Source organism: Monodelphis domestica, chromosome 5 (assembly GCF_027887165.1).
Source record: "Monodelphis domestica isolate mMonDom1 chromosome 5, mMonDom1.pri, whole genome shotgun sequence".
NCBI classification, from domain to species: domain Eukaryota; kingdom Metazoa; phylum Chordata; class Mammalia; order Didelphimorphia; family Didelphidae; genus Monodelphis; species Monodelphis domestica.
The window spans coordinates 256491065-256563153 of NC_077231.1; the positions used below are offsets into that span (position 1 = coordinate 256491065).

A 72089-nucleotide genomic window follows, 5' to 3' on the forward strand; every position below is an offset into this window, starting at 1 on the left:
CTGAATTTTTCTCCTGGTGTCAAATGAGGAGTCCTCCAGATGATTCTCCAGGTCAGTAGTAGGATTCTAACATATTCTCTGTCTCTTCTATTAAGGTAAGAGCTGTAAAGTAAAATGAGTCTTCTATCAGGAACCTTAATGCCTAAGGTACATTAGATATTCCTGAAATACGTTCATAATAAGGTAGCCAACATGAGCCGAAAGGGAACTCATGGACCTGACCAGAAGTTTCAGAGTTAGGGAATAACACGAAAAGATCAATGGTAGGAAGTTTGAAGGGGCAAAGGGAAACTGAATGTGAGTGAGAATGCTCAGAGAAAATGGTATCTATTTAAGGGAAGCTTGTGAACAGGACCGAGAGATGCAAACTATCTATTCCTTGTAAAGAAAAGATATGTCCAGTAGGCAATGAAGAGCTGCTGATGGTTTTTGATGAGAAAAGCAACATGATCAGAGCAACGCATTCGAGATTGCCAGGGCAACCATGTGAATTATGGATAGGAGAAGAGGAAGAATGTTTAAAGGCAGAATTGAGCCCCTAGGTTCAGGTTTGCTTGCCATAATGGAACTGGCCTTGGTGCTAAAGAGGCTAAGATAGGATGAAGGAGAATGTCCAACCTACGTGTATTGTTTTTAGTCACTTCTAATATGATTGTGGAAGTACTGTATACAGTTATGCTATATGCTAAAGTAATTAACTTCACTGAAACAGAGCAAAAACGGAACAAGGTGAGGAATCGCTTAGAAGAGGATGGAGGCTGAGCCATGATTAGATGATTCTGTGCTGAACCCTTAATCAAACAAGACCATTGCCAACAATGAAAGGAGTAGAGGTAAAGAGGGAGAGGGTGTGGGGAGAAACAGCCAGCTCTCTGAAAGTTAGAGGGAACTTAGTACTTTCCATAGAATATCATAGTTTATGATATTGATATTCTATTATATGCACATATCCACTAGAAATGAACATTGAGTTGATGGCACTTGGTCCCTACGATTGTATGAAGTCTTACATATATATATCACTCTACAGGTTACAAAGCATTTTCCCCAGAACCTTGGCCACTTTGCAGAGTTCTTAAATATCAAGGAATGGATTATACCCAATTCTCTCCTGACTCCAGGTCCTCTGCTCTTCCCACTAGAATATACTGCTTTGAGACAATCTGTACAAGACCTGGGATTGATTACTTCCTAGCTACAAGACCCAGGGCAAGTCATTTTAGCTCTCTAGCTTTAATTTTCTCACCTATAAAATAAGTGACTTGGACTAAAATCTAATCAATAGACCATCTTTATGATTCTCTCTTATTGTTCAGTCATTTCAGTTGTGTCCAACTCTTCATTTGGACATTTGGAGATTTCCTTGGCAGAGATACTGGGGCTGTTTGCTATATCTTTCTCCTATATCTAATATTATTATTTATTATTATATATAATATATATTATATAAGGAGATATATAGATATCTCCTATATCTGCTATATCTTATAGATGAGGAAGCTAAGGTAAACAGAGTTAAGTGACTTGCCCAGGGTCAAACAGTTGCTAATTGTCTGAGGCTAGAATTGAACTCAAGTCTTCCTGCCTCCAGCATGGCACTATCTAGATGCTCCCTCTGACTCTCTAGGTATGGAAAATTTTTAAAATTCATTTCCAGCAAAGCATTGGAACCGCTCTTCAGAAAGGGAGTAGGAAACTTTCAGAATTCAGGGAGAATACAGGCTCCAGAACTTAATGAAGGTTTTGCAATCCAGAGAGGTATTAACAGGAAGGGTATCTAAACCCATCTGTTTGCCTTGAGGGACTAGTTAGGGCAAAGGAAAAGTTTCCAACTGATAGGCAAATGATAATATGGCAAATTCATTAGGCAATAAAGGCTAGACTAGATGAGTATATGCTTGGGAGTTACTCCAGTCTCCTACTTATACAGCTTTTAGAAAGCTTATTTTATATACCACCAGCAGGAATGGTCCTTCAAAGCCATTCTCTAGATTGAATAATTATGTAGCATGTCTTCAGGGAGGGTTCCATCTGTAGTCAAAAATCCTCATTAAAATTTGTGGGAAAATGCCCCTGCTCTTTCATTATAGCCAAAATGTGATCACTGGAGATTAAAACCCAAGGAGTGCTTAAGTTGTTTTAAAGGTGAACTGCAAAGCTAAATGGAGAGTTGACTTAATCTCGTTTTTATGGGCTGATTAATGCCTCCAGTAACCAGGCTGTGGAAGGAGTTTAGGGTCTAGTCTCCCTTAATGGAATGCACCATGCTTCTTAGAATTGTCATGAAGCCCTATCGCCCAGAGCAGACCGTCTGAGAAGTTTGCAAACAATATTCAGCCGATAATGTGAATATTTTCCAGGGGTCCAGTGGGCCCCCGAAGAGTCACTCACCAAAAATCCTTGCTGGTTGCATTTCAGTCCTGCACAGGAAAACAAAGCAGTCTAAAGCATGGGATATTTTTATAACAGGCGTTTAAAATGTCCACTCTTTATGTGTGAATGCTACTTAAGTGTGTAGTAGGATTAAATCTGAATTTATAGTATTGAAAAAAGTTGTCTTGCTAGACGAATATACTCCTTTACTTAACAGAACTACACTGTTTCCCTAGCTTCAGGACCAAAGTTTATTTACAAATTCATGACAGTTTAAAAATACATTCAAAAAAGTTTTTTTCCCAAATACCAATCCCATGAAATTCATTCTCTAATTCAAGGCTATCTCACCACTGCATTCTGTCACCAGAAAAGATACCCTTGGCACATCCTTTCATTCTGGATTTCCTGAATTCCTGTAAGTAATGTTGTATAAGGCACTGTGGTATAGTGGACTGAGAAACAGGTCAAGGAGCCAAAGAGCTGGGTTCAAATCCTGATTCTAACACATACTAGCTCTATAATCCTAGGCAAGCCACTTAGTCTCATGGTACTCTAGGCAAATCTAAATTAATCATCTGCAGAGAATGTACCAACCTGCTTTTAGAGAGGGAATTCATTCATCTGAGACTTCTTTATATCAATGGCATCACAGATCCAATTATTATCTCTATCCTAACTTTAGACCAAATGGTATGGAGAATAGAGAGTCAAGGTATTCACAATCATGGCAGAGTAGTTATAAATTATACAAATAGAGAGAGAGAATGTGTCTAGAAGTTTCTAAGTTTGATTCAAGAAGCCATAGATTAAAAACATTCTTATGGATAGATACATACACATATGTATGTGCATATATGTATGTATGTATGTATGTATGTAATGTAGATCTATCCTGGATTTCTTTAATTTCTATAACTTTCTATGATGAATCATGATGGATATATGTGTGTGTACCAATGTATGGATCCATACACACATATATGTGTATATATATATATATGTATGTATCCATGAGAGAGTTTTTCATCTGTGGCTTACGAAATCAGATGGCATACAACACATGCATCTCACTATATAACAAAAAGCTCTGTGTCACATGTTAAGGATGCTGGGAAAGGATCATCTATGGTCTACCCAAAGCTAGGAAAATTTGCAATTGCCTGTGATTCCCCAGATCCATTTAAGGGAATGTGAAAGATTGGCAGTAGTTAGAATATGATCTGACTGTGATGATAAAAGGAGTGAAGACACAGAGATTTGATTTGATGCTCTCAGTGTCTAGGTTGGGTCTAGTAGTGTAAAAGAGAGTCAGTTCGATAGAAGAGAAAACCAGGACATATTCGGTGCCTAATTACAGAGCAGTGATCCAGTGAGCTCAGAAAGGGTAAAAGTAGTAGATTCAAGAGTTTTAAGGGCGAGTGAGGAAGTGAATGGGTCACAGGCCAGTTGTTCTCCAGCTATGCACTGACCCAATCCAAGAAAAACTATGTGGAGACACATAAAGTCTAGATCCTAGAGATCACCAGCAGCAGCAACAGCAGCGTTCAATTATATACACCAACAAAAAAGCAAGCATTAAAGACTAGTAACCAATGCCTGTGATGTCACTCTACCATTAGGCATCACTATCTATAATTCTTTGGATATATTGATTAAAGACTGGTCAGTGAACAGACACTGGTTGATTTCTTTTAAAGAAAATTCACTTCAGGGATCCTAAAAATGATCATTCTAATAGACTAGAATGGGAATGGAATTGAATCTAAATGTTTCCCTGAACATGACCTTTTTGCTTTTGATTGATTGTGGGAAATGACCATAAAGATAAAGGGGGGGGGGGGAGTGATATATCAATAAGCCACATCTTTTAAGAAGAACAAACAATACACTACCCCAGAGGAGACTGTAGATCTATAACCTCATCTCATTGGATATTTTTTGCAACCATGAAGAATGCAACACTTCTCACCCTATGTGACTCTTCTACATATTCTCTCATAAAATTTTCCATGAGGAGTTCATTTGACCTTCAAGAGACCATTCTCTAGATCTTCCAAAATTGTACAAATACCAATAGATCAAATAAGATATCTGTTGGTTCTTCTTCATTCTCAACACTGGTTAATTTTCTGGATATATGTGTGTGTGTAATCTAATAATATATGTTCCTTCTTCATAAATCCTTATCAATAATATCTTATAACCCACTTATGTCCACCATGAACCTCTCCATTGTACTTTAGGTGAGCTATAACCTTAATCCATTATTAAATCTTTATATTATTTTATTGAATCTTTGGTTTTTGTATCATATTCATTTTCAAATACGTACTTCTCTCCTTCTCTACCCAATAAGCAATCCCTGAAAATGAAGACTTTAAAATAAAGAGGGAGGGGGAAATCAATTCATCATAATCAACCAAAGGATCAATGCTCCATGGTTTTTCTTATTTTCATTGTTTTTGGGGAAGATATGAAAGTTGCATTTATTTATCTATTTTTAACTTACATTTGTTATCAGTCCCTCCAATTTTCCTTTCCTCTCAATTAAATAATAATAAATAAACTATTAAAGAGGCTAGAGGGGCAGCTAGGAAGTTCAGTGGTTTGAGAACCAGGTCTAGAGATGGGAGGTTCTGGGTTCAAATTTGACCTCAAACACTTCCTAACTATGTGACCCCTAGACAAGTTACAACCTCCCATTGCCTAGCCCTTACTACTGTGCTACCTTAGTACCAATACACAGTATTGATTCTAAGACAGAAGTTGAGTTTTTTTAAAAGTCTACCTGATCCTTTCTGAAATTTCAAAGATATCTTTGATAAGTATATAAACTATTTTTAAAGATTTTGTAAAGATAGAAAAGTAGCTATGTGGATTGGTATCTATTGATATTCTCTCAGTCACTTTGGCAGGGTTGTTGATGAGAAAAGAAGTCCAAGACACTTTTCAAGCCTTTTGGTGTTCCCTTCTTGGCCTCCTCTCCTATACTTCTACTACAATCATTATATTTGGGGGTGGGAAGAGGCTGTGCCACTTCTAATTGCCCATACAGGTTATTGAGAACTATGATGTTAAAGTACAAATACAATGGTTCCACTGTTATTAATGAAGAAAAAGATGCTGTTCTAAAAATCTTTCCAGATCTTTTCCATCCTTTGCCTGTTTGTTGTCCTACTTTTAGTTTTAGTCTGTAATACATTTGGATGATTTGGCTTAGTTAAATCACCAAACTTTTTAAGAAGTTGGTTTTTTTTCTTTCAGTGCTCTTTATTTTAAGAATATGTAAGAATTTAGGAGAAGGCTGTATTTTTCAGAAATTCTTGCCAGCCTCCTCCATAAGTTATTCCAAATGATCTCAATTTAAACTGGCATTTCCTTTGATTTCCATAGTTTTCGCATAGTAAGGAGATCAGAGGCAGTTTCTGAGCTCTTTATGGCACTTGATTTACATACTCCCAACTAACCTGTTTAAACAAAATGACACATAAAAAATGAAATGGTTAAGAAAAACTGATGTTATAACAGACTATTACAATTTCCTAAAGAAGTTTAACTGATGTAAATCAAGTGCCATAAAGAAGAGCTCAGAAACTGCCTCTGATCTCCTTACTATAGCTCAAACCACCTCCCCAAAGCTGATTCTTTCATGTTCAGCATGAGTGTCTCACCTCAAAAATTTCCAATTGCTACACATCAGGGCTTAATTCGTTGTTTTACTGATTATCTGCACTTAAAAAAGAAATGAAGACAATCTTTATAATGCAAAATAAAAGTAAATGTATATCAGGTCTACTCCCCCCCCCACCCACTTGTTAAATATTTAGCAGAACCCTGTTATCCTTTCACCTCCCCACCACCCCCACCTCCCCACTTCCACCCTCCACCAACCTCATAGTCAGGAAAAATTTTCACAATAGGTGTGAATCCAATCCACCTGCACAATGAGCACTGGGGAATCCTGGGGATAAAAGTCCTATAAATGTCCAATTGTTATCATTATTCCTACTTTCCTTAATAGGGAACAGCAGTGCTAATTCATACAACCCTTCGGGGAGATTTTGTGTCCCTAGATTCTTTTTCATTCACCACTTCAATGATAGCCAGAGAAAACATTTTCATGATTAACACTGAGTCACATGACTCTCTCTCTCTCCCTCTCCTTCTCTCCCTCTCCCTCTTTGTCTCTCTGTCTCTCTCTGTCTCTGTCTCTGTCTTTCTCTCTCTCTGTCTCTCTCTGTCTCTCTCTGTCTCTCTGTCTCTCTGTCTCTCTCTCTCTCTCTCTCTCTCTCTCTCTCTCTCTCTCTCTCTCTCTCTCTCTCTCTGTCTCTCTCTCTCTCTCTGTCTCTCCCTCCCTCCTTCCCTCCCACAACTCCTCCAAATTAGCTTGCCAGTAAGAGATGACTAATTATATTTATTCCCAGGGTGTTGGGTTTTTTTTTCCAATTTTGTGTTTGAGAGGGAGGGAAAGAGATAATAGTTGGTATTAGTGGTTGGTGTGTCTGCCTTATTTCCTCTTCTACAAGTTGCTTCCTCTTTTCTTTTCATACTTTGGATAAACATTACATTTTAACTTTTGAGCCCTTAAAATTTTCATGTGTCTTCTAGCCATTTGCATGTATTGTCTGTCTACCTTTCTTTTTGGAAAAGGTGTGCTTAGAAACCCAAGCAAATATCACTTTGGTGAAAAAACTAGACAGTGTATTAGACCTTATTTACCTTCTTTTCTTCTTTCCTTTCTCTCCTCTTTCTGTCTTTAATTTCTTTTTTCCCTTTATTTTCTTTCAATGTTTCTTCAAATAGAAAAATTCAGGCTTATATCTTCCTTCCAATATTTCATTTATTTTGCATAAGATATAAGCCTGGATTTTTCTATTTCCTTCAAGTACATCCTTAAAGGAAGGTGAAAGAGTCTAATCAGATATTTACCTTCCCCTGCACATGAAATACAGGCTCATCATCAGATCACCTATGTGATGCCGCTGAGTCAAGGCTTTGTGAAAAGATACTGTGACAAACATAATTACCACTTGTTCTCTGGACCAACAGTAAAAAATCAGAGAGCATAGACAGAAACAAAAAAGAAATACCCTAAAGCCTCAGACTATAGCAAGTGCAAACAAGTACCCTTCATGGCTTCTTCTCTTTCTCTTTTTATGAAATTGCTCTAGCAAAAATGATTTTATTTCCTGTCTGTGGTTTGATTTCTTCTTCATTTTTTTGGTTGTTTGTTATAAACTTAATTACAATGTCCACAAATACAATAACAAAAAAGGAGAAATCCAAATATCACATACTTTGATAAAAGGGGGAAAAAAGAATACATGAAAACTAACAAAATTATCCTAACAATTTATTTGCTCTGGGTCTCCCTTCCGTTCTTTTTTGGGTCTGTGTGTTTACTAAGATTTCTTGCTTTTGTATTTATACAGTCAGTGTTCAAGTTCTAATTCTTCTGTCACTTTGTGTCAGTTTTCATTTTTCCATGTTTCTTTTTTGTTGTTATTTATTTATTTTTTTGTTTCGGAAATTTTTATTTAATTAGTCAATTTAGAATATTATTCCCTGGTTGCAAGAATCATGTTCTTTCCCTCCCTATCCCCCATCCCTTCCCATAGCCAACATGCAATTCCTCTGGGTATTACATGTGTCCTTGATCAGAACCTATTTCCATGTTGTTGATGTTTGCACTAGGATGTTCATTTAGGTTCTATCTCCCCAATCATATCCCCCTTGACCCATGTAGTCAAGCAGTTGTTTTTCTTCGGTGTTTTTACTCCCACAGTTTTCCTCTGCATATGGATAGTGTTCTTTTTCATAGATCCCTCCAGGTTGTTCAGGATCACTACATTGCCACTAATGGAGAAGTCCATTACATTCGATTCTACCACAGTGAATCAGTCTCTGTGTATGATGTTCTCCTGGTTCTGCTCCTTTCCCTCTGCATCAGTTCCTGGAGGCTGTTCTAGTTCCCATGGAATTCCTCCACTTTATTATTCCTTTGAGCACAATAGTATTCCATCACCAACAGATACCACAATTTGTTCAGCCATTCCCCAATTGATGGGCATCCCCTCGTTTTCCAGTTTTTGGCCACCACAAAGAGCGCAGCTATGAATATTCTTGTACATGTCTTTTTCTCCATTATCTCTGAGGTACAGACCCAGCAGTGCTATGGCTGGATCAAAGGGCAGACAGTCTTTTAGTGCCCTTTGGGCATAGTTCAAAACTGCCCTCCAGAATGGTTGGATCAATTCACAACTCCACCAGCAATGCATTAATGTCCCTACTTTGCCACATCCCCTCCAGCATTCATTATTTTCCTTTGCTGTCATGTTAGCCAATCTGCTAGGTGTGAGGTGATACCTCAGAGTTGTTTTTATTCACATCTCTCTGATTATAAGAGATTTAGAACACTTTTTCATGTGCTTATTAATAGTTTTGATTTCTTTATCTGAAAATTGCCTATTTATGTCCCTTGCCCAATTATCAGTTGGAGAATGGCTTGATTTTTTTGTACAATTGATTTAGCTCTTTATAAATTTGAGTAATTAGACCTTTGTCAGAGGTTTTTGTTATGAAGATTTTTTCCCTAATTTGTTGCTTCCCTTCTAATTTTGGTTGCATTGGTTTTGTTTGTACAAAAAAAAAAAAAACTTTTTAATTTAATGTAATCCATTTCCATGTTTCTTACATTTCAAGTTTTACCTTACTTCATGGGTAAATGGACCAGAATTTATTAAACAATTCTCCAATTATCGAATTGATATGGTTATGTTGTTTATATTATTTTTCTTATTAAAGATAAGTTTACTTGGAATATTTTTGTATAGTTATATCTTTTCCCCCATGAATGACATCCTTAGGAGGCAATCTTGGTAATGGAAATCATTAGGTTAAATATAATGATTACTTTTACTTTTTTATTATCTATTCCCATGTTTCTCTTCAAAAGGATAACATCAAGCTTGCAGTTCCAATATAACCTCAAAATGCCCAGTTTGCCAAAGCCCCACTACCAGTGAACTTTATTTTTAAACTGTTTTTGTTGGGTTTTTATGGGTATGAGTTAGTACTTCAGTCATATTTATTTACATTTTTCTAATTGTTAGGGCCTGAACAATTTCAAGATAAAATTAACAATTTCATTGCTTCTTTTGAAAATTATCTGTTCGGCCAGCCATAGTGGCACACTCCTTACTAGCAGGGATACTGAAGCTAGTTTATTGCTTAAGCTTGGGAGTTAGTTCTGAGCTGCCATGGGCTAAGCCAATCAAATGTTTTCACTGCCTGCATGATGTCCCCTGGAGTCAAAACTAAGCAGAGCTGCTGATAGGAAATGGAACTAACTATATCAGGTTACTAGAGCATGATAAAGTTTATCTGAACTTTTTTAAATTGAATTTTTCACAGATCATAAGGCTTGAGCTGAAAAGAACCTTAGAATCCAACCCCCTCCTTTTACAGATTTACAATTGTAGCTTCAAGCAAAATGACTTCAGGAAAGCTCCCACTTACCACATCAAAGAAGAAGGGGAAAATGGACCACATAAAGTTAAAAACCAGGAACAACTAAAGAAATGCAAGGAAAGATATATTCACAAAGTAATCCGAATAGACTGGGGGGAGGGGGAGAGAATGAGAGGACTGAATTAACTGATCCTTCTACTTTCCTAACTTCTCCTCTCTTTGCTATAGGAATAGCACTTTTTTTTAAAATTTACTCTGGATAGTGGACAGGATATGGCTCTAGGGGAGGGAGGTGTGGTTCTACAAGCCAGGAGGTTATAGTGTCAATCAACAGATTTAATATAGGACCCCTAACAGCTTTCATTGGCTATCCTAGCATCTGATATTGTTTCTCCTAGCCTTCCTTCAACAATATTCCATCTAAACTCTTCTACCTTTCCTCAATGGATTGCCCAGCCTCAATGACCTGGCCATGAAAAAGCAAGCAATCTGATGAGACAATGCCCAGCATTTTTCTGACATATTCCAACAGTATCTAGAACTGAAAGATGGGGACATTAAATAATAAGGATGAGCAAGAGCTTCTACATAAGGCCAACTCTTCCTCATGGTCTTAAAAAAGCTAAAAGTGCACTGAATTAATTAACCAAAAAAAGGGGGGGGAGGGGGAAGGAAGCACCTACAGGAATAAACAAGAAAAAACTGCAAAAATGAACGAGCAAAGTAATGGAAGTTTAGTGCATTTTTAGACCATGGGAAAAGTACTACAGGACCTGATTCTGGGAGCCTGGAGTACAAGATAACCTATAGACATTCTGTGTTGCCCTCCTGCGTGGTTGGGGGCAGCCTTTGTCCAATGGCTATAGAAGGACAAGAGCATGTATGGACAGAATATCAAAGCTAACAAGAACTGAGATGGCAAGCAAATTTTGCCACTGTTTTGCTGGGAGCTCTGTTGATTGGAAGAAAGGCACTGCTTTGCTGAGGACTGATTGGTTGGAGAAAATGAACATTATTTTTTACCACCAATAGCCTGAAAGAAGGTAAACTTCTGAAAGATTTGCCTGTATTGCTTTTGCTTCTCACTGTGGTTTGAGGGAAAAAGAGAGGACAAAAGTTAGTCTTCATATGAGCTTTGCTATGAATTATATGAACTAGGAAAATGGTATGACTTTGCTAAGAGCTTGACTCTTTTTCTAGTTATAAAAGTTGATGATCTTGTGCCAGAATGAGGAGAATTTCAAGTTTCTTTTTGCTGAAGTTCTATGGATTCTATTTGTTACAGTGTTAATTTTTTATAATCTTGGAGCATTTTCGTGGACAATTTCTTGAAGTACAAGTGCTCGGATTATTTCCTTCTGAGAATTCCTTTCTTTCATTTATCCTAAAAATCTATCAATTCCATCTATGTTGCTTCCAAATCTTTTTTCTATTCATGTTACTTTTTCTACTTTTCTAAGACACGTACATGCTTCTCTTTACCCCAAAATCTTCTAAATAAATAACATGGTCATGCTTCATTGCCTATAGTTAAAATACAGACTCCTTAGCTTACCATTTAGGGCTCTCCACAACCTGATATCCAATTATATTTGAAGTTTTATTTCCATGCATTTGCCTAAACAATGGATTTCCTAAAATGTCTCATTCCTAGAATATACTCCCTCTTCATCTACAACTTTCCAAATACTTCTCTTCCTTTGAGATTCAATTCAAAGGTCAACTCTTCTCTGAAGCTCCCCAGATCCCTCTATTTGTCAATGTTCTCTCTCTTCAATTTTCTTTTTTTTTTTTGACATATTTACCTTTGCATGTATTCTACCTCTGAGCAGAATATAAACCCTTTAGTACTAGTAACTACTTAATTTGTGTTTTTACATACCCTTGAATAAAGTAGACAATAAATGACTAAATACTACATTCCTTTTCATGGTAGTATATCTCTTCCTGTTTAATTTTTCTGGAGTTCCTGGATAATCATTCCCTACTCTAACTACTGCCCACTGCTGGCCCTTTCTACTTCTTTTCTCAGTGGTATATGTATATATATATATATATATATATATATATATATATATATATATATATTTAATATTCTTCTGTTCTGTTCAACTGTATCCTTTCAAAAGTTATATTCTGATATAGATGAGATTTGTAAGCCACATCAAAAGGAAGCTTGTATCTAATACTTTCTGGGTGATGTTTTCTATGGAACTACTTTATGTAAATTAGGACTCAAGCAAACTCTACCTTCAAAGGACAAAGAGAACTTCTATTGAGAGGGAAAATTACTCCCTTGAAAAAAGACAATCACAGGGCTTCACATGGGCAAATGTAGAAACAAAATAGGTGGCTTTTTTCTTGCCTCACTCCATCTGTGGATGGAGTGTTTGCTCAGTGTCTTACACATGGTAAACACTCTATAAATATTTGTTGATGGATGGAATGACAGAAAAGGCTAACAGAGCAGAGGAGACATTCAGAAAGCCAAATGAACTGTTGGCAGAGACTATTAAATGAGAAAGAACATTAACAGAGGCAAACTAATGCCTATCCTTTGAATAACTGTAAACATGTATTATAGACATACGGGATCACAGAGTTGGAGGAGACTACACCTCCCCCAATGATTCTAGTCACCCTCTACCATGTCAAAGTCGACTTTAAAATTAGAGAACCTATGATAACCGTCTTCAAGTATTGAAAGGGTTGCATCATGAAAGGACTGCCATTTTGCTGCTTGTCCCCAAAGGGCAGAACTTATAACAACAGGTAGAAGGTGCAATAAAAGAGAATCAGACACTCCATTAAAAAAACGATTTTCTAAAAATTAGAACTATCTACAAATGAAATGCACTGCCACAGGAATTTATGAGGAGTAAGTTCTAGAATGCTTCATTCAAAGGCTTGTCAGTCCAGTGTGTAGAGCAGACTTTTTCTCTTATGAATTGGATGAGACAACCTCTGAAGTCCCTTCCAGATCTGGTCTTATGCAGTCCTATGAAATGTAGCTAGAACACCTGATGCTGAAAACAATACTCCAGATGGGATTCGATGAAGTCTAACTGTGGTATAGTGGGACTATTACTTTCCTATAAATTACATTCCTTTTAATGTAGTTTAAGATCACATTAAAATGTACGTGCACTCTGTTGGATCAAATCGAATGCTCCTTTGATGTCAAGTGCCACAATATCACTCTGATTTTTTATTCACTATGAAGAACAGAAAGGACAAAATGCAGAAAGGACTGCAAAGAACACATCAGTGCTATCTTCTGTGTGCAAATAAAAAGTGATATTAGCAGGCTGCTGGCTTGTTCACTCTCTTAGAATGTACTTGGTATGCTTCTGAAGGATCAGGCTGTAGCTTAAAACTAACCTGGGGAGAGAAGAAATAAAGCATATGCTGGATTCAAAATAACTGGAAGGTTTGAGAAGAAAACTGTGTTCCAAGAAAAGATTCCGAATTGAGAAACACAGAGAAGTAAATAAATAGTCTTGATCTAAGCTTGTTTAAGTTATTGTTAGTATCCTCAGCTTCTCTGCAATCTTTGCAGAGGATCGTGACTCAATTCTTCCAGAAAAACGTCCTGTTCTTGACTCAATTTTAAGGAATCTGGGCCAAGCCAAAATAGCCATTTTGAACAGAGAAGAGGAATGACAAGGTGGAGACATGATCAAGGTAAATGTCTCGTGTGCACGCCAATCCCACCCTTCTCAATTCTGGGTCCAATAACATTACAACCAAGCCTCTTCAGTTTATTCAAGTGACTTCAAATCTAGGTCAAATATCCTTCCAGACAGTGTAGAAGTTCTGGCATATGCCTGGGATTTAAAGTGCATCAAAAGAATGGAGTCCAGAGTGATTCTGGGGAGAGATAGGAGATGGATCTCCAGCCAACTCTTATTGTAGCCAGTCTTCAGAGCAGTGAAGGAACTCACCTAACTTCCCAAGGGTTCCTTCAATATGTAAAAGTTGAAATTAAATCTCAATAATAATATTTTAAGAGATTTATTAATGATCATTAGAAATAAAGGAATAAAGAAGATGCAAAATAAAGACCACATGCCAATGGCTGGTTAGCCATTTTTTAGTCAACCCTACTCACCACCATCAATGCTGATTCTACATCAAGGAGAACCCTCCAAAGCCCACACCCTTTATCCTCTGTCTACAGGAAGTGCGTAATGACAGTAAGTCAGTGGTCTCTTGGGATATGGAGTTCTTTTGTAGGGCAACAGATTTTCAATCATACAAATAAGAGCCAGGCTAGACCCTCTTTGGACTTGCTTTGGACAAGAACATCTTTTTAGACCTCTAAAAACTAGAGAAAGCACAATAAATGACCAGACATTATTTTTTTTATAACTCTTCTCATCTGTCTTAGAACCAGTATTATATATTAATTCCAACCAAGAGAGCAGTAAAGACTTGGCAAAGTGGGTTAAGTGACTTGCCCAGGGTCACACAACTAGGAAGTGTCTGAGGTCAAATTTGAACACAGACCTGGCTCTCTATCCACTGAGCCACTAAGTTGCCCCTCTGACCAGATATTATTGACAAGTACCATGGTATAGTAGAAGGAATCTAAAATTTGGAATCATAGGACTTGGATTTGAATCACTACTTCAAAACTCATTACAGAGGTAACCTTCACCTCTTGGGCATCAGTTTCCTCATTTATAAAATAAGGGAATTGGTCTCTGTGACCTCTAAAACCTCTATTTGATCTGAATCTACGATGCCTTGCAGCATAAGAAACTTTTCTGAGTCCCCTGAAGTGTGCACATGTACTCTACAAATTAACCCTGGTAATGGCCAAGTCAAATGTAGGACTCTATAGTCCCTCCTCCTGGCTCTCTTGTAAGTATCTACTAAGACCTGGGAGAAAATCAGCAATGAGGTAAACAACTCAACCTCCAGCCAAAGCAGGGAGGATGTAGAGAATGGATTGGGATCTGGAACAGAAAATGTTATCCTCTCTATAGGAAGCAATTATATAATAACAGAATCACAATGAAATGGATGATAATTGTTGTGTTCTACCTTAATAATGGGGAACTGTACTCATGACACTGAGAGACTTCACAGGTTTCCTTCTTTTGGACTTTCTTTACTAAATGAATTTCAGAGAATTTTTAGATATAATGACATTAAAAAGCAAAGATAATTTCATTGTTACTTAATATATCTGTAAGGCATTGGGTGGAGGAGAAAATTCTGTTTAAGCAAAGTCATCTCTACATTGTGATTTGTCTGGTCAGGTTTTTTCCTTTCAATTTTATTAGCTTTATTATTTATTTATTAAAATAAAGCTTTATTAGCTTTACCTCAAACGCTTTATGAAAATTTTTGGCTTAATAAATTCATATATACAGAAATGACTTTTCTCTCTTCCTCTCTCTCTCTCTCTATTTCTTTCTCTCTTTCTCTCTCTCTTTCTCTCTTTCTCTTTCTCTCTCTCTGTCTCTCCCTCTCTCTCTGCCTCTCTTTCTGTCTCTTTCTTTCTCTCTTCCTGTCACTCATACACATTTTTGTTCATTTAAGTTAAACTTTAAAGAATATAAGTATCAAAAGAAAGAAAGAAGATAACTACCGGTCATTTATATATTAGACCAATCTTTGTCTAATATCCAGTAACTCATTGACCCAATGACTTTGACTTTCTGATTCCTATTATTTCAGTACCTGCCTACTCCCATTATACTCTTTATAATAATGACTCATTTGCAAATGAGAAGTTAAATATTTCTGGGGAGCAGCTAAGTGGCTCAGTAGTCTGAGAGCCAGGTCTAGAACCCAGATTCTGGATTCAAATCTGTCCTCAGACACTTTCTAGCTATGTGACCCTGGGCAAGTCACTTAACCCCCATTGTCTAGCCCTTACCACTCTTCTGCCTTGGAACCAATACACAGTATTAATTTTAGGTCAGAAGATAAGGAATAAAATTCTTTAAAAAGAAATTAGATATATCTGGACTGGCCCATTATCTTAGAAACATATCTACTATTTCATGAACTCAATCACATTTTTAAAAAAGTTCTGTTTCATAATGTTCATTGATTGTTTTCTAAAAATGGGAGGTTTTTTTTAGTAAGCTTCTAAGTGTGGAGCTGTCAAAATTTGATAAGGAGGAAACTTGCTTCAGAAAGAGTCTCAAACCCCATATAAGAAACCTGTTGACACATACATTTTTCAGAATGTTGTACGGCCAGGGAAACAATAAATCAGGCAATTTCAAACTAATGGCTGCTAAGAAGTGTGTGCCGATATCATTTACCTAAAATGTTAACAGGAGCTCCACTCCTAGCTGGGAAATATAAATCAAAGTTCCTACAGCATTAAATTGAATAGAGCATTTTGGTTAGTTGAAGGGCTTTTATATATTTTCACAAGACAGCAAATTACTCAAAAAAAATTTCTCTCAAAAAGGTTCATTCCTTAAAACCACATAAGATCTCCAAAATCAATTAAATTCCTCCAGAATCAATTGACTTTTTCTCTCACTATTTAGGAGGGCAGGAAAAGGCAGATAGAAAAGTGAGACAGGAAAGGGAGATTCCTCTCCTTCCCTCTATCTCCTCTCTTCTTTCTCTGCCTCTTCCTCTGTCTCCCTTTCTGTCATTTTCATCTCTCTTCCTTCAGCCCATGTGGGGCAGGAGAAGAAAGAAAGAAAAGATTTTTAAAATTTAAAAAGATGAAAAAGTAACTCCTCTTTGTCTAAGGAGTTGAAATAGGCACTCTGGGAACTAGAGCAGGCCATAAAATATGCTCACAGAATTGAAGCAGAGAAAATGAAAAGAGATTTCTTCCCTACCTCCAGACCCTATCCCAAAGAAATCAACAAGAAAGAAAATTCTTTCATGCTTCCATTGGGAGGGATGGGTTGTAATTTGGCAGAAGGGATGTGGGTTTTGGAAGGCAGGATTAAGGCTTGGGTTTAGTTTGCCTTTTGCCTTCCTGAAAGGTGGAGAACCTATCTTGGACAAAGCTTCATTGTGAAGTTTCCATTCAGAAATGAAATATCACAGACTTGATTTTTTCCACATCATTTTTTTTCACCAACTCTTGAGGGAGGAAGGTTTAGCGTTTAGTGCCCAAGAGACAGAAATGTTTGATCTGTCTTTCGTTCTACCATGGCTTTGGGCAAATTGCTTAACCAGTTTTTCCATCTATAGTCTTTGAGCAAGAGCACTTATCTTTGCAAGAATGTTTTGAGACCCTTTGTCAAAATATACCACAAGTGCCCATTAGCAAATATCTGATGAGGAAAGAAAATGAGATGTTTCACCTTTAAAACATGTCTGTGCCTGGCATCCTTATTCTACACATTCTTTAATAAATTTTAGAGAATTATAGATATAATGACATTAAAAAGAAAAGATTATTTCATTGTTACTTAATATACCCATAAGGCATTGGGTGGAGGAGGAAATTCTATATAAGCAAAATTGTTTCTATATTGAGATTTGTTTGGTCAGGCTTTTAGTTTTGTTTTGTTTTGTTTTCTTTCCATTTTATTTGTGAACCTTAAATTAAAATGAGTGTGCTCGTTTTTTTAAATGAACTAATTATTGTTGTGAAGTCATTTTTCAGTTGTGTCCAACTCTTTGTGACTCCTTTGGGGGATTTTCTTGGCAAAGCTACTGGAGTGGTTTGCCATTTCCTTCTCCAGCTTATTTTGTAGATGAGGAAACTGAAGCAAATAGTGTTAAGTGACTTGCCTAGGGTCACACAACTAATAAGTATCTGAGACCAAATTTTAACTCCTGACTCCAGGACCAGAACTCCATCCACTGTAACAACTAGTTGCCCTAATACACAACTTGTTGTTCAATTGTTTCAGCCCTGTCTAAGTCTTTGTGACCCCTTTTGGGGATTTTCTTCACAAAGGTTCTAGAGCTGTTTGTGATTTCCTTCTCTAACTCATTTTACTGATGAGGAAACTGAGGCTAACAGAGTTAAGGGACTTGCCTGAGGTCCCACACTTAGGAAGTGCCTGAAGTTAGAAAGATGCCTTCCTGACTCTAGGTCTGGTGCTCTAACCACTGTGCCATCTAGGTGCCTCAAAAAAAAAAAAACCTGGGAGAAGCTTTGATCACCATTTCAGGGGGTCAGTGAACTTGAATAAGAAATATACATATACACACATATACTTATATCTATATATGAAATTTTTTTCACTAATCTCAAACTGAATTTTAGCATTTCCTTCCATTATGAATGTAAACAACAACAAATCCTGAAAGGAAGGACAATAGCTGTGACTTTTTTGTCAATAGAAATCACAGATATTTTCATATCACATTATTTTGTGGCTTATTTTGAAATATCATTTAGCATCATTATTAGCAAGAATTACTTATTAGACTGAATGCCAAATGCTCTCTTTTGAAGTCTTCCTACCTGCAGTGCTCTTGCTACATAGCTGGCCAGCTATTAGGGTCCATAGGCTTCAACTGACAGCAAAAAAAGGTATGAATCCCTGGGTAAAAGGGAATTCCCTGGTGAAAAAAAACTCTCTCTGAGCTGCCCTATCACTTAATTTTGGAGAATTGCTTGGAGCTCTCAGTAGTTAGGGTAGCTAGGCAGCATAGTGCATAGAGCACCAAGCTTGGAGTCAGGAAGATCTGAGTTCAAGTTCAACCTCAGACACCTTCTAGCTGTATGACCCAGGGTAAGTCGCTTAGCTCTGCCTTAGTTTCCTCTTCTGTAAAATGAGCTGGAGAGGGAAATGGCAAACTACTCCATTATTTGTGCCAAGAAAACCTCAGGGTTGAAAAGAGTTGGAGACACCTGAAAATATTTAAACAACCTCTGAGCAGTTATGTGACTTACCTATAATCACCCAGTAAGCATGTGTCAAAACTGAAACTAAATTCGGGTGTGGAATGCATGTAGACAGCATAAGTCAATTAAATGATGGATATGGAGTCAGGAAAACCTGGGTTTGAATTCTGATTGACATTCACTAGCTGTGTAACCAAAAAAAATGCCTTCCCTCTGAGGATAACTTCCTATTTACCATGTGCTTAATAAATGTCCATTGACTGACTTTTGTTCTCTTGGTCCTCAGTTTCTTCCTATGTAAAATTTAGAAAGCTCCATTCAAAGTCCTCATTGAGTCCCTCTAAATCCATGATTCTGTGTCTTCCTCACACACTTGGCTGCTTCACCATCCACCATTCCAAGATGTCTCTCAATTATAAACAATTTTATTAATGTGCTGGGGGTCAGGGAAAGTTGTAGAAAAAGGAATGATAGCCTCAAGCTTATAGCCCAGTGACCACTGCTATTTTGTTGGTGGTGTTATAAATATTCTGTTAAGGAGACGTGACTTTAAAACTTCACTAAGGGTAAAAAGAAGTGAAAATATTTTTAAAGGAAAATATGGAAACCTGATAAAAATCTTTATAACAAAAATAGTATTTTAATAATTTCTATTTGTTTAATGGCTTTCCCATGGAGATCAAAGCATCTTTATGGAATAAAAAAGGGCAGTGTGGTCCAATGGAAAGTACTGGATTTAGCATCAAGGTCGTTCTCATTGAAGTCTTCCCAGTATTACCAGGACTGACTGTGTGACCTTGGACAAATTACTTCCCTAGTCATCAATTTCATCATCTTTTTAAAAATGAGCCAGTTGGAAAGACAGCATGGGGCAGTTGATGGGGCATCAGAGTCAAGAAAACCTGGGTTCAAATCCTACCTCTGACTCTCACTTGTTGTGTGACCAGAGGCAAATTATTTAACCTCTCTCCAAGCCTCAGTTTCCTCCACTGTAAAATGAAGGGGTTGGAGAAATGATTTCTAAGATCTCCTCCATCCCAAAATCTTAGCTCCTGATGGTGCCTGGGAAGAAAGCAGTTTCTTAAACACACACAACTTGAAGGCAAGGATTATTTCATATTTCTCTTTGGATCTCACTGCCTAGCACTGGGCTTGGCACTCAATAAATGTTGGTGATGATATGATTCATTTCTCACTCCAGTTACCATCAGTGCGAGTGGCAGAGTAGCCAACACAGGATAGCCCCCTTTCCGTCAGTCTAGGGAAGATTCTGGAGATCCTGCCCAGCCTAATCCTCCGTGGACAACCATGAAAAAATGGCCCCATAAATCTCCAGGTCCTGATGAAAGGGGCGGACTTTCCCCGGCTGGACTAAACAAATTGAGCATTTCAAAGAGACCTTTTAGGAATCAGCCCCAATTTGCATACGAATGCAAACAGCCCACCTCCCAGGGCTCTGCCAGGAGGCAGGGGCTATTGGGTTTTATTGTCCAGGGTAGCCCCTTGGCACAATCCAGTCCCTCCCGAGATGGACCCCACCTTTGACTTCACATCCAAGTGACAGGCGGGGAAATGACCCTAGCTGTTTAGCAGCCTGTGCTACCTAGACGTGGCTCCGCCTCCCCAGCTACAAAGAAGAGGATGCAGGTGAGGCCGCCTAATCAACTGCCAACAGCCCCTTAATTTTCCCCGGTTTGAGAACTTGTTAACGACCCCTTGTGCAGCCCACGTTGGAATTAAACAGTAGCCAGGCGAGGTCTGGGGTTCGATAGAGCAGCTTTGATTCTGCAAGGGATTCTTACTTTTAGCTTTTCAAATGAAAGTGGGGGCATCTAAGTGGTTCAGTCCACAGATAATCAGGTGGCATCTTAATGCAGAAAATTAGGGGTATAGTTACTGAAGATATTTGGGGACCAGAGTTCTCCCAGGTGGGGGAGGTGCTAAATTCCTTTGCTTCATCAATTAGCTTCATCAATTCCCAGGCCTGGGTTCAAATGTGACCCTACACACTTCCTAGCTGTGTGACCCTGAGCAAGTCACTTAACCCCAATTGCCTAGCCCTTAAAGATTTCTGTCTTAGAGCTGATGATACTTTGTGTTGACTCTTTGGCAGAAGGTAGGGGTTTATTTGAAAGGGGGGAAAAAAAAACAAATTTAATAAATTTAAAATAAATCAATGAAATGAAATGAAAGTGGCTGGTATCTATTACTGGGGTAACTGAGAAAGTACCAATTATTTCCCAGTCCCTTATCATTTTGCAACCCACTCATACTCTTAAAAACCAATTAACAAAATATCCTTTGTTTTAAGGGATGGCTTTCTCCAAGGGAATGAGAAGAAATATATGCAGGGAAAATGTAGGCAATGTAAAACCAAAAATAACAACAAAAACTGGCTTGTTTGTGAGGGTTTTTTTTAAGTTGTTTTAAAAAAGCAAATTAACGGAGATTAACATGAGGGGTCCTTTAAAGAAAATGCTTGTCAGAGAAAAGAAAAGTTCTATTCTGAGACAGTCAATTATTCTCAGTATTATCTCTGTGAGATATTTAGGGGAGAGATATGACAAAATAAAGCAAGAAAGAGTTTGATTATCTTGGACTAAAAGATACTGGATTTATGCTTTATAATGAATGCCCAGAGCAGAATTGTGAAAGTAATCTGGAAGTTCTCTTCTCCTGCATAAAGGGAGAGAGAAAGAGCTCAGCAGAGCTATTTCCCTTTGGGGTTTGTAGAGTCCCTCCTTAAGCCATTTAAGATGGGATTTGGTTGGTGTTTTCAGCTGTAACCTACAAGTCCTTATAAAGCTCTCACTATGTGCTAAGAAATGGGAATGCCAAGGCAAAATCCAAAACAGGTCCTACTCTCTAGGAGTTTGCTTTCTAATGGTATTATAGGATTTTATCAGACAAAACTTTTAGTTTTTTGATTATCTGTTTTTAGTTTCTTTTTTAGCAAAGGAACTTAGCACCTCCCCCACCTGGGAGAACTCTGGTCCCCAAATATCTTCAGCAACTGTACCCCTAATTTTCTGCATTAAGATGCCACCTGATTATCTGGTTTTTAGTTTCTTTTTTAGCAAAGGAACTTAGCACCTCCCCCACTTGGGAGAATTCTGATCCCCAAATATCTTCAGTAACTGTACCCCTTCTTAGGAGGCAGGCCAAGCACTTTGACCTTTGGGATGCTTCATCAATTCCCAGGCCATTTGGATCTTTTCTCCTTTGCCCTCCTTAGCTGACAGTTTGTTTGCCTCAGGATTCCCCCACCAAGACGAAAGAGAAAAAAAATTTTTTTTTAATGGTGAAACGAAAGTTTATAGGGAAGTAAGAGAAAAAGACAAAATTTGTGGATTTGTCAAAAACCTAAATTCTGTTGGCAAGACTTGGGTTTTTTGCTTAATCCCAATCTAATCCCCTCCGATTTTATGGAAACCTTCAAAGGTTAGAGTTGATATAGTTCAGCTCCCTCCACAGGTGGTCACTAACTAATTCCTAAACTGAGATATGAACCACACTTTTCAGAGGTATTTGGAAATGGGATCCCTGAGACAGTCCAAGCCCCCAGAAAGGGAGGGGGATTCAGGGATGACTCCCAATAATTCTCTCAGGAAATGAGCCACGCTGATCTTTTCAAAAGCACTATGTTTTATTTTTCATTTTTCAACAACACTGTCCTTCCTAGTCAGTCATTTCCCCAGAGGAATTCCTAAATGAAGAAAGGTTTGGGGAAGACAGTGTTTTGGGGGATTCTTCCTGGGTTTTGATTTTTATTTTGAACAACTAAGCTCTTTTTACTCCATCAGGTCCATGAGGCTAGATCTTTCTAGGTCAGTTTATACAACACCCAGTTCATTTTATTAATTCAAAGCCATTTGCTTTGTACTCATGATCCTGGAAACAAAGAGCTGATCTCTCAGAAGGACATTATTCCATCCAATGTAGGCCCCATTACATTCAGAATCGTTAGAGGAAGAATCCTTCCCAGAGGAAACTATTTCTCCAAATCTTGAGCTAGTTTCTAGCTTTCCAAATGGACTTAGTAGTGGTGGTGGTCCTAGAGGTTAATTAAAAATAAATCAGAGCATTGCTACATTAATATTTCTTGTCTGATTGATCTTCCAGAAGTCCTACTCCAATCTGGTCTCCGAGGGAAAGGAATAGACACCATTGAATGGATTTCCTAGCAGTGCCCAATTTCTAAGGATTTCATGGAGTAAAGGAGCAGAATGGGCTGAGCCTGAGAAGAAACACCTATAAATATTTGGAGATCCAATCTGACTGCTCCCCATCAGGTATCTCCTATTGTGTCTCTCCTTTCTCCCCCTTCCTCCAGAGTTTTTCAGACTGCTTCCTGTTCCCGGGCTGGTATTCTAAAGTTCTTTTCAAATTCAAAGGATGGAGGTGAGGTGAGCTATTGCAGAAATTTAGCCAGAGGGTCCCCCTCCCACTGAAAGGGTTTACAACCTCCACAAAGGGGAGAGACCCCTGGGAAACTGCTACCCAGCTCCAAGCATTAATCAGACGCCAGTTAGACTCAGAGCTCCCCACCCCTCTCCTGTCTGCCATCCTCGAGTCCCCATTCCATCCTCTTCTGATTTCTGCCAGATCCAAATGGAGGTGCTTCGTAGCTGGCAATGCCATGCCCTAACAGGAGGGTGCCATTGAAGCTCCATTACCTGGGACCTCAAATAATGAGACTAAGACCTGTTTTAGGCAGCAGAGAGAAGAGTGATGTTACAAGTTTAGTGAAGATGAACAACACACACACACACACACACACACGCATAATCTGACTTTGTTTTTCCTATCTAGAGAATAGATAGGCAGGTAGACTTTCATCTCTACCAGTGGGTTCATTTAAAGACATGCCTGTATTAAATAGAAAAATGAAGTTCTAAAAACAAGTTGCAGGAGTACTATTTGTTAAACACACAGAGAAAATATGTACAGCAGCCACAGAATCGTGGAGAGTCCTGGATCTGCCATTCCAACACCAGAGCTGGAATCGAGATTCTCTTACTTACTTGGTTTTGTTTTTAACATTTACCTTCCATTCTTAAAATCAATATTGGTCCCAAAGCAGAAGAATGGTAAGGGATAGGCAATAGGGGTTAAGTAACTTGTCCAGGATCGCCTACCTAAGAAGTGTCTGAGGCACATTTGAACCCAGGATCTTCAATGTTTAGACCTGGACCTTAGCTGTCCCCTATTAATTACTATTAAATGGAATAATATATGCACAGTGCACAATCCTTTGCCTACCTTAAAAGCAGTATAAAATTTTAAACTATTATTATAGTCTATATTCTATTATGTTTATCACATGTATTATACACGTTATATGTCCATTGTTTATACATATTACTTATATATAATACATATTATATATATATATACATATATATCAGTGCTCTAATTTATTTCTGATTAACCTCTAGACCCACTGCCACTTCTAAGAGAGGGGAAATGGCAAACCATTCTAGTATCTTTGACAAGAAAACCCAAAAGGGGTTGCAAAGTTAGACACGACTGAAAATGAATGAAAAACAAACATTATTATATGGTATTAATTAATATCTTATATTCCCTTGTGACTTTAGGCAATCTCTGGGGAATTTTCCTCATCTGTAAAATAACAGGATGGGACTAATACTAAAGGGTCTTCTGACATTCAACCATACCTTTAACTTTCTTGAAACTTACACCTCAGAGATCTAGAATGGGTTCAAGCAGTTTCCCAAATTGGGTAAAATGAGCTCAGGGCAGTGGACTTGAAGCAGGAAGGCCCAGGTTCAAATTCTAAGAGGCCGATTTATAGCTGTGTGACAATGTAAAAGGCACTGCCTGTCTCTGCTCTGGTTTCCTCACCTGTAAAATGAGGATTAGAATAGCTCTTTCGTGGAGATGATGTGAGATTCCAATGGGACGTGTGTAAAGTGCTTTACAAATTGACATAAACACCTGTACTGAAACAGGTCCTCTGCTCCAGGTTCCTGAAAGGATGAACTCGCTGCAAATAGCAGAATTGCCAAAGAAACATCCATTCCATTGGATGCTTTCTGCCAGAAAAACATCAGCGGTTACATAAAATCAAAAAGTTTCAATCATCAACCCTTTAGGTTATTTCAAAGGGAAACCACTGCAAACCAACCTGAAAATTGGAAAAGATGATTCCTCTCCAAAGACAGCAAACCAAGAAAGAGATGGAAAGACCTAATGTCTAGTTTCCAGGTCTCTGTTTGTAATCCTCAGTCATCTAAGTAATGAAAACAATCAAAGATGGAGATAAGTCCAAGCTCCCATATATTTAAACCATGATGGTGAGACAGTCACTGGTAGGACACCTCCTATTCGTTTATTTAATCCTTGGAGCCTATAGCTTCTGAAAGATCTTACTTGGAGCAGAGGGAGGTAAGGAGCAGAGAGCAAAGGATCAGTTGGACATAAGAAAATTATCCTAGCTCTGAAAAGGCTAGCTCCAGCTCTCTGATACTGGATGCCACTGGTTGCTTTCAAGCTTTTAGCCTGTAATCACCCAATATTGAAACCAGATTTACAGGCTCTTTAGAGAGGGGAGCTTTGTGATTTTCTAAAGCATACATGTTTGGTATTTTAGAAGGTCAAACCCCCTGTGGTGCAGTGTTTTTAATAGAATCAGTTCAGCCGAAGTTAGGAGGAGACACATAAACCAATCCCCAGGAAGTCTGAGACCAATTCAAAAAGAGAGAGAGCCAAGGAACAAAAAAGTTAGGACTATTGTGCAGAACAAGATGGCCAGGAACATGGCAGAATGAGATGCTGAAAGACACTCACAGAAATTCTGAAATAATCATTCCTTAGTTGGGGAAAATTCCAAGCTCAAAACAAAGAGGAAATTGATTCTCTGAAACCTACCACGTAGAAAGGTCCTGACTCCACTGCCACTCAAAAGAAGCAATGAATGTTTGAGAACAAAATTAAATTCCCCCAAAAGACTGAGCCTATCTCTTGTCAATGAGTGTGGCTTCTAATGGATCAAGGATTCCTCAGACTCTCTGTTATCAACGATCATCAATGAAGAAAAAAAATGGCATTCACACTAGACCACCCCAGCCAGGCCACTTCTACACAAAGTAACCTCAAGCTTTGTTTAAAAAAAAAAATGAACAAAGTTGAGCATTTTAAGAAACGTGGTAATACTTTCCTATTGAAACACCAATTTACCTGTGGCACGAGCACCAAGGAAGAAAGGGCATACCTAAAAGGCAGAAATGAAGTTCTAGGTAATGAGGAAAAGTACAGGCAAGAGACCCAGCTGATTTATTTATTACTGCCCTGTTTGAGAAGTAGGCTCAGAAGTCAGATGACTTCTAGTAGGCATAGGAGCAGACCTCCATGAAAAGCTAAAGTCAGCAGAGACACATTAAATCAGAGGAATTCAAAGTTAGAAATACAGAACAAAGGGAAACAGCTAGATAGCACAGTGAATAAATAGAGAGCCAGACCTGGAGAGGAAAAGACCTGGGTTCAAATCAGGCCTCCCTGTGTAGCTTTGGGCAAGTCACTTAACTCCAATTGCTTAGCCTTTGTAGATTTTCTGTCTTAGAATGGACACTAAGCCATTAAGAAAATAAATATAGGATAAAAGAATGGGAGCCAAGATCATACTTTCTGAAAATATCTTACTAGCACAGGCTCTAAATCCACTCTTTTCTATAAAAATTAACCACTCCAAATTGAATTTTGTTTATCTTAATGCAACTAACTTCATGATTTAACTCAACGTCAATTTTGTAACTTAATGAATGAATTGGGGTAGCTAGCTAGCACAAGGGATAGAGTACAGACTTAGAGTTGGGAGAAACTGGGTTCAAATTTGACACTTTCTAGTTGTATGACTCTTGGCAAGTCACTTAACTCCCATTGCCTAGCTCTAGCTGTGCTTCTGTCTTAAAACTGGTACTGAGACAGAAGGCAAGACCAAAAAAAGTATGAACTGAAATTGGGAAGCCTGATTATCTTCAAATCTGGGAAGAGCTATCACAGGAAGAGACAAGGTTTGATCTGCTTGATCCTAGAGGACAGCAGTGCTGAGGCAGATTCCTGACGGATATAAAAAACTTCCTAATAGAGTGGAGGGGTTAGAGGAAGGCAGGAAGTAATAACTATAATATCAAGGACATAAAAAGTTCATGTTAATATTTTTAGACTCAACATCTCTAGAAAATGAACTCTTTTGATCTGTTTAAACAAATCTTGTATCTAACTCTCAGGCCTGAAAATGAAAAGCAGTTCAACGCGTTCAATGTTCCTTTTTTTTTTCATCTAATGTAATGGCCCTGATTCAGTTTATAAATTTATACCATCATAAATTAAATTAAATAATTAATTAAAACTAAATAAAAATGTGGAAAGATTTGTTTACAGAATGTTACATTTCTGAAATATAAATCTATTTTAATGCATATTCATTTTTCAAAGGCTATTGAGTAGCCTTTTGAGTTATAGATATTAGAAAGTAACAGATTTTTATAATTTATGTTTATATAAATATGTTTATATAAAATAAAATATGTTTATAAACAATCTATAACAAGAAGATTTTTCAAAGGCTATTGAGTAGGTAAACAAAACAAATGATAACTGCAAAAATCATCTTGTGTGTGTTATCATTGACAATAAAATTGAATAATCTTTAAAAAAAAAACAACTTCCTAATACTGAGCACTATTCAAGCATGAATGTCAGCTCTGGGAGAGGAAGATCCCTGTCCACCAGGGATGATGGAGAAACCTAATGGATTTAGACCAGGAAGGAGTCTTAGAAGCCATTTAATCCATCTCCCTTATTTTATGGTGAGGAAACTTAAAGCCTAGAAACTATTTCATTTGCCACAAGGTGATGATACAAGTACCAATTGACAAAGCTTGACTCTCAGTGCAGCTACAGGTCTGCTCACTGCCTTTTCAAATAAGAATTGGATTGAAACCCCTTGGCAGAATTTCTGATAATTTTGCCTCTATTAACTTGGCCCTGGGAATCAATGTATCAATCATCTGATATTGCCTTGGGGTGGCAGAGGATGGAGAAATGGCAGTTTAGCACTAATGTCACTGGCAGATATAAATGTAGAAATCCTGCTTAAAGAACCGTCCATAACCGTTCATAGTGGCAAAGATGAAACAATGTGTGGATCAAAAGGTCATGAAGATTTAAGCTTTTAAATTGTTTCTAGGTGGAACGAACTAGATAAAGGACACTAAAATTTACCCTAAAACTTTTACTTGGGACCCCAAAAAAGTTCAATGCCAATACTGTGACTTAAAAGATTTCATTTTAAAGGACTATTTTATTATTACAGAAGCTCATTTCCCTAGCTAGGTCTCAGGGACTATGATGAATCAAAATTGATCCAGGTATTCATTTTTTTTTTAAACCCTTACCTTCCATCTTAGAATCATTGCTGTGTATTGGCTCCAAGGCAGAAGAGTGGTAAGGACTAGGCAATGGGGGTTAAGTGACTTGCCCAGGGTCACACAGCTGGGAAATGCCTGAAGTCATATTTGAACCCAGGACCTCCCATCTCTGAGCCTGGCTCTCAATCCACTGAGTCACCCAGCTTCCACCTAGGTATTCATTTTAGTTTTAAATTTAAATTTAATTTAATCTAGCTATAGGTAGAACTGGTCATTATGTTCACCTCATTTTCCTTTCATTATATATATATATATATATATATATATATCCAAGGAAGGGACAGTAAAAGCAAATGGTTTTCTCTGAGTCAGAAAAGGAAGCCTTTTCTCCACTTCATAGGTCCTCAGCAAGTCATTTCCACATTTGAGATCCCAAAGACAGATGTTGTGGCCAGGGAACATCTTTAAATTAAGTATGAATTAAGGCTGAGCAGTATCAGCTCAAAGAAAGTACCAAAGGAGACCCTGAATTAAGACCTTGTTTATTTAACCACATCAGTCTCTGGCTAATGTCAGTGCTATATGGGATGGCATATACCGGAGGGCTAAGTGTAAAATAAGCCGGTGATTGCTTCCTACCACTATACCAGTTTTCAGATCCTGGCTGGCACACCAGTTTCAGTTTTGTTCCGCTCTCTTAGGAACGGAGAGGAATAAGAGAGATTTCAGTACAAGGAAAGAACAGATTTTGGAAAAGAAGAGCTCTGGAATAAGGGAAAACTGAGTCCATTTAAGCCCAAAACAAAATGGAATAAGGAGTCAACAAGTGAAGAGTGATCCACTTGAATCAGAAAATTTAGATTCTAGGAGAGAAAAAAATAACCTATATGCAAATAGGTGAAGCCAATTAAAACTCATACCAGATGCATTTCATAAAGAAGATTTGATTGGCAATCCTGGTCCGGGATAATTTAAGCTATCCTTCTAGAGGAGGCTGAAAAACTGGATTTTCCTCACACAAATAATTCTGGAGAGAGGAAAGAAGGCTAGATATTGCCCATTTAGATAGTATCCAAATTAGCCAAAGTAGCATATGTGAAAACAGCATGTACAATCTTGGTCCTTTTAACATTGTAACAGATCAGATCAAAACATTTATTGAGCATTAATGCCTTGCAACAGAGCCTCAAATATACAAGGTAATCCTGTAATTAGATCATCTTCCAACTATTTTTTTTAATTTAAGAAAGACAGCACTAAATTTCAGACAAAATATATATATATATATATTTTTAAATCTTTACAATAAGTCAAGAAACATGTAGGAGCTTGCCTACTGTATATTTCAGTTTATTTTGGTACTCATTTCCAGCTCCCGACAGTTCAAATAACCCTGGTGACAGTGTACAACTTCTACTTTTTTTTTTTGCTTTTACAGCTTTAAAGCAAATAATACATTTGAGTGTATTTTAATTCTGTGCAAATAATCCTTCAGAAGAAATCTCCAAGACTCTGTTTGTAGAGGTGATTTTTCTCTCAAAGACAATTAAGGAGTTTTGTTTCGTTTTTCTTCAGATAAAGTGCTCCTGTCCAGCAGAACCCAAAGGCCTTCAAGAGTTTTGGTTTTTGTCTTTTTCCCCCCAATTCAGTTTAACTTGGGTAAAACTTGGTCATACAAATTCCAGCTTCCCATGCCCGCTGTACATTCCCCAATGAACCAGGGAGAGGATTTTCTCATTGCTGAGGTCTGTCTGTCTCATTTTATCACAGGTCATACAGCAGTTCTCGTGCCCGCTGACTGGGACCATGCATTCCAAGTCTAACTTTGCCACCTGTCCCTTTTTGGAATGGTGGCCATGAAAACTATAGTGCAAACGGGAAATCATCTGCTGCCGCTGGTCCTGGAGCCTCTTGTTTTCACTGCGGAGCATCCTCAGGGCTAACATGATCAGCAGGACTAAGATGAGCCCCCCAGCGATGGGCACAGCGATGACTGCCGCTCGGAACCACAACTCCTTGGAAGAGGTCAGCTCCTGGACCTTGGTGATGAGATTTCGGCTGCTTTCATGCTGATAGCGGCTTCCTTGTCCTGACAGGAATGGGATGAGAAAACCATCAATACTTATTTTACTTTAGCCATAAGTCAATTTTGACATATCCCATTAAAACACACACACACACACAAGACAAAGGTGGGAGTCAGTTCTAGAATTTCTGGGTTCAAATCTGGCCTCGGGTATCCTAGCTCTGTGACCCTGGGCAAGTCACTTCACCCCTTATTGCTTTTCTGCCTTGGAACCGATCCGCCCCAGTATTGATTGTAAGAGGGAAGGGAAGGGTTCTAAAAACAAAAAAACAAGACTACAGTGAAAAGATGGTAAGACAATCCCAAGCCACTTAAAAAATATTATGCTATGGACTGCAATCGCTAAGTCACCAAACATGAATGAGGACTAATGTTCTTTAACCTCTTAGAAATGTTGAAAAAAACAGACCCAGCCTATTAGGCAGACAGACATCTAATGCTTGTGCAGACATAAAAGCTACTCAAGAGAAAAGCATTTTTGCATCCAGCCATGCTTCTCCCCCTGGTGTCTCTAATTACATTAACAACAAAATCAATAGCAGACATACAAAGTCTTGGCTGTCACAGGCCTATAGATCAGGCAAGAGATTTTGTAGAAAAAAGCCGCCTGCTCCCTACCTGAGGTCTCACCCTTGGGAGCAGAAAGAACATCATGGAGTCCTCTATAATTGCACATATCTTCATGACAACATTCCAATGTGGGCACAGCGGTGCCGGAGTGGTTTTGGGTCTGTTTGGCTTGGCAGATGTCTGCTGTGTTGGCAATAGAGTCCAGGCAGCCATGAGTAAGTGGGGAATTCGTGTTTTGGGGGTCAAGAAGTCTCGAGAAGCAGGCATTCAGCTCCGATTTACACATATAGCCAGTTGCGACACAGTGCGCTGCATCACAGTAGCATCGGATTTCACCTGAAAAGGAAAGAAATCTGGTCAAATTCAGCTGCCTGGTCCTGTGAGCACCCAGTTCCCCAAATGGAAGCAGTTTGTTGTTTCTTGTTGTTGGGGTTTTTTTTTGGGGGGGGGGGGAATAAAAGGGAGGAAGTTTGGGAAATGAGAGAGGAGGGAGACACCAGCTAGTTCACTACAGTAGAATCTCATCCAAGGTCTTTTTCACTGAGGTCCCTTTTCTTTTTGAGGTATCTTTGTTTTTATTAGGGTCTAAAGACACTGGAGTGTCTAATACCAGATTTCAACTAAGGAAGACTTTAAATCCTTATTCCAAACCCAGTCCCCATATCCACTAGACCACCTGGCTGACCTAGCTCTTATATATAAAAACATGGACAGCACCTAGCTATATCAATGCTTATTCTCTTAAATTTAGTTCTAGATCCCTTTCTAGTTCTGTGACCCTGGGCAAGTCACTTAACCCTGCTTGCCTCGGTTTCCTCATCTGTAAAATGAGCTGGAGAAGGAAATGGCAAACTACTCTCGTACCTTTGTAATTTTATTTTTTGTTTTATCTTTATTTTATTCCAATAACAAATGTACATATATATTTTTTCCAAAGTTACATAATTCATGTTGTCTCCCTTCTGTCTTTCTTCCTGCCTCCCAGAGTTGACAAGTGATTTCACTGAGTTATACATGTTTTGGATTCCAGTATCTTTGGCAAGAAAACAACAAATGAGGGGGCAGCTGGGTAGCTCAGTAGATTGAGAGTCAGGCCTAGAGATGGGAGGTCCTAGGTTCAAATCTGACCTCAGACACTTTATATCTGTGTGACCCTGGGCAAGTCACTTGACCCCCATTGCCTAGCCCTTACCACTCTTCTGCCTTGGAGCCAATACGTAGTATTGACTCCAAGACAGAAGGAAAGGGTTATGAAAGAAAGAAAGAAAGAAAGAAAGAAAGAAAGAAAGAAAGAAAGAAAGAAAGAAAGAAAGAAAGAAAGAAAGAAAGAAAGAAGTCCCAAATGAGGTAAAAAAAAATAGGGTGGGACTGAATTGATTTGACATCTATCTATCTATCTATCTATCTATCTATCTATCTATCTATCTATCTATATTTTTTTTGAGAAGAAGAGAATAGAACCTTAAAAGAGTCTAAAGTTATAGATGAGAAGTCACTTCACAGCATTCAGTAGTACTTTATATTATCAATTCAAAACACCATTGGGAAAGCACTTTGGATAAGTATTGACTAAATTCTAATTCTTCTTAGAATTATTCTGACCATAGGCATTAGCTCAATGGTTTTACAGTCACAAATTTCTGAAGAGGTGAAGGGTAATTAAAATAGTACCTTTAAAAAAAAAGTAATAATTTCTTTTTCTTGATTTTTTTTCTCTTTTACAGGAAAGGTAAATTACATTATTTATTCACTTCATTCCCACATGACCAGAGAACATAAAAATGCTGGGCTTTTTGATTTTGTCAGTATAAATATTTGATCGGAACTGCTGAATTGTTTACTACCTCCAAGGGCTGTGCCAAGGTTTAAGAGCTTTACCTAACACCTTATAAAGTTATTAAGTAGAACCATAACAATCTAGAATTTTTTTCAGTCAGAGGCTTTAAAAAACTATGAAACTAGGTAACTACTCTGCAATGTCTCCAGAAAAGGCAACTTTTCCTATAAAGATCTTTTCATGCAAAGGAGTTTTTTAGCCAGTATACTGTAAAATGGGCACTGAGCAGTTTACAATTAGTGGTTTGTTTGCCAAAGTCAATTTCTTTCAACCTAAATGGAAAGTCATAAAACAAGGCAAATCTGCAAAATGTTCGAATCTCCTCCCTCCCCTCCCCTCCCCTCCCCTCCCCCTCATATTAGCTCACCCTCTTTTCTAGTTTTACATGAAGTTCAACATGTGACCTAAAAGGGGAAACATTTAAACTGGAAAATCCTCCACTGGTTGTATGAACAACAACAACAAAAAAATCTTTTAGAAAACCTCAAAAACTTTCTGAAGGAAGTGATTTTTAAGTTTCTTTCATAGATTCATTTTGTGAGCTCTGTCCCCTCTTTTGTCTTTTTTTAAACCCTTACCTTCTATCTTAGTATCAGTTCTAAGACAGAAGAGTGGCAACATTTGAACTCAGGTCCTCCCAACTCCAGGCTTGGTGATCTATCCACTGTACAACCTCACTGCCCCTTCTGTCACCTCTTAAGAGTAATGTTAGTTCAAATATGGCACTTTACTACATAAAAATTAAATCTTGGATATTCCAGATCCAGGGAGTTCTCACTAATTTTGAGTTTCATCAGAACAGACTTCACTCATTGTTGGCAACTTTCAGTGAGTTGATTCAGCTGAGTCTCTTGAAACCAGGTTCTGAAAATCTGTCTTGCATTTGAAGCCTAGACTTGAAAAAAAGTGCCAGTGACTCTTATAAAACTAATTTCAAGCTGTTCTTGAGAAGCCCTCTCCACCCTTTCTTTCTAAGTTCATTCACAAACACTATATGGCCAGTGAAAGGTGAATCACCTGATTTTTCTCTGTTTTTAGCCCAGGTTGGCCCACAAGGCTGCTCCTGCCTCTACTCTAGGCTCTGAAACAGGAACCCACAGCACTCCCTGGCAGCTGGGTTTAAACACTGGTCCAAAGATGGAGAGTCTTGTTCTTAGTCTGAATTCATTCTCTTGGGCTTAAAAACCCAAAGTAAAGTGAGTTTCAGTTTCTTCCCTCCTCTTCCAGCTCCCCCTCACCCCAGATTCAGGAAGTTTTCCCCTAAGCCCTCTCAGCAGTTTCCTCCTCTCAACATTTGCCAATGTGTTTCATGTAGTATCATAGATCTTGAAGTAAGCCTCTGTGAAAACTAAAGATGTTTTACTTCCAACTTCTAATTTCGAGAAGCTAAATAAAAGTCATTTACTTTCAAAAAATTATTCACAATAAAACTTCAGTGATAATGGGAAAACTGAACAGAAGATGCCATTTTAAATGTTTATAAGACCCTGTTTAAAATGTTACATTTTTATTGACCTAAAAGGGTCTAATAAACAAATTTTGACAGGGGAGTCATAAGATTGCAACAACTCTTTTTAATCAGAGCCACATTTTTTTTTTTGCAAAAGAGAATGGACTTTTGTACTACGGTACTAAAACTGTATTTTTTTTGTCGTTTCATAAAGTTTCTTCCTGTGGTATGCAAAAGGCCAGAAAGGGTATTGGTATTTTGAAACAGTGAACAATGCCCTTCTGTTCCCCCCCTTTCTTGTTACTGTATGTAGCTATTAAACAAAAATGTCTGCTTTTAGTCAAAGATGGCTACGGGAGACTGCAGGCTTCCCTTAAAGCTTTTGAAGTTAACAGCAGTCAGAAGTCTGTGATCCCCTAATTATATCATTATCAGGCACATAGTTTCAGTATCTGTGACTTCACATCAGTCTCAGTCACTCCCTTTTCTGCCTGCCTTTGATGGGGCCAGAAGGCTTCCCTCTGCAGGCTGCAAGGGCTGTTATTTAGGGTTAATTACACCCTTCCTTCCAAAATAAATAAATACTGTAGCACATCACCATCACAGTGCTAGCTTATCCTTTAACCTCATGCAGGGAACATGGCAATTATAGGAAAGTGGGGGGGGGGGGGGAAAGCTAAATACCGCTCCTTACTTAAAATACATAAATTATCTATTCACATACAGTAGGGGAATGGGGGGAGAAGGAGGAGAATCAAACAAAGCTTAAAGGAAATCCATCCGTTCCTACCTGAAAGGTGGAAAACTGCGGTTAAGTAAACGTCCAAATACCAACCCTCCCCCTTTTTCGTGGGGACGATGAAAAGTAAGGAGTACCGTTGAGTGCACATCCCCTGTCCCAGCAATGGAAAGCAACCCACAACACACACACACACACACACACACACACACACACACACACTCGCATACAAGCTGGGGCTGGGGTAAGTGAAGGGAAAGAAAGGCTCTGCGGATCCTTTTCCTCCCCGGCAGCCCTCGGGGAGAAGAGGCGGTGCTCTAAGCCGGTTAAGATGGCCCCGCTCCACGACTGGAAACGTTCAGAAGTTCATTAAAGACAGACTAACAAAAACATTTTGACAACCACTTGCCCCAGAGGTCTGACTACATCAACGAACCGAGGCTACGGCTCAGAGAACGGGAAGGGGCAGCGCAGGCGGAGGGAACCGGAGACGGCGGAGTAGGGAGGAGGCAGGGGGGACCCGAGTCCAAGGGTGCCCGCGTCTCCAGTTGCCCGAGAACGCACCGCCGCCACTTCTAAGAACGCACCAACTTGTTGTGACCTGTGGGCCCCGACGCGCTGCGGGAGGAAATCTTGCTCTCTGCTAACAAAGGCTTGGCAGCCGGCTTCAAAGCCCACTTGGCTCGGGCGTAAGAGACAGATATTACACACACACACACACACACACACACACACACACACACACACACACACACACACACACCTCTCTCCAGCCCGCGCTGTGCCCGCGGACAAGCTGCGTGGCTTCACTCTACTCCGCTCTCAAGGTACTGCTCTCCCACTCTCCTCCCCCTAAGTGGAAGAGCAGGAGTGTGGGGTTGGGGGCAGGCAGCAAATTGGAGAGAAGGACAAGCCACTTCTCCAAGAACCCTGGGAGAAGAGGGTGCTTTCAGCTCCTGTTCTGCCACTCTGGCTCCTCAACCCTACATGGAGTCCTCGCGCGTGGGCATGCCCTTAGAAACACACACAAACTGGCACGCGCTCCCTGCAGCCGATTCCCTCTCGTGCCCCCCAGGGCGCGCCCGCTCACTTACCTTTGGTGAGCAGGATGGCCATGGCGCACAGCTCGATTTGCAGCCAGATGAAGATGTAACTGGAATGGCGATCCATTTAACCCCCCCACCCTGGCGTCGCGCCCCCGCCCGGGGCTCCCAGTGTCGGGGGGATTCCGCAGCAGCCTAAGACGCCCGGGCCGGGCTACTCATGGGCGCTCGAACAGCGCGCAGCTTAAGCCGGACTGATGGACTGGAGCGCAGCCAAGCGGCCGGCGCCCCCAGATCGCCTCCAAGTCCCTGCTCGCCTTCTCAGTCTGTTCTTCCCAAAGGCCGACCCGGCAGAGAACCGTCAGGCAGGAGCCGGTCCCAGCCGGCAGCTGAAGGAAAAAAGGGAAGGCAGGAAGAAAAGTTTTGCAGCCTCCTCGATCAACTCAGGCTGTCCGGGTCTGCTCCGGGCGACCCGACACTTTGCTCCAGTAGCCACCGCCTCCTTTCTTGCAGCTCCAGCTCGGAGAGGGGCTCAGCCTGCCTAGCTGTCCGCACAAGCCAGATCGCTTTCTTTGAGAGGACGAAAACGTTTACGAAGTTCTCAAAGGCTTAAGAAAGACTGCTCTCAGCTCGGCCTTAGCCAGAGCCTCTGTCTCGGCTTGCTAGCCTCCTGCGCTGTAAATAGCGCCGCGGAGCTCGGAGTTTGGCCCGCCAGAGCCCCGCCCCCTGCTCCGCCCCCGGGGAAACTCTAAGCGCCGCAGCCCTGGACCTGGATTGGCCCAGCAGCTTTTGTCAGTCAATTTCGAGGGGGGAGGGAGGATGAGCTCGAGGGAGGGGGCATATCTGGCTTCCAAGTCCGGGTATTTGGACCTCCTGAATCTATGAAGCTATGACATGGAGCCTGTCTTCTCAGGGCTTCCTCCCACTCATCTCACACATACACACACACACACACACACACACACACACACACACGCCTTCCTCAGCGGTATGGAGGTCACCCACCATCTTAGAATCTTCACCACCTTTTTTTTCTTCCCCCCACCATTAACAGATTTTAACAGTTTACAGGTATACAGCTGTCGTCCCAACAATCCCATAAGGTAGGTGACGCAAATACCATCCTTATTTTACTAGTGAGGAAACTGAGGCTTAGAGACGTCGTGATGCCCTCTGTCCGCAATACCTAGTGTGGGGTTGACCCGGATATCGAGCAAATGCAGCTGTCCGATGCTCATTTCTTGGCCCTGCAATACCTCCCCATCCCATATCATTTTCATTTCCTTACTCTTGCTGGCCTCCCTCTCGACCTTCACACAGCCTGGACCCTCACCCTTCCCACTTCTCTTAACCTCCACCCTCGCCTGTCTACCAACCTGGGCTCAGACCAGCGCAATCCTAAAAAACAGGCGTCGGTCCTGCCACCTTCGGTTCTAGGCTCCGGGGACAGTTTGTGGTGTGGGTCTGTTACAAGAGCCCTTTTGCAAATACTAGGGAAAGAAGCGAGACTCTCGAACCCAAGGCACACACAGGGCTGCACGGCTGAGAAAAGAGGTCATTTTCAGCTGCCTCCCATTCCTCTCCCTGCCACCCTCACCCGCCTCGAACCACCCTCCCCATGATCAATAAAGCCCAGACAGACAGACTGATGATCAGAAGGAGCCGAGTTGGTTCTTTCTCCCCAGTAGACTGGGTACGAGTAGCCAGCTAGAGACACTTAACGAAAATTAGCAAATCCAAAAGCACCAGGCGCCAGTGAGACGACACAGACCGAGACTGACACTCAATTATCCCCCCAAACAATCGCAGGCAAACACACAGGCAGAACCTGATCGATATCAGTCCCGCAGTGATCTCCTTACTGAGATGCTAATTCACTTATTAGGGCTTGCTCAGAAGCCAGCTAGCTAACACACCCAAGTCAGGTTAGCTCTTTGGGGATTTGGTTCGAAACTCTCTCCAGTGAACTCCCTACAGAACTGTAACAAACTACATTGAAAACCACGGGAAAACTTGCCTTTTAAGACCATCCTATGCAAACATCTCCAGCCAAAGCAGGTACAGAACAGACACTTGTTTTCTGGTTGTTTAAAAAAAAAAGGCATCTCCCTGGGGACACGTTTATTTATTTAATGCTAAGGTGACAGGTGTTAGATCAAATCCTTTAAAACAGCAGTGAACGTTACTGCGGAGAAATGTGAACCGATCCTTGGGGTGAAATCGCCTAAAAATGTCCTAGCCTTAAAGCTGAAAAGACTTAAATGTTTACATATTTTACTGAGAAAGATACTAGAGGAAATGACTTGGAAAAAAAGTTTCCATAGAGAATGCTTGAAAAAATTTGACTAGCTTGTGTGTGTGTGTATATATACACAAAATAGCTAGTTTATATATATACACATTTCACTGAATTAAAATCCATTTAAAAGAAGGGAGGAGCAAAACTTTCAGTAATGAAGAAGAATTCATTCTGAGACAAAAGTACAGTACTGAGGACTAGGGGAAATTGCTTGTGTTTCTCAAAGGCTGTGGCATTGCATCTTTGAAGTAAAAAGTTTACTTAATCCAGGTTTAAATCTGCAATTTCTGTTTCTTTTGACCCACTAACAATTCTGCTTGTCTTGCAGACTATTATTACTACTCCTGCTTTTCCTTTAACTATAGTCAGTTCATAAATCAGAAAGAAAAAAAAAACCCTGAAAAATCTAAAGTTGCCAACTTTTACTAGTCATGGAGAAATTAACTATGTAACATGGATGTGGTTATCCAGTTAACCAGAGGTAACATCGGGGGAGTGTTCTTGGAAGTTCACTGGTATATGGTAATCAGCACTTTGGTTTTGTCCCCTCCTGATGTATGCCTGCTTTTTTTTTTTTTTTAAGTTTTTGGTAACAAAGCTATACTCCACCCTCTCAGAATAGCCCCTTTTTGGTGAATTAAGGCTCCCAGCAGGGATACTTTCTGATAGTTTCATGTCTAGAGACATTTTTAATGAATGAAAATTATATTCAAGATGAGCAAGTCTGTACTACTCTCAACATTTTATAAGCACTAAGAATATGATAGCATTGGAGGAGATATTTCAAATGATGGAACAAAGGCATTTGAATTAATATGGAAAATAAGAAATTATTTAGGAAGAGTACAGGCCTTTTACAGTTAGCTTCCTGGCTCTCCTAGGGATAAAAAGGTCTTTGTGATAGAATTTTTTTTAATTTATCTTTTTTTATTATAAGCATTTCTGACTTGGAGAAAAATATCCAAATCCATATAGCCCCACATAACCTTGGGCAAGTGATAGAAATTTTCATTAGAATTTTGAACTAACCTTTTTGTTCTTTATTTCCATATATAGGTTGATAGAAAAGAGAAGTTTATAGCACACACGAAAAGGAAACAAGATCTGATATTTGGGCTTTTGGTTTAAGGAAACTTTCATGCTCTGGCACAAAAAAGAGACAGGGAGAGAGAGACAGAGACAGAGAGACAGAGACAGAGAGACAGACAGAGACAGAGAGACAGAGACAGAGAGAAAGAGAGGGGGAGAGAGAGAGAGATGGAGGGAGGGAGAAAGAGAGAGAGAGAGGGAGAGAGACACATACACACAGAGACATAGACAGAGACAGAGAAGTATATTATACTCAAGAAAAAAGAGTTCAAGTTATCTTTGACCAAGAGCAGCCAGCTTGGGCTATTAATAATGCTTTTGTTGCATCTTCTTTGAATAAAGTTCTAGATATGGCTTGCATTTGAGTGTATATGTTAGAACCACCCAATCCATACTACAGTGTACTTTTATCTCTGCCACAAGCCACAAAATCATTTTGTTTTCATATGGAAACTTCAGAAAACAAAAACAAAAGCAAAGGCTCTTTTGCCATTGATGGCTGCTACCCCAGTTGTAAAAGCTGTCATCAGATCTAGCATTACCATATTTGAATACCAGTAACAAAACTACCACTTACCAAAGACCTATGTGATCCCCACCTCCAGGAATTCCTCTCCATGATAAGGAAGAAAAATGTCTTTAGTGCATCACATTCATAGAAAAATGCCCTCGGGTTCAAGTGACTACCTGGTTCACAAGAGCCAAGCCATTCCTTGCACTTTAAGGATGGAATCCAATAGTTGGGCATGTTATACAGATTTTCCAAAGCACACAGACCGTTCTGCAGAGGTCAGGTGAGATCTAGAATTCCCAGGAGCACCTTGGTTAAATCTCATGCTCTCTGTAGCAGTTTGGAAGTTCAGACCTAAAATTGACTTTCATTGGCATAAGGTCAGAGGTGGCAGATTAGCCCAGTTCAAAGGGATGACAGCCTAGCAAAGCATTTTTTTCCCACCAAAATGGAATGGGAGATAAGGGCTGCCGAGGCCTGAGGCAGTATGATAGAACCAGGAGGAAAGTTAGGCCAGAGCTTTACTTTGTTGACTGAAGCCCACATTCCAAGAGGGCCTTCCTCCCTCCCACAGACAAGCAGAAATACAATGAGGGCTTACAAATGGACCACAGATTCACTTACCCTGTTCCTCTTTTCTCCCAACATGCTTCTGAAGCACCTTCTTGGTCAGCACATAGCCTTATGTTATGGACTCACTAACTTAATTAGCCCAGATTAATTATCAGAGCAGCATGTCCAATATTATTACTGGCCTGGTCAGCATATGTCTTGGCACTTTTCTGGTCTTGTTGTTGTTATTCAGTCATGTCTCACTCACTCTTCCTGACCCCATGGACCATAGCCCAACAATAGGTCCATAGAGTTTTCTTGGTAAAGATACTGGAGTGGTTTTTGGAGTGGCCCTGGAGTGCCATTTCCCTTTCCTTTTCCAGTTTATTTTACAGATGAGGAAACTGAGGCAAACAGGTTCAGTGACTTATTCCAGGGTCACACAGCTAGGAGGCTGGATTTGAACTCAGGTCTTTCAGAGTTGAGGTCCAGAGCTCTAACCACTGTGCTATCTAGTAACCTCCAGAGTCATCACTAAAACAGCTGTAACCAACATGGGCTAAATAGAGAATTCTTCCAGGGTACAGAAACAGATGGAGAAGGGAATGGCAAACTGGAGAAGGAAATGGCAAACCACTAGGATCTTTGCCAAGAAAACCCCAATGGGGTCATGAAGAGTTAGACACGACTGAAATGACATGACAACAAACATAAATCAACAGGCAAACTAATAAAACTTAAAATTTTGATTGAATGAATGAAAAAAAACCTTTTATTTAGTCCTCCCTACAAACAAAAGATAGTCCCTGCTCTAAAGTGTCTCTATGGAACAATCAGACTTTTAGATACTTATTTCAATGGGATAGACTCTTTACTTCCCAAATGCCTTCTCTCTATTTCCCAGAAACCACACCTCACCCCAACCACTCAATGTTTGGTCCTTCTCATCTCTCTGTCCTTGGTAGACCCATTATTAATTACTCCTCTAGTCAGAAGGCCTTCACCTCTGATATTAAATATCTAGTTGGAGATCTCATTAGTATCTTACATTCAAAAACTGTAAGGTTTTGAAGTACTTCACAAAAACAGAATGTCCCATAAGTCTTAGCTTTGTTTTAAGCTTATTTTTAAAGTTTTGATCAAGGTAAAACTGCATTCTGACTTTTAGGATACCTGGTATTATCTCAGCTGATTCTCACAGTAAACCCATAAGGTAAGTGCTATTATATTCATTTTAATGATGAAGAAACTGAGGCAGGTTAAGTGATTTGCCCAGGCTTTCACAGTTAAAAGGTTTCTAAGGAGAGTTTGGAATTTTGCCTCCTATTGGCTAAATAAACAATGATTGTTTCCATTTTGGCTATTCTCAATTTCCATTTATCTGTACTACTGCTTAAGACACTATGATTTAACCTAATTTTAATATACATTCATTATGTACCTGAAATGTGCAAAATATTATGTTAAGATTCAAAGAAAAAATGATGGAAAGAAGGAGAGGGGAGGAGAGATTGTAGTAGATAGTACATGAGGAAGCATAGGAAATGGGGGGAGAAGGAAAGAGAAAGAAGAAAGAAAGAAAGAAAGAAAGAAAGAAAGAAAGAAAGAAAGAAAGAAAGAAAGAAAGAAAGAAAGAAAGAAAGAAAGAAAGAAGAAAGAAAGAAAGAAAGAAAGAAAGAAAGAAAGAAAGAAAGAAAGAAAGAAAGAAGAAAGGAAGGAAGGAAGGAAGGAAGGAAGGAAGGAAGGAAGGAAGGAAGGAAGGAAGGAAGGAAGGAAGGAAGGACCTCTGGTGTCAAGGAGCTCACATTCTGCTAAAATAATATAACATGTAAACAGATAAATCTAAGGCAGGGAGTAGGAGGGAGAAAGGGATATATCAAACAAACTGTCTTGGAAAAGGGAGAGAGAATCAGAAATACAGAAGGAAACAAAGCAAGATAGCTTATCTACCAAAAAAGTTGAATTTGGTAAGTCTTCAAGGAGGCGGTGGTAAATTCTAGAGATAATTCATTTGAACAAAACTTAACATTAAAGATTATGAAAATACCTTAAAGTTGGTTTCATGGAATTCAGTCTACCACATTGAAATAAATCCTCTGGCAATGTTTTCAAGTAGTATTTAATACAATTTTTAAATTAGATTTAGCAAATGGCTAGAGATCTGTGATTCCACTGAAGTCTATAGTCTTACAAACTACTAGTTCTTAATCTTTTTTTTTAATAAAAGGGGCAATATTTTCCCTTAATTCCTTTTTCTTTAGCCACACTCACCTCTTTTTTTCTTTACCCATCCATCAGTTGCAAAGACATTCACTTCAAGTCTACAAATTTCTATTATCTATGCATGACCTTCCTTGGTCTATGTCCAATTGATTTGTGTTTACTTTGTCTACATATTTAGCTTGTGCCAACCAATTTATCACTTCACAGACATAGTTTCAAACACACAAGTTGGAAGAACGTGCTTCTTTCATTTTCTAGCACAAAAATGGTATCTCTTATCCTCACTAGTGCAATGAGTCAAGGCCATTCCTTGAATTTAGCTTAGTTGACTATAGCCCTTTACAAAGCATCATCTCATTTGATTCTCCCAGCAGTTCTGAGAAGTGGATTGTGTAAGTATTGTAATAGTTCAGTCCTTTCAGGTGTATTGGACTCTTAGTGACCCCATTTGGGGTTTTCAGATTTTTTTCTTTTTTTTTCTTTTATAACCTTTATCTTCTGTCTTAGCATCAACTCTAAGACAGAAAAGTGGCAAGGGCTAGATGCTAGGGGTTAAGTGACTTGCCCAGAGTCATACAGCTAGGAAGTGCCTGAGGTCAAATTTGAACCCAGATCCTCTTGACTCCAAGCCTGATGCTCTATCCTCTGTGCTACTTACCTACTGACCCCCATTTGGGAATTTCTTGAAAAAGATACTTAAGTGGTTTGTCATTTCCTTCTCCAGCTCATTTCATAGATGAAGAAACTAAGACAAATAGGGTTAAGTGACTTCCCAGCTAATAAGTATCTGAGACCAGATTTGAACATAGGATGGATGAGTTTTCCTGACTCCAGGATTGGCTGGCACTCCATCTGCTTCTGCACCTAACTGCCCTTTCTGTAGGTATTATCACTCCCATTTTATAGATGGGGGAATCTCAGTCTCAACAATAAGGCTTAGAGAGGTAACTCCTAATCAAGTAACTACATGTAAGTGCAGACTTAGGTAGGACATACATATACAGGATTTCAAAATCAAGTTTCCCCTCCCTAGCCCAGCCCACACTCCAAATTTAGCCCTCTATCCCCTATGACAAGCTGCCTCAATTCAATCTGCTTTGCCTGGTCTGCAGAGATGGGGAATAAGTTCTAAGCTTTGGGGGTTTTCTTTTATGAAATGTTTGCATTTTCTGTGAAATTCTACAGCTTTCTTCTGCTTCCTAAGGAGACTTCTCTTAAGAGGAACTTCCATAGGCTCAGATAATCTGCTGCCATGTTCTATACTCCCTGTGCCTATAATTGTGAGGCTCAGATTGCCCATAAGCCTCCTACAGAACAGAAATGTGTAGATGGGTGCCATTGCTTGGTATATTGTTGGCTTTGACTTAAGTAAGTAATTTATCCTTGTGCAGAAAGGAGTGGAGGGGGAGAGGGAGGAGAAGGAGAATTGTAAAGGTCATCTTTCCTTATGCAATTAAAATAACCCTGCAATAATTCTTTGAAGAAATCACTTAACACCACCCACCCCTTCAGTTTCCTCATTTTCTAATGAGATGGTTTTATTAGGCTTCTCAGTTCCCTTCCAGCTCTTAACCTATGATCCTATAAGATACATCATTTAACTCTTGCATTATTTCACTTTTCCTGTGCTTTTCTTAAAATTAAAAAAAAAAAAACCTTACCTTCAATCTTGGAATCAATCCAAGACAAAAAAGGAAAGGGTTAAGAAGTGAAGGGTAAGTGACTTGCCCAGGGTGACACAGTTAGGAAGTGACTGAGGTCAGATTTGAGCCTCAAACCTCCAGTCTCTAAGCCTGACTCCCAATCCTCTGAGCTACCCAGCTGCCCCCCCCCTCCTTAAACATTTCTTGTCATCCCTCCCCACCTTCTTGCATCCTTTAGATTTAAAATTCTGTGAGGACAGAGAGGTATATAATAATTCTTCTCCCTGCTTTATTGATTAGTCCCTGGCCATGCATGTAGCAGGCTTCAATCAATGTTAGTTGAATGAATAAAAATGAGTTGAAAAAAAAGGCAATATTAATTAATAGATAAATAAGTGCTTTTATGAGGAAAAAAAGAGAAAAAATTCCTTAATTTAAACCAGAACTTTAAAAATCATCTGGAACCAGAAGAGCATTATACACAGGAACTGCAATAATGGGGAAGGATCAAATGTGATAGACTTCACTACTAACAGCAATACAATGACCTGGAACAATTCTGAGGGACTCTTGACAAAGAATGTGCTCCACCTCCAGAGAAAGAGTAGAAATGCAGATGAAAACATATAATTTAGTATTTGTTTATTTGGGTATATGTTTGGGGGCTTAGATTTGATAAGATTGTTCACTTACAAATGAATATTATGAAAATATGTTTTAAGTGACAAACCCAGATCAAATTACTTGTCAGCTCTGGGAGGAGGGAAAGAAGAAGGGAGGGAGACAATATAGATCATATAACTTCAGAAAACTTATGTTGAAATTTGTTATTAAAATTTTAAAATTAAGTAATTAAAAATCATCCTTGAGAAGTAATGAGATTCAGCAGACTTGCTGTCAAATCCTGGCTCTGGTTCAAATCCTGTGGGGCTTTGATTCAATAGCTTCCTCAGTGGACCTCAGTTTCTTCATCTGTAAAGTGGTGTGTTTCTGAACAAGATGACCCCTAAAGTCACTCCCAGCTCTAAATCCATAATCCTAAAATATTTGGGATTGCTCTCAGGATTCCTCTAGCAGTGAGAGACTTGCCTCTTCCCTGGGGCCTAAAGATGTGGGCAGGAATGCTACCAACACCACCTCCCCACCCCACTCCACCCCCACCTCTCCAGTCCCTACCTAAGCAGAGTGATGATATCTCTTCAAAGGCTTTATAAGTCTTGCCAGCAAGAGTTTGCATTCACTGGTTTGCAATTGTCTGAAAATCAGCTGAGACAAATTGGTCAGAGTGACTTATCATTATGCAAGAATTCTAGACAGCAAAGAATAAGGAATGGTTCTCCAGGATCCATAATTCATGCTCTCCTATCCCTGTCTACCAGGAAACAAAAGGGAGCATTTCAGACCCAGGAACAATGTTCTCCCAGGTCTGAGGACTTCTGGAGCTAGCTTGCCTTTTCTGCTCAGGGATCCCCTAATGCCAAGATCTAGAAACATCCAAACTTCTGTCCTTTCTATTTCTTCCCTCTCCTGTCACCCCTTTACACTAGGACTTGCAGTAAGGCCAAGGAAAACCTCCTGGTACCCTTTGGCCCCTCTTCCTCTAGGAGAAAAGTTTGTATCTGGGCATGGATGAATTCTGCTTTTTGGTCATTTATCCTATTAGGAATGGGTAGTCTGGGAAGGGCTCCACCATTCAAGGACAGCAAAAAGAGAGTAAATAACTCAGTTAATGATTGGACTAGTCGAGGCAAACCTAGACACTTTTCTCTATATATGTGCATGTGTGTGTGATAGACTCCTATGGTAGACTAACAAAGCCTATGGACCCCTGGTCTGATGTTTTTAAATGCATAAAATAAAATAAAAAACAACAGAGGATTACAGAGGGAACCAAATGTAGGGAAAATAATGAGGACATTTTTTTTCCCCATAAGACCTTCCTGAACCTCAGGAAATCTATCCGAAGACCTGGCCCATGGACCCAGGTTAAGAACTCCAACTCCAGGGGTACAGAGAATGGAAGGCAGGAGCGGGAGGGGGAAGTTTTGAGATGAACAGATTGAGCAAGTTGCAAGGGAAGGAACTCCCCTTGGGGCTCCACGCATTTTTCTGCTTCCTACTTTATTGGAATGAAAGCAACTAAGGGCTTTGGGATCTTATAAAAGAAACCATAAAGCGCCAGACCCTTCTAAGTTTTTCCATTTAAAAAAGAAAAAGAGCAGCAGCATTCGTGTCTCCGACCAATCAATAGTAAGAAGACTTGCATCCGTCCTCCGAGAGGACTCCGGGGTTGGGAAAGGGGCCAAGGGGATCGATAGGCAGGAGAGTAGGGCTGGGAAAGAGGCAGCAGAAGGCAGACGATGGAGAGGCAGAGAGGCAGAGAGGAAGGGAGAGGGCAAGGGAGGGAGGGAGGGAGGGAGGGAGAAAGAGAAGAGGGAGGGATGGAGGAGGAAGAGAGGGAGGAATATAGAGGGGGAGAGAGAGAAAAAGGGAAGGGGAGAGAGAGGTGAGGAGACAGATAGAGGAAGGATGAAAGAGAGTGGGGGGAGAAGAAGAGACAGACAGACGAAGAGAGAGACAGAGGGGGAGAGGAAGAGACGAGGAGAGAGAAGAAGGATGAAAGAAACAAAAAGGGAAAAGGAGAGAGAGACAGTGAGGGAGGGAAGGAGTGAGAGAGAGTCAGAGAGGGAGGAAAGGGGGAGGGGTAGAGAGGAGAGAATGTGAGAGAGAGAGAGAGAGAGATAAAGGAGGAAGGACAGAAGGACGGAGGGAGGCAAAGGGTGAAGGGGGGGGGGGGGAAGAGAGGGAGAGAGGGAAAGAGGAAGAAGGAGAGAGGGAGAGATCCCTTAGGGGGAAATGCAAACACTGGAGAGAGGCAACAATTATTGTAATTGAAGGTAATGACGCTGAGGCGCCAGGAGCTCTAGCCCTGCTTTACATCATTCAGTCCCGAGCCACACACGCGTGCGCACGCTCACCAAGACACACACACACACACACACACACACACACACACACACACACACACACAGACACGCATACAGAGGTGCCTGCCCCTCCCCCATGGCAAAGGCAGCTCTCCCAGTCCCGCAGCTCGCCTTCCGGGCCCATGCTTTTGGTCTTGTCCAGGCTTCCCAGTGCCCACAAGTGCGCCTTCACTGCTCCCCCAACTTTGTTGCCTTTGTCCCCTAGTTCACGGGCTGCGGTTAAGCTCTCAGAGCCAGGGTGGATTTTATCCTTTTCTCAGCCCCCCCCCCCCCCGCCCCCACGACCCCCTGTCCGGTTTGGTCATAAATGATCGATCGATGCCGACTTGGCTCAAAGGGCACCGGGGCACCGGATCCTCTCAGGACTGCAGTCTGTAAGGGTCAAAGTCAATCCCACGCTTTCCTCCCCTTCTCCATCCCAGGTGTTCCCTCACTTTCCAGTCAGACTGGGGCAGAGGTGGTAATACCATGTTATTTGTTAACTGAAAAGGAGAGACCGGGGCGTTGGCAGCTTAATTTCGAAAAAAGAAATGACTTGGCCAAGTAAATAATACAGCAGCTCACCCAAGTAAGGGATTTGAACTGGGGTCAAGCATCCCTGGACATACGCATCTGAAGCTGTTTTTAAGACACCTCTTCTCATCAAGGAAATTCAAGGAAGGAAAGGGAAGGGGAGGGGGTGGCTGTGGTAGATAGATGGGGAAGTATAGGGGATAGCTGGAGGTAATGTTGTTGATGTTTAATTAATGTTGAGGTTGGAGTAGAAGATTCTAGTTGTGCACCTATGATAAACACCTCTGTAGGACCCCAAGCTACACACCTCCCATAGTCTTCTTTGTGGTCCCATCCTGGAGGCACTGCCTCGGATTCCAGATGTTCTGTGGGTCTGCATTCACTCAAAAGCCATAGCTCATAGTTCAAAGCAAAAACAGTTGATGGGTTGTCATTGTTTTGTATTTTTTTGGTTTTTGTAGCAATAAAACATTTCCTCCATAAACTTGGGACACACTTTCCCACAAGTACATGTACCCCCATTTGGAATGTGATAAGTACTTTTGGTTTAATTTGCTATTTAATATTTGGGGGGTTGACTCTATTATTTAATTTTACATTAATTTATTTATTGTAATGTACTTTATTTATTAATCTATTTAATTTATAAATTTAATTAATTCCCATTAATTTAATTTATTTAATCTTTAAATATTAATTATCTGGTGGAAGTCTTGTCAATATTCTATGGAATACGGAGGTTATAGGGATCGCAATGTGTGAAACACACACACACACACATGTATTGCCTTCATATTAGAATAGGATAATCTGAACCTCTTAGAACAAAGAACAATGCTGGATATCAAGTTTACTTCAAGAGTCAGGACCTACTTCAAGAGTCCAACCTGGAATCTCCTAGATCTGTGACTGCTAAATTGAGAGATTAAAAACTCAAGAGTCTTGGATTGTTAGGGTTTAGGGATATTAAAAGTTAAGAGTAGACGTGAATAGTGTTGCCTTTGGATGTTAGGGAAAGCTACTATTCCACAGAAAGCCAAGAAATTATTTCATAAATGTTTCCTTTTGTCTCTTTCCACCTCTGCTCTCCATGTCATTATGCTTCACCGTTATCATTCTCTATCAGCTGATACCTGGACCGACTCAGGAAACAGAAGGTAATTTTTTAAAGTGTCATCTGGTGATGGTAGACTCTGCAAGGCTCTCTTGATAAGAGTACAGCTACACAGAGAAAACTGCCCCCCTCCAAAATGAAAAAAAAAAAGAATCTTTTTGTTCATATCTATAAGATTCTTCTTGTTTAATCATTTCAGTTGTATTCTAGGCATCATGACCCCATTTGGGGTTTTCCTGGCAAAGATACTAGAGTGGTTTGCCATTTCCTTCTCCAACTCATTCTACAAATGAGGAAACTGGGGCAAGCAGGGTTGAGTGACTTATCTAATGTCACATAAGCTAGTTACTGAGGCCAGATTTAAACACATCTCTATCCACTGTGCCACCTACCTGCCTCTAATCCATAATCTAGTCTGATATTTTTTCTTAATTCTATGGCTCTAATCTATTATTAACACCTATGATAATAAAGTACATAAGGATTTGTTCAAATAAGAACTAGAGTCCTCAGGACAATTCCATGCATCAAGAATAGATACTCTATGGGGTAGCTAGGTGGCTCAGCAGATTGAGAACAGGGCCTTAGAGATTGGCAGTCCAGGGTTCAAATCTGTCCTTAGACACTTCCTAGCTGTGTGACCCTGGGCAAGTCACTTAACCCCCATTGCCTAGCCCGTACCAGTCTTCTGCCTTGGAACCAATACATAGTATTGATTGTAAGATGGAAAATCAGGTTCATTTGTTTTTTAAATAGGTACACTAAGCCTGACTCAGCAGATTCCATTCTATTCTTCTGGTGATACACTCATTCCCTATGGTCAGCGATGACAAAAGTGAGAACACGTCCTCTGCATTAGGGCTGAGACCACTAAATTTTATTTTATCACATCTTTTCAATCTCAGATCAGAAAGGATTGTTATTAATAATAATGACATGACAGTGTTTCAAAGTTTTCAACTTCTTTGAGCCTCACAACAACCCTGTGAGGTAGGTATTACTGGTATTATTGCTCCCATTTTACAGATGAGGAAACTACAGCTCAGAGAGATTAGTGAAATGGATCAAAGGCAATATTCAAACTCAGATTTTCCCTCTGCCTAATCTGACACTCTATTCACTTTGCTGGGGCTGCCTCAGCAAAGGGAAAGAATTGATTCATTCTTTGGAAAAGAATCTTATTCTAGATTGTAGAACTAGTCTAGTTGATTGAACATGAAAGAAAAGACTCCTTCCTGTGGAAAAAAATCTTTCCTATAAACTGGGTCTAAATCCTTTACATTCACTGTCATTTTTCTTCTCAGGGGTTCTTTTATTTGGTTTGGGTTTTGCATTACCAACATGGAGAAGCTAGAGTAGTCTCCGACGGCCGTCATCTTTGGGGTCAAGAGCATCATGGCTTGGATTTCACCGCGTGGGTTTCTTGCCCTCTTGTGGTTGAAGGGGAGCAGTTCTCCTTAGGGAAGATGTTCTGGACACAAATAGGCTGGGTCCTTCTGAAGCATCTCCAGGCACGAGGGCTAGCATGGGGAGGGGTATGGGTGGTGAAGGAGAACTGGAACTCTCTGGCTCCCGTCCCGTCCCGTCTCCTGGGGCTTCAGGAGCTTGGGCCAGAGCTGAAGAGATGGAGAATAAACCTAGCACTTTGGGGAAGCCACACTGATTCACTGAGAGTCCTGGGATAGTTCAGTGTCTCAAAACACTGCCTCATTGCCCCAGTCAATGCCTCTTGCTAAACTCCAAAGCTTTTGAGGGCAGGGAGATGCTTAGAGGGAAAAGAATCCGGCTCATTTGTTTCCGTTGAGTATTTTCAATATTTTCCAAATATAAAGCGTGAGTCGAGAGATAGGCTGACCTAGTAGAAAGCAAGTCAGCTTCAGTAAGATACTAGTAAGACACTAGCAAGCCACACATGAGTTCAAGTCTTGCCTCTGACACATGTTGGTCATGTGAATCTGGGCAAGCCACTTAACTTTTCAGTATACCATACAACTCTCTAAGACTTTAATTAAAGACAGTTACAGCTCTCCATGGCTGACTTTTCCTGGATTTCCCCCCACTGATAAGTCACAGAGCCTTTCCAAAGACAAAAATGTTAGGCATTAGACAGTACAGTTGTGCCTAGCTGTTTTTACACATAGGAGCTTTTGAATGTTTAAACTGAAAAACAAAACTTTCTCCCCTTATTTTAGCATTGCATAGATATCTATAAAACACCATAGGAAATGGATCATAGGATCATAGATTTAGAACTGGAAGAAACATTAAAGGTATAACCCTTCTCCCCCATTTTATAGATGAGGAAATTGAGGCTCAAAGAAATTTAATGACTCATTCAGAGGCAAACAGGATTCAAAACAGATTCTCTGACTCCAAAAACTGGCAATTTTTCTGTGAGGTCTCTTGAGATTTGCCCCTGAGATCTTGGCTTTGATCATTGATCTCAACCATATCTCAACCAGAACCAAATCTCCAACATTACTATCTGGGCATTTATTTTTTCTAACCCTTACTTTCTGTCTTAGTACAAGTTTAAGACAGAAGGCAAGGGCTAGGCAAATGGGGTTAAGTGACTTGCTCAGGGTCACACAGTGTTATGATTAAAATTTTAGTTTCTAGTAATAAAAGTATTATGTTTTTAGAAGTTTATTAAAGATTAAAAAATAAAGAAAATATAAAGTGAGAAAGTGCGTGCCTAGGAGGGCTGAAAGGCCCATTCAATTTCACTTATACTACATCTTGAGAGAAGCATGTGCCTGGAAGTGCAAGGAGGAAGAGAGACCTTAGTAGGCTTTACAGCCAGTTTAAATAGAAATTTTGATCTCGCCCAGGTGGGGGTCTCAGTGAGATTAGAGGGCATCTTGGGAACTAGAGCAAGGACTTCTGGGGATTGAAGTCCAGGGTTAAAATCTCCATTTTTACATCAACAGTTTGGAAGTATCTGAGGCCAGATTTGAACCCAGGTATTCCCAACTCCAAGTCTGATGCTCTACCCAGAATGCTGCCTAGCTGCCTCTTTCCCGCTATTTCTAAACCATGCTACAAAATACACCACAACCTTCCCTGCTCTGCTTCCTGTCTTCAAACACATGCATACCTTTATAGCAGTCCTTAAAAGCAGTGACTGTCCTGCTTCCTAGTGATGCATTTGCATTTTCAGTACTTAACACAGTGCTTGGCACACAGCACTTAATAAATCCTTTTCATTCATTAATTCCTAGTGATGCATTTGCATTTTCAGTACTTAACACAGTGCTTGGCACACAGTACTTAATAAATCCTTTTCATTCATTAATTCACTTATTCATCCAAGCTCATAACTTCAACCCTTCAATTTCAGCAAATAACCTTTCCTCTTGCTTCATTAATGTGCTCTCTCTCAACTTCTTTCCTTAAATGCATCATGCTTCATCTGTCTTGATTCATCTGTACCCATCTTCTGTTCTCTTCCCTTCCTATCCCACTACCCTGAACTTTTAATGACCATTCATCTTTTCCTTTCATCTTCAATCTCTCCCACTCCATTTGATTCTATCTTCATCTATAGCACTGATGGTGAACCTTTTAGAGATTGAGTTCTGGTCTCTGCCCCCACTCCACCCCACAGACCAAGCTCCATGTCCACCCCCCCCCCAGAGAACAAGTGCCACACCCACACCTCAATTTCCCCCTTACCCCAGACAAGAGAGAGAAAGTGCTCCCAATGGGCTGCTGGGCAGAGGGGCAAGTGAAGTGAGGAATGTCCTCAGGCACATGGAAAGGGAAAGGGGAACAGCTCCCCCCCCAAGTTCCTCTGGCTTCCTAGTAACAAACTCTGGTGGGGATTATAGGTGTGCCTGCAGAGAGGGTTATGCATGCTCTGTCTGGCATGTGTGTCATAGGTTCACCATCATGGACCTATAGCATGCTCTGGGCTTTCCAACCCTCATCTTCCCTATCAAAAAGAAAAACAAAAATTTCCTAAACTCTGGTATTCAAATTTACATCTGTACACGTCATCTCCCCATTAGACTGCAAGCTCTTTGAGGGGAGAGACCATTTACTTTTATCTTTGTATTCTCAGTGCTCAATACTAGCTCACAGGAGGGACATAATAAACATTTGTTAATTGATTGATTGATTTCACATCTCTGAAGCTATCCCCTCATCACTAGGCTTCTTCTCCCAACCCAAATTCTAGGAAGAGTTGTTAATAATTTGCTAATTTCTCTCCTACCAGCTTGCTACTCAACCCGACTGCAACCTGACTCCTCTCTTCACCATTCAAATGTTACTACTTCCTTAAAAGTCCTCAGTGATCTCCTAATCCCCAAATCCAATGGAATTTCTTCAACTTCTCATCCTTGACCTCTTGTTTATCTCTTACTCTTGTCTTCCTTCTCAATACTCTCTAGTACCCTGGTTTCTATGACATTGTATACTCCTAATTCTGCTCTATATCCTTCACTGCTTCTTCCTTCTCCTCATGTATGTAGTCTCTACTCAAGATTCAGTCTTCCTTTTCTCTTCTCTCCTTTCCTCTCTTCTTTCCCTTTTTTCTTTTCTCCTCTTTTCTTCTTTTCCCCCTTATTGATTTCATCCATTCTTATTCATTTATCCTCTATCCAGATACCAGAAAAGTTTTCCTAACACAGAGTTTTGATCATGTTACTTTCCTACCCAAAGACTAACAGCAGGTAACTCCTGAAAAAAAATCTAAGAATCTTTCTGTCTGCAAAAGTTTCAAAGGCTTTGGAATTTAGCAATGGGCACTGACATCTAAGGTCCACCATGTTCTAATTCCAAGTTACCTTTCTATCTTCATTTCATACTCTACTTCCTGATCAGACTAGGAAACTCACTATTACAAAAACAAATCTCGTATTCCCACATATTTATGTTTTTACTATTCCTTATAGCAAGAATGTTTTCTCTTCTCATCTCTAACTACTGAAATCTTTCCCATCCTCCAAAATCCAGATCAAATGGTCATTCTGTCATGATACCTTTGGAAATTTCCCAAGTAACTCCTAATGTTTGCATGTTTTTGTTTGTGTCTCCTTTGTACTATTTAAAGCACAGAAACAAAGAACTTTAATATTGGGAAGGACCTTAGATGTCATCTAGTCTATCCCTTAGGATAGGTTAGAAATTGACCTAAAAGAGATTACACTGACTTAGCCATAATCATATAGCGCCTATCAATTAAAATTAGATTTGTCTCCTGACTTCCAGTCCAATGATCTTTTCACTATATGGAAATACCTTCACATTTTTGTGTGTCATAATATTTTTGTACATAACTAACTGACATCTCCATTCTACCTCAGTCAGCATAGGCATGGATTTATACCTTAGATATCACTTAATAAAACTCTTTTGCAACCCACAATCTCGAACTCTGAAACTCTCTTCTCCAATCACACTTCCATGTCTTCCCATTTCTGCCTCACTCCTACCAATCCCATTCTAACTCCTCTTTGGGATCTCTAGTTCTTCCATTTCTCCCTGTTCTCTCACCCCCCCCCCCCCACTCCATCCTTGACTCATTTTTCTCTGTTCATAGTTAACTGGTTCAACTATATAGCGTCTTCCTCCCGTGAACCCCCCTTTCCCTTTGTACTTCTGACTTTCCCTCATTGCCACTCTCCAAGCCCAGGTCATTCCCACCTTCTCTCCTCCTATTTCAGAGTTGCTAACACTGCTGGAGGAAATCATGCTCAATGATGTTGAGTGAATCCACTACAAATTCATGCTGTCTAATCACAACTGGGCCTTTGGTGCTACCCAGCAATGCATTTATATTTTCCCATGATGTGATATTTTATATACCACACTCCATTCTGCAGTTATTCCAGAACATCTCTTCTCTCCCCAAGCCCTATGAAGTAGTTCACCCTTCTTCTCCCCTTTCTCTGCAGTGGCCTAACTTTCTGTTTGGCTTATCTGTTGTGGTGAAGTTTACTTTTTGTTTGCTGTTGTTCAGTCATATTGGACTCTTCCTGACCCCATTTAGGGCTATTGTTGTTGTTGTTTTTGCAAAGATACTAAAATAGTCTGCCATTTCCTTCTCCAGCTCTTTTTAAAGATGTAAAAAATAGACTAGAACTCTGGACTTCAATCCCCACAAGCCTTTGCTCCACTTCCCCAAAATGCTTTGTAATCTCACGCAATTCTGAGGTGGGCCGAGATCGAGGAAGGATTTAAGCTGATTGCAAAGGCTTTTGTGCGCTCTTTTGGACTTCCGTTTTGGAGCAGAGGCGTCTCTTTCATGATATGAGGTTATCTTGGCTAGGCCTCTGGCCTAGGCACGTGTTTATTATTCTGTCTTTTCTTTAATCCTTAATCTTCAATAAACCTCTAAAAAATATAATACTCTTTGCAGAGAGAAACTAATTTCTACCTGCCTCAGTCTCCCCTAAATTTTAATCTTTACACAGATGAGAAAGCTGAGGCAAACAGAGCTAAATGACTTGCCCAGGGTCACACAGCTAGGAAGTGTCTGAATTCAGGAAGATGGGTCCAGAGCCTACATCTCAAAACTCCTCTACCTTCCTATATATCCTTTTCCTCATTTCCTCCAATCTCTAGAATGAGAGTTCTTCTTGCTCAGGTTAACTCTTCTCTTTGTGTCCTTGATTCCCTTCTCTCTTCCCTATCTTAATCTTCTATCTGTCACTCTCTACCTTTGGATTCCTTAGTGCCTGCAAACATGCTTGGGTTCCTTCCATTGTTGTTTTGTTTTTTTAACCCTTACCTTCTGTCTTAGAATCAATACTGTGTATTGGTTCTAAGGCAGAAAAGTGGTAAGGGCTACGTAACTGGGGGAGGGGGGGAATGTCAAGTGACTTGTCCAGGGTCACATAACTAGGAAGTGTCTGAGGCCAGATTTGAACCCAGGACCTCCCATCTTTGGGCCTGGCTCTCAATACATTAATTCACTCAGCTGCCCCCTTTCTTCTGTTGTTAAAAGCTTTCTCTGGACTCTGCCATCTCTTGATCTCATCATCCTCTCTCTTTCTTTTTTATGCCTTTGCAGTCTCCATTCTTTGCCATCCATTTCTTAGTCTCTTGCTCTCTGCCTTTTGGCATCCCCGCTTTCTGGGAATTGCTTTCTCTAAAGACCAATAATGATCTCTTAAAAGTTAATCCAATAGACTTTTCTCAGCTCTCATCTTCTTTGACTTCTATGACATGTTCAAAGCTTGTCAGCTACCCTTTCCTCCCATGCACTTCTCTTCCCTTCTTTTTCTTGGGTCTTCTGGTTTTCTGATCACTTCATAATCTTTTGCTAGAGCATCATCCATCTCCTATGTCCTAAGAATAGATGTCTCTCAAGTTCCAGTCGTGTACCATCTTTTCTCTCTATGTTGCCTTGGGAATATCTTGGGTTCCATTAGAATCTCTACATTGCTACTCCCATAGCTATATATCCTACCCTAAACTGTCCTGGATTCTAATCCTGGATTTCCAGTTACCTGTTGGGTATCTCCATTTAATTGTTCTAGAGGGTAAGTTCAACATATTTAAAATGTCATTCTTAATCATTCCTATGAAAATCTTCCCCTTCAGTTTCCTCTTTTTTTCTATTGTTTTTTTCCTAATATTTTTCATATTCTAGAAGCTCCCTGAGGACAAAGATTACATTGCATTGTCTTTGTCTCCCTAAAGCCCAGCAAGGAACCTAGCACACAGGCATTTAATAAATCCTTCTAAAATAAAAGGATAATTAGTGAATATGGCATTACTATTCTCATCTCAGGATACATAAAAAGAAACACAGCAGAGGCAGCTAGGTGGCTTAGTGGATAGAGGGCCAGGTCTGGAGACAGGAAATCCTGGGTTCAAATGTGACCTCAGACACTTCCTAGCTGTGTGATCCTGAGTAAGTCACTTAATCCCAATTGCCTAGCCTTACCATTCTTCTGACTTGAAACCAAAACCCTTGGTAGGCGAAGGGTAAAAAAAGATACAGTATTCAGAACAAGGTGGGGGCAATAATTCCACCATACTCCACGTTAGTCAGATCACATTTGTAAGACTGTGCTCAACTCTGACTTCCCTCAGAATTGGAGGATGATTTAGCAAGTGGTCTTGAAGCTGCCCAGGGTCACACAGCTAGTAACTGTCTGTCTGGATTGAGATCCAAGTCTTCCAACCTCTAAGCTCCATTACTGTACCATTGCATTCTAATGAGGATATCGACGAACTGGTGTCCATCCAAAAAGGGGTGATTATGAGAGTGTGGAGCAATTGGGAAAAGTTGAGGAATTACCATGAAAAGATCTGGGTTCTCTCTATTTCTCTCTTTGCTGAGAGAAAATGCCCTGCGGAAGTGAGTTAGCAGTAAAGCCAGAAGAGGGTTGAAGCTATCTTTGACCCGGATCTCCTCTTTAAATTGGAGGCATTAGCAGGAAACAGCCAATCAAAAGCTTCTGATGCAAGAACTGCTCTAGAGGTGGAGTGAGCTTCTGGGATGAAAAGGTTTCTCTATGGCATGGGAGAATCAGCATCATAGCCCTGGTCACTTAAAAGACCTTCCTGACAACTAGGTGGTCAATTGGATAAAGTGTCAGCTTTGGAGTAGGAAAGATCTGAAATCAAATCCCATCAAAGACACTACTAGCTGTGTGATCCTGGGCAAGTCACTTAACCTCTTAGGAACAGCCTCAGTTTCCGCATCTGTAGCCATGAGTAGTAGACATTTCCAACTTCATATGACATATCACCCTTGAAAAACACTCAGTATGAAAATGTGAGGAGTCAGTTTATGGAGGCACCCAGAGCCCATTGTTAAATTTTCATTGTGATCATTCATACCTCAGAAATGGCAAACACTATAAATCAGGGTACAGTTTATTGTTTTCTTGATTATCTGGACTTAAGAAAGCAATAACGGAAACACTGATAGTAGAGATTAAACTTATAGGTGTTTCCTGTGTACATTTTTTTTTAACCCTTACCTTCCGTCTTGGAGTCAATACTGTGTATTGGCTCCAAGGCAGAAGAGTGGTAAGGGCTAGGCAATGGGGGTCAAGTGACTTGCCCAGGGTCACACAGCTGGGAAGTGTCTGAGGCCAGATTTGAGCCTAGGACCTCCCATCTCTAGGCCTGACTCTCAATCCACTGAGCTACCCAGCTGCCCCCTTACATTTTTTTTTTAGAGAGCTGGCTGTTATAACATTTACCAACATACCCCTGCCCAAAGCCTTGCAAAGAAAAGAAAAAGACAAGCCATGATGAAAAACAGGGTGGTTTGAGTGGAAAAAGTCCTAGGATGAAGAATCAGAAAATTCTACTTCTGGATTCACCTGTGCCACTTATTTGGGCCAGTAACTTATCCTCGCTGAATCTCAACTTGCTTGACTGTAAAATGGGAATGATGCTACCTGTCCTACTTAACTTTATAGTGTTGTTGTAAAAATTAAATGAAGTCATGGCATAAAAATGCTTTGTAAAGTGTTTTCCTTTCCTATTGGAACTGCTTAGGCTATTATTCGATCCTATCTTTACAGTTGCTTCACCCACTATTTTGACCAAGATGAATAAAAGGTAAGTTACGGTTCTGTCCATGGTACTATACCTTACATCATTTCCTCTCTGACACCTAGAACATTGCCTGGCATACAGTATTTAATACATTTTTGCTGATTGATTCATTCATTGATTGACCCTAACCAGAAGCTGCTACTGGTATTAGTTACTCCTTTAAATCCCACCAACTAAATAAATTTTCCCTTTCAATTCTTCTGAGAAATATATTAATAAAAGTTAGCAAAAACAATAATAATAGCAAACATTTATATAGTATTTTTTTAAAAAACTTCAATCAACCAACACCAAATATTGGCTCCAAGGCAGATGAGTGGTAAGGATTAGGCAATGGGAGTTAAGTGACCCACCCAGGCTCACACTGCTAGATTTGAACCCAGGATCTCTTGTTTCTAGGTCTGGCTCTCTATCCACTAAGCCATATTGATATCCCATTTACAAAGGAATTAAAGGTTCCTAAAGAAATAACCTTAGAACAACCCTCTAAAGTAAGTAGGTCAAAATATTGTTTTCACTGAATAAATGAAGAAACTAAGACTCAAAAACAATTGATTTGAACTTCCGGTCAAGATGGCGGCTTAGAGAAAGCTAAAGTTCAGATCTCCAAAAACCCTTCCCTACCGAACTCAAACTATATGCTCCTAGGGCACCAAAATTCAAAACGAACAACAGCATAGACCCCAGGAATCCTCCTCCTGGACCTGAACCTGGATCAAAAGGTACGGCCCCCCCCAAAAGCCAGAACCCGAGATCACTCGGACCTAAGGGGTAGGCAGAAGGAAGGTCCCAGGACCCATCCCCCCCAACCCAGAGCTATGAGTCCGAGGCAGCAGAGGGAACCTCAGAGCCTCAGGGCCAGCTATTCTGAAGGCTACTTCCTGAAAACAACCTGACTCAGTCGCAGGGGCACCCAGACAGCAGGGAAACAGAGAGAGACGGGGGAGCCTGTAACCCCCTGGCTGGATCCTTCCATCTGAGTCTCATGGAAGGTCCCTGCCTCAGGGCATACTCAGTTCAACCCAGCGAAAGCTAATCTTATCATCAGGAGCCCTCAGAGCTCCGGGAAGCCGTGGCCCCTCCCCCCTCAGAGTGCTGGCTCTCCTGGCCAGCTAAGGCACAGAAACAAACACCCCGAGGAAAGGGCTGAGCCAGGCTCAGAGTGTGGAAGTAAGGCAATGTAGAAGCATCGGGAGGGAACTGAGGAGGGCAGTAACACGGAAACACCAGCAATTCCTGACAGCTGAGGAGAACCGGACAATTTGCCTAAGGCTAAAACCTCTGAACACCAGACAGAGATAAGAAAAGCTAGTCATCCCCACTCAGATAGAGATGGCAAACTCCACAGAAGCACAAAAGCCTCAAAATTCCAAGAAAAAACAAGAAAAAAGGGGCAACTTTGGACACATTTTATGGAGCAAAAATACAAAATACAGAGGAGATAGAAGAGGAAACACAAGCAAATGCTCTGAAACCTTCCAAAGGAAAAGGAAACTCTCCACAAACCCAGGAAGAATTGGAATCAGAAAGGATCAAAAAGATGGAAGCCCTCTGGGAGGAAAAGTGGGAAATAATGCAAAAGAAATTCACGCATCTACAAAACCAGTTTGACCAAAGTGAAAAGGAAAACCAGGCTCTAAAGCTCAGAATTAGGCAACTCGAAGACAATGAGCAAGAATTAATAAACCAAAGCCAAAAGACCAAGAAATTAGAAGAGAACATAAGATATCTCACTGACAAGGTCATAGACTTGGAAAATAGAGGGAGAAGAGACAATTTAAGAATAATTGGACTACCAGAAAAGCCAAAAATAAACAGCAAACTCAACATCGTAATACAAGATAAAATCAAAGAAAATTGCCCAGAGATCCTAGAACAAGAGGGCGATACAGGCACTGAAAGAGTTCACAGAACACCCTCTACACTAAATCCCCAAAAGACAACTCCCAGGAATGTAATTGCCAAATTCCAAAGCTTTCAAGCAAAAGAAAAAATCTTACAAGAAGCCAGAAAAAGACAATTTAGATATAAAGCAATGCTAATCAGGGTCACACAAGACCTTGCAAGTTCCACTCTGAATGACCGTAAGGCATGGAACATGATTTTCAGAAAGGCAAGAGAGCTGGGTCTTCAACCAAGAATCAACTATCCATCAAAACTGACTATATACTTCCAAGGGAAAGTATGGGCATTCAACAAAATAGAAGATTTCCAAGTTTTTGCAAAGAAAAGATCAGAGCTCTGTGGAAAGTTCGATTTTGAAAAACAAAGAGCATGGAATACCTGAAAAGGTAAATATGAAGAAAAGGGAAAAGGAGAAAAATGTTATCTTTTTCTTTCACTCAAACTCTCTTCTATAAGGACTACATTTATATCAATCTATGTATATTAACATGTGGGGAAAATGTAATGTGTAAATAGGGGGGAAAGAAAGACCAAATAGAATAATCTTTCTCACACAAAGATTCACACGGGAAGGGGAGGGGAAGAAAACTCCTATAAGAAGGAGAGGAAGAGAATTTTTACTTAAACCTTACTCTCAGGGAAATCAACTCTGAGAGGGAAGAACATCCAGATTCATTGGGATCTTGAATTCTATCTTACCCAACAAGGGAAGGGAGAAGGGAAAACCAAGGGGGGTAGAGGGGGAGGGAACATAAAAAAGGGAGGGAAGAAGAGGGGGGAGGGGGAGGGAACAAAAAGGGAGGGACTAGAAAGGGAAACATATCAAGGGAGGGGACAAGGGGGACTGATTTAAAGTAAATCACTGGACTAAAAGGTAGAGCTGAAGAAAAAAGGTTAGAATTAGGGAAGGATATCAAAATGCCAGGGAGCCCACAAGTGACAGTCATAACTTTGAACGTGAATGGGATGAATTCACCCATAAAACGTAGACGAATAGCAGAATGGATTAGAATCCAAAACCCTACCATATGTTGTCTTCAAGAAACACACATGAGGCGAGTAGACACCCAAAAGGTCAGAATTAAAGGATGGAGTAAGACCTTCTGGGCCTCAACTGACAGAAAAAAGGCAGGAGTGGCAATCATGATATCTGATAAAGCCAAAGCAAAAATAGACCTGATCAAAAGGGATAGGGAAGGTAATTATATTTTGTTAAAAGGGACTTTAGATAATGAGGAAATATCACTAATCAACATGTATGCGCCAAATAATATAGCACCCAAATTTCTAATGGAGAAACTAGGAGAATTGAAGGAAAAAACAGACAGTAAAACCATATTAGTGGGAGACTTGAACCAACCATTATCAAATTTAGATAAATCAAATCAAAAAATAAATAAGAAAGAGGTGAAAGAAGTGAATGAAATCTTAGAAAAATTAGAATTAATAGACATATGGAGAAAAATAAATAGGGATAAAAAGGAATACACCTTCTTCTCAGCACCACATGGCACATTCACAAAGATTGACCATACATTAGGTCACAGAAACATGGCACACAAATGCAGAAAAGCAGAAATAATAAATGCAGCCTTTTCAGACCACTAGGCAATAAAAATAATGATCAGTAATGGTACATGGAAAACCAAATCAAAAACTAATTGGAAATTAAACAATATGATACTCCAAAATCGTTTAGTTAGAGAAGAAATCATAGAAAAAATTAATAATTTCATCGAGGAAAATGACAATGGCGAGACATCCTTTCAAACCTTTTGGGATGCAGCCAAAGTGGTAATCAGAGGTAAATTCATATCCCTGAGTGCATATATTAACAAACTAGGGAGAGCAGAGATCAATCAATTGGAAATGCAAATAAAAAACCCAAAAGCTATCAAATTAAAAACCCCCAGCAGAAAACCAAACTAGAAATCCTAAAAATTAAGGGAGAAATTAATAAAATCGAAAGTGATAGAACTATTGATTTAATAAATAAGACAAGAAGCTAGTACTTTGAAAAAAACAAACAAAATAGACAAAGTACTGGTCAATCTAATTAAAAAAAGGAAAGAAGAAAAGCAAATTAACAGCATCAAAGATGAAAAGGGGGACATCACCTCTGATGAAGAGGAAATTAAGGCAATCATTAAAAATTACTTTGTCCAATTATGTGGCAATAAATGCACCAATTTAGGTGATATGGATGAATATATACAAAAATACAAACTGCCTAGACTAATAGAAGAAGAAATAGAATTCTTAAATAATCCCATATCAGAAAATGAAATCCAACAAGCCATCAAAGAACTTCCTAAGAAAAAATCCCCAGGGCCTGACGGATTCACCAGTGAATTCTATCAAACATTCAGAGAACAGTTAATCCCAACGCTATACAAACTATTTGACATAATAAGCAAAGAGGGAGTTCTACCAAACTCCTTTTATGACACAAACATGGTACTGATTCCAAAACCAGGCAGGTCAAAAACAGAAAAAGAAAACTATAGACCAATCTCCCTAATGAATATAGATGCAAAAATCTTAAATAGGATACTAGCAAAAAGACTCCAGCAAGTGATCAGAAGGATCATCCACCATGATCAAGTAGCATTTATACCAGGGATGCAGGGCTGGTTCAATATTAGGAAAACCATCCACATAATTGACCACATCAACAAGCAAACCAACAAGAACCACATGATTATCTCAATAGATGCAGAAAAAGACTTTGATAAAATACAACACCCATTCCTATCAAAAACACTAGAAAGCATAGGAATAGAAGGGTCGTTCCTAAAAATAATAAACAGTATATATCTAAAACCATCAGCTAATATCATCTGCAATGGGGATAAACTAGACGCATTCCCAATAAGATCAGGAGTGAAACAAGGATGCCCATTATCACCTCTACTATTTGACATTGTACTAGAAACACTAGCAGTAGCAATTAGAGAAGAAAAAGAAATTGAAGGTATCAAAATAGGCAAGGAGGAGACCAAGTTATCACTCTTTACAGATGACATGATGGTCTACTTAAAGAATCCTAGAGATTCAACCAAAAAGTTAATTGAAATAATCCTTTAGCAAAGTTGCAGGATACAAAATAAACCCACATAAGTCATCAGCATTTCTATATATCTCCAACACAGCTCAGCAGCAAAAACTAGAAAGAGAAATCCCATTCAAAATCACCTTAGACAAAATAAAATACCTAGGAATCTATCTCTCGAGACAAACACAGGAACTATATGAACACAACTACAAAACACTCTCCACACAACTAAAACTAGACTTGAGCAATTGGAAAAACATTAACTGCTCATGGATAGGACGAGCCAATATAATAAAAATGACCATCCTACCCAAATTTATTTATCTATTTAGTGCCATACCCATTGAACTCCCAAAAAATTACTTTACTGATTTAGAAAAAAAAAAAACATAACAAAGTTCATTTGGAATAACAAAAGATCAAGGATATCCAGGGAAATAATGAAAAAAAAAACACAAATTATGGGGGCCTTGCAGTCCCAGACATTAAACTATATTACAAAGCAGCAGTCATCAAAACAATTTGGTACTGGCTAAGAGACAGAAAGGAGGATCAGTGGAATAGACTGGGGGCAAGAGACCTCAGCAAGACAGTATACGATAAACCCAAAGATCCCAGCTTTTGGGACAAAAATCCACTATTTGATAAAAAACTGCTGGGAAAATTGGAAGACAGTGTGGGAGAGATTAGGATTTGATCAACACCTCACACCCTACACCAAGATAAATTCAAAATGGGTGAATGACTTAAACATAAAGAAGGAAACCATAAGTAAATTGGGTAAACACAGAATAGTATACATGTCAGACCTTTGGGAGGGCAAAGACTTTAAAACCAAGCAAGACATAGAAAGAATCACAAAATGTAAAATAAATAATTTTGACTACATCAAATTAAAAAGCTTTTGTACAAACAAAACCAATGTAACTAAAATCAGAAGGGAAACAACAAATTGGGAAAAAATCTTCATGGAAACCTCTGACAAAGGTTTAATTACTCAAATTTATAAAGAGCTAAATCAATTGTACCAAAAAACAAGCCATTCTCCAATTGATAAATGGGCAAGGGACATGGATAGGCAGTTTTCAGATAAAGAAATCAAAACTATTAATAAGCACATGAAAAAGTATTCTAAATCTCTTATAATCAGAGAGATGCAAATCAAAACAACTCTGAGGTATCACCTCACACCTAGCAGATTGGCTAACATAACAGCAAAGGAAAGTAATGAATGCTGGAGGGGATGTGGCAAAGTAGGGACATTAATTCATTGCTAGTGGAGTTGTGAACTGATCCAACCATTCTGGAGGGCAATTTGGAACTATGCCCAAAGGGCGATAAAAGACTGTCTACCCTTTGATCCAGCCATAGCACTGCTGGGTCTGTACCCCAAAGAGATAATGGAGAAAAAGACATGTACAAGAATATTCATAGCTGCGCTCTTTGTGGTGGCCAAAAATTGAAAAACGAGGGGATGCCCATCAATTGGGGAATGGCTTAACAAATTGTGGTATATGTTGGTGATGGAATACTATTGTGCTAAAAGGAATAATAAAGTGGAGGAATTCCATGGAAACTGGAACGACCTCCAGGAAGTGATGCAGAGCGAGAGGAGCAGAACCAGGAGAACATTGTACACAGAGACTAATACACTGTGGTATAATCGAACGTAATGGACTTCTCCATTAGTGGCATAATGTCCCTGAACAATCTGCAGGGATCTAGGAGAAAAAACACTATTCATAAGGAGAGGACAAACTGTGGGAGTAGAAACACCGAGGAAAAGCAGCTGCCTGACTACGGGGTTGAGGGGACATGACAGAGGAGAGACTCTAAATGAACACTCTAATGCAAATACTAACAACATTGCAATGGGTTCGAATCAAGAACACATGTGATACCCAGTGGAATCATGCGTCGGCTATGGGGGTGGGGGGAGGAAAAGAAAATGATCTTTGTCTTTAATGAATAATGCTTGGAAATGATCAAATATTTAAATATTATAAAATTTTAAAAAAACAATTTATTTGCCTAGATCCTTAAATTTAGGGTGAAGATTCGAGCCCAGGACTCTCTAGACTCCAAGACCAGTGATCTTGTCATTATATAACAATATTAACTTTTCTGGGGCTCTTAGCCAATCCCAGTAGCTTCCTTAATCCACTACTTTAACACATCAAAGTGCCAGCAAATGTGTTTTGCAAATACCCAAGAAATCATTTCCTCCTCCCCAATCAGTGGAGATCAGTAGGAACACGAATTGGAAAGATTGGCCATCCTGCTGGGACTCAGCCCAAGAAACCACCTAAGGGAACTGTGAGTTGGGTTCAAGAACCACGTGATCAGCTTCCCCCTCTATTTCAGGGGCAACAATCAATATTTTCTTAGCCTCCAGGAAATCATGACCCCCAAAAGAACCATCAACCCCTAACTTTTACTTTCAATTTTTGAAAAAGTCTCTGTCGCCCTCGTGTTTCCCTCCTTGGTTTCTAGAGTCAAGAGAGGGATTTGAAGTCGTTGGCAGACAGAGCTACAGGTAAAATAAGGCGATGGATGTCAGTCAAGGGAATGAGGTCATTCCCTTGTTTCTACCTACCTTGTTTCCTTTTTCCTTTTCACACGAAAAATGTGTGATCTGGCCACAACACGACAGCATGTTTTTGTGTTTTAGCACATTTGTACCCTTTGGGGAGCCTCCACAACAACGGCTACTAGTGAATGACTTACTTTGGGTCAGATTTCCTATGGGGATGGGGATGGTGGAACCTGTGTAATAGGGCTTTCCCCCAGTATTCTAATGTACTCAAAGAGAGTTCTTGGTATTCATTCAGCATTTCTCCTTCCCTTTCCCCTTCTTCATGGGAACATAGCCTAAAGTTTCAAGAGAGCATGAAAACATGGTTAATTATGTTTTTAGCTAAAATAATTTAAATTAAGAGATTGAAGACCCTTAACTGGGAGGCTGGGGAGTCTTTCTTCCAAATTTTTTCAGAGTTCTCTGAGTTAATGTGGTTGTGTTGTCACAGTGTTGAAAAGGAAACTGCCTGGAGGTAGCTGGATACAATGGAAAAAAGGTCCAAATCTGGGCTTCAGTTTCCACGTTTGTAAGATGAAGGCTTTGACCTGCTTCCAAGACGTCTTCTAAACTTTGAATCCATGTCATTTGACCACAAAGAATATTGTGGTGTTTATTTTTTACATTGAACTTTTTCATATTCTTAGCTCGGAGTTGATATTTAGAATAGAGAACCCTCCTCCCCTTTGTATAATCTTTTATTAATTTATTTGCTAACTGGATAGAAAAACTAAATTATTTTACACTTTCATCCTCTCATGACTTGAGCAAATATTCACCAACTACTTGCTATGTGCAAGGCAATGTGCTAGTCGGTAGGAACACACAGTTATGATCCCTATCCTCCTGGAGCTTACGCTCTTCTGAAGCCAAATCTCACAAGCAAATTAAGACCCCAAATAAATGTCTACTCTTTCTACATAAGTCGATCATTGCCACTACCATCACGTTATGATTTTGCCTTTCCTGTAGGTTGGGCATTATGGCTAAAAAGTCCCTGCCCAAAGTCTGTAGGGAACTTATCAAAACCCATCTCTGTTTAATGTTCTGCTCCAGAACTGTCCCTTGGAAAAATGGAGACATGTAGGCAACAAGCATTTACGAAGTACTAAATATGGACCAGGCACTATCCTAAGCCCTGGAGAGGGAAACCTAAACAACAACAAAAAAGCTCTTCCCTTCAAGGAGTTTACCTTCTGATGGGTGAAGACAATACACAGCAGGGATCTGAAAACTGGGAAAGGGAAGGAGAAGAAGGAGCTGTACAGGGCTGTGATGTTGAAGTCCAGAAGGAGGGATGGAGGGGAAAGAAGGTTGGCCAGGCTCTCCAAAATGGAGATTCCCAGGGGAAATCACTAACTGGAAAGGGCTACAGAATGGTGGAAGGATGTTCCAAGGTAAAGAGGCCCCGAGTTCTGAAGGATAAGACATCATGGTTGTGTTAAAAATGGTGCTATTAAAATTAAAATGTTAAATTATTATAAACAAAATTAACAGAGAAGCTTGATCACTGCTCTGTCCTTCGCTCCCACTGCTGGCCCCCTTTCTCATAATATTATGAGTTCAGGATGGAATGTCAACCTTAACTTTAACTTCTGTGGGACAAGCAGCTGTAACTCAGTTGGAACAGACTTTTTCTATTTGATTGAGTGTTCTAATTTACTATTCACTTCCTGAGGCCCTTAGGTTAAAATAACATGCTCTAATGCAGTGAATGCCAGTAGAAAACATTCTTTACTCCCATTAGCATGAGGCCAATTGAATCTGCCCAGAAGACCCTTAAACAGTGTTAAACACTGAAAGCTGAAGAATTCTCAGTTCTGTCTGGTTTTTCCCTGGGTCCAAATTGTGAGGCAGAGGGTAGACTAAGATTAAGGACTTTCAGTCTCCTTCCAGACCAGGAATTGGTTGCCATGCCATAGGAAGGATATCCAGGGATGAATGGGAGCTAAGAAAAAGTAATAAAGTCAGGTGGCCCCAAAGAAATTATTTATGGGGACAAGGGGGACTCAAACAGAGGAGGAAAAGGAAAAGTAATCTCCTGTGAGACCACTCCAAACCACACTATCCCAGGATTTAAAGCTACAAGGGACCTCAAGGGTCATCAGATCCAGCTCCCACATTTTACAGTTGATAAAACTGAGTCCTGGACAGATTAAATAACTTTCCCCCAAAGTCATAGAGAGAAAACAGAGCTAGGATTCAAAATCAAGTTATCTGGACTGCAAATAGAGTCACTTTTCCATGACACTATGTAGCCTCTAATTCATTCGTCGCCAAGTGGGCATTGGATGCCTATTATGCATTCAGCAATGTTTTTGAAGCTAATGGTGCAAGGAGTTCATAATTGAGTTGGAAGATAGGACTAGTGATAGTTTCCTGGAGGAGAATGATGAGTAGGATTTAGACAGACCAACCCATGCTGACTTGTAAGTTTACTCATCCTCCAGTTCCTCTCACCAGAACTCATCTCAGGGGCCCTTTGAGTTGAGTTTTCATCTCATCTTGCCCTGAACCAGACCAGTACACCACTTCCCAACCATTTCCAAACCTTGCTATCCATTCCTTTCCCACCCAAACCAGAGTTTTGCCTCTGAGAGACCCTGGACTCTGACTAGAATATTTGCCTTTCCCAGAACCAGGCATCCATATCCCTTTCCACCCATTTCCAAACCACACTCCTGTGTATGTATGTATACTCCTCCTCTTTGCCTTATGTGTTGCCTCCTTTAGGATAAAAGCTCCAAGAGGACAGAGCATCTCTTCCATGCTTGCATTTCTATCCCTAGCACTCAGCACAGTCTGAATTGTTTTACACTTTATGTAAAATGTTTTACCTATATTATCTAATCTGAGACTCAAAACACCTCTGTGAGGTAGATGCTATTATTCCCTTTTCTTCCCAGCCCATTTTACAGATGAGATTTTTAACAGTTAAGTTACTTGATGTTAGTGAATTCAGTTTTTTAATCACATGAACCGTTGGTTTATCTATTTTGTTGGTTTTTGCCCAGGATCACACAGCTAGTATCTGAGGTGGGATTCAAATTTAGGTTTTCTTCATTCCTTATATACCATACCAAGCTACTTCTCACCTAGGTGAGGTCTTAAAAGAAAGGCAGAGCAGGAATAGGTAGGAGGCTCAGTGGATTGATAGTTGTGCCTAGAGACAGGGGGTCCTGGGTTCAAATCAGAACTCAGACACTTCCTAGGTGTGTGACCCTGGGCAAGTCACTTAACTTCCATTGTCTAGTCCTTACTGTTCTGCCTTAGAACCAATACATAGTGTTGATTCTAAAGCAAAAGTAAAGGTTTTATTTATTTGTTTTTAATTTTTTTATTGTCATGCAAAATATACTTCCATAATGATCATTGTTTAAGAGAACACTCAGACAAAACCAAAATCCTAAAATAAAACTGTAAATATACAGATGTGAAGGATAGTATGTTTTGATTAATATCCATCCAATTTCAACAGTTCTTTCTCTGGAAAGGAATAGCATTCCCCATCATAAGTCCTTGAGTATTATCCCAGATCGTTGTAAGTCTTTCACAGTTGATCATCGTATAACATTGCTGTCACTGTGTACAATGTTCTCTCTGTTCTGCTTATTTCATTCTACATCAGTTCATGCAAAACTTTCTTGTTCTGAAATCATCTTGTTCAACATTTCTCACAGCCTGAGACTATTCCATCACCATCATATACCACTTTGTTATCCATTCCCCAACTGATGAACATCCCCACAGTTTTCAATTCTTTGCCACTACCGAAAGAGCTGCTATAAGTATTTTTGTACAGGTAGGTCCTTTCCCCTTTTTATGATCTCTTTGGGATACAGACCCAGGAGTGGAATTATAGGATCAAAGGTAAGAGGGAAGAAGAAGAAAGAGAAGGAGGAGGAGGAGGAAGGAAGGAAGGAAGGAAGGAAGGAAGGAAGGAAGGAAGGAAGGAAGGAAGGAAGGAAGGAAGGAAGGAAGGAAGGAAGGAAGGAAGGAGGGAAGGAGGGAAGGATGGAATGAAGAAAGAAAGAAAGAAAGAAAGAAAGAAAGAAAGAAAGAAAGAAAGAAAGAAAGAAAGAAAGAAAGAAAGAGGAGAAATAGAGAGAGAAAGAAAGAAAGAAAGAAAGAAAGAAAGAAAGAAAGAAAGAAAGAAAGAAAGAAAGAAGAGAGAGAGAGAGAAGAAAGAAAGAAAGAAAGAAAGAAAGAAAGAAAGAAAGAAAGAAAGAAAGAAAGAAAGAAAGAAAGAAAGAAAGAAAGAAAGAAAGAAAGAAAGAAAGAAAGAAAGAAAGAAAGAAAGAAAGAAAGAAAGAAAGAAAGAAAGAAGGAAAGAAGGAAAGAAGGAAAGAAGGAAAGAAGGAAAGAAAGAAAGAAAGAAAGAAAGAAAGAAAGAAAGAAAGAAAGAAAGAAAGAAAGAAAGAAAGAAAGAAAGAAAGAAAGAAAGAAAGAAAGAGAAAGAAAGAGTATTCCATCAACCAGTATAATATGCATTTTGTCCCCTAGATGGCACTACCCTCAAGCCACCAGCCAAGTGGTTTCACCAAAGGGCATGCACTGCACCAATAAGGGCTTCCCCCAAAACTGCAATATCACTACTGCCCACCAGAGGGTACAACCCCACAAATTCCTACACTACTCCCTTCCATTTCCCCAAGCTCTCCTGGGTCTGAAATTAGCATCTCTGGCCCCTATACAACACTGATCTCAGGGAATGAAAAAGAAAACAGTCTATCACTCTAAATTATGAGTATTGTGGAGATCTCCACTGACTCATGCCCATCCCGAGCCTGAGAAATTTCCTTCAATTTGATTAGGTTCATGGATAGATTTCAGAAGGTTGGCTTATTTGAATGGGAAAAAAATGACATCTTTATTTTTACAAACCTTTAACTGAAATTCAGTATTTCCTTCCATTATTTAAAAATATTCTGAGAAGAGGTCCATAGATTTCACCAGATTGTCAAAGGGGCCCATCACACACACACACACACACACACACACACACACACACACACACACACACACACACACACACTCTCGACAAAGAATTCTGACTCTGTGTTTATATTAAACAGACTTCAAATTTTGACCATCAGGCTGACGTAGTAAAATAAAATTTCCAAGCAACTGTCAGGCATTCACCTCTCATGGATGCTCTGTCCAAAAGTCCTCCCAGACCAACTCCCAGCCTCAATCTTCAACTTGGGAAAGATGAAAGGAACTGACTGTATTTTGGAGAATGAACCAGGATCATCTCTGCAAACAACAGAAAAAAAAAAGGAAAAAGAATGAAGCACTGTGGGATGGAATTAGTCTCCCATATCAGTCTCACCAGTGCCAGCTTCGAATCCAAATCTCCTCAGTTTCTGTCTTTGCTTCTGCTTGTTGGTCTGTCTCATCATTAACATGACTTGGTCTCCTCTTCACCTTGGGTTCTTCATAAGGAGGATCTGCTCCAGCTCTGTTTTCCTGTTAGACCTTCATAGGTTCAATAAAAAAATGACAGCAGGAATTAACAAGTAGGACATTGCACTATTGGCAGCTCTCTATCTTTCCTGTCTCTGTTCCCAGAGGCTTGGAAAGAGTTAGTATTGTGGGCAGGCAGGTGACTTAGTGGATTCAGAGTCAGTCCTAGAGACTGGAGGTCCTGGGTTCAAATGTGACATCAGTCACTTCCTAGATGTCTCACTCAGGACAAGTCACAACACCCACTGCCTAGCCCTTACCACTCTTCTGTCTTGAAACCAGTACATAATATTGACTTTAAAAAGGAAAGGTTTTTTTTAAGTCAATAGGCAACCTAAAACCTCTTTCAAAACCAGAGGAAGAGGAAAAGGAAATCTTGAGATCTGAATTCTCTCTAAGCACTCTCTCTATTTCTTTATGTCTCATTAATCTATATCCCCTTGTTAGGACTTCTGTATGGCCCTGCAGTGGGATAAAATGGCATTTGAGAAACATCCACTACACCTTTTTAAGGAGAGCACCCAGATCTGATAGAAGTCTGATGACCTATAGGTCTAAGTCCTTTAGTTTTCCTTGTTATTTTTTTAGGTATCTAGCAATAGAACCATCATGCATACTTGCTTCACCAATGGTGGAAAGAACTTTGGGGGGGGGAGGGAGAGGGATTCAAAGGTACAGACTATAAAGAATCTAGCCTTGGGTCTTGGGTATCTAGGCTCTTCTCTCATTTATTCAATGTTCCCTATCACTTCCATACTTGGGCAACGTTCATCAGCCTTTCCTAGAATGTTCTTCCTTCTTGTTCTCACTCAGATGCCATCTCTTATAAAAGGCTTTTCCTCTTCCCCCACTTGTTAGTGTTACCCACC

At 39.9% G+C, this 72089-nt stretch overlaps 1 protein-coding gene and 1 long non-coding RNA gene across 3 annotated transcripts; one reads left to right on the plus strand and one right to left on the minus strand.

Annotated features, from left to right (window-relative positions):
* Positions 1–29158: 29158 nt before the first annotated feature.
* BAMBI (BMP and activin membrane bound inhibitor) lies at positions 29159–36686 on the minus strand. Of its 2 annotated transcripts, none has more exons than XM_001366888.4 (3): positions 35812–36686; positions 30740–31027; positions 29159–30124 (listed from the first exon to the last, which is right to left on the minus strand). In XM_001366888.4, the coding sequence occupies exons 1-3, from the start codon at positions 35885–35887 to the stop codon at positions 29706–29708; spliced, it is 783 nt and encodes a 260-aa protein (XP_001366925.1). In that variant the 5' UTR covers positions 35888–36686; the 3' UTR covers positions 29159–29705. The 2 variants fall into 2 exon arrangements, with proteins under 2 accessions (XP_001366925.1, XP_007504875.1); XM_007504813.3 differs by lacking the exon at positions 35812–36686 and adding an exon at positions 34769–35420.
* A 95-nt stretch (positions 36687–36781) lies between these two features.
* On the plus strand, positions 36782–58118 carry LOC103100589 (uncharacterized). Its single transcript, XR_008912416.1, has 3 exons — positions 36782–36863; positions 48704–48734; positions 57835–58118. It is a non-coding gene; the product is annotated as an uncharacterized LOC103100589 (long non-coding RNA).
* The last annotated feature ends 13971 nt before the right edge of the window (positions 58119–72089 follow it).

Coding starts and splice junctions, on each gene's coding strand:
- BAMBI (XM_007504813.3), bottom strand. CDS start 34,868: ATGTGCACTCAACGGTACTCCTTACTTTTCATCGTCCCCACGAAAAAG. Junction 31,028..34,768: donor CGCAGTTTTCCACCTTTCAG/GTAGGAACGGAT, acceptor TTTCCTTTTCAG/GTGAAATCCGATGCTACTGT. Junction 30,125..30,739: donor TCCCAAGGGTGAGACCTCAG/GTAGGGAGCAGG, acceptor CATTCCTGTCAG/GACAAGGAAGCCGCTATCAG.